We start from the raw sequence: 72089 nt of genomic DNA, 5'->3' as shown, positions 1-72089 counted from the left end.
AAAGCAGAGAAAGCGTTGCCGAACTTTGCGCTTGTCGGCTAAAGACGTGTAATTGAGATGATGGCCTCCACGTGTTATCAGCTTTGTCAGATATCTTTTGACAAAGCTGAGCGCGTTTTCTGAAAAGCCGCGAATGCGTCGTCGAAATTTGCGGAGGAAAATCCGGATCTCTGAATCGGTGGACGCGTCGCCATGGCTTTTTATGGAGCTATCGATCACCCCAACAAATACACTCTGAAGAAATCCCATTCTTGAAAAATCGACTCCGGCCCTTTGAGAATTAATTCCATCCACCCCTTGAACACTTTTGAAAAAATGGCAAACTCATCGAACCTTAGCTTGGAATTGAGCCTTAGCAGTGATGCGGGCGCGCCGCGTCAAGGTAACGTATGGCGCCCTTCTTTCTTTTCTTCTAACGGTCCTCTCACAGGTGAAGACTCCGTGATGCAGGACGCCATAACAGCTACAATAGTAGCTAGGAACCTCCTCACTCCGAAAGATAGTAGGCTGCTGTCAGGACGGTCCGATGAGTTGGCCGTTCAAGAGTCCCTCGCACTTAGTGTTCAGTGTGCGAGTTCTGTGTCCAACATGGGCCAACGCCTGCTTGCCCGCACCCGTCAGGTGGAATCATTGATGGCAGAGGTGGAAAGTCTCAAGCAGGAGATCCAGCAGCTGAAGTATGAGAATAGAAGTTTGCACGTGCTTGCAAACAACTATTCGACGGGCATGAAGAGGAAGCTTGATGAGCTGCAAGAGTCTGAAGGTCGGATTCACAGTGACCGTCAACGGTTCTCGTCTTTCCTCCAAAGGCACCTTTTTCCTGGCTCATCCAGCGCTTGGCCAAGTATTGAGGCCTGGAATGCTCTATCTTCGATGCCTCCCGCTCCGATGCCTTCTGTTCCTACGCTTTCCGCTCCGATGCCTTCTGTTCCTACGCCTTCCGTTCCTACGCCTTCCGCTTCAAGAGTAAAGCCACGTAGTGGGGCCTCAAGCAAACAACCTTTATGAAGCATCATCTTTCTTTGTTTAGCACTGCCTATCAATAAATCAAACATTTTCTCAATGTTACAATCATAGACTCACACAATTAATAAACAAACAAACAATAACAACTAAACAACCTAACAAGGCAGAAACGAAATAGCAACAAAGAAAAGATTTTTTTTTTTTTTTTTTTTTTTTTTTTTAAATTTTTATCAAATTTTCGGAGTTTTATACCAAGACACTATAAAACACACTAAAACACTCTAAAAACGCTTAAAACAGCAAGAAACCACATTCTAAGTGAAAGGTGAATAAATCCCACGAAATTCATGCAAATACAAATTGTTTACCCCCCCACACTTAAATCAAACTTTGTCCTCAATGTTTTAAGCAGAAAGTCACAACAGAGCAAGCAAATAAACAAATACGAGAAAGAAAGCAAAGTAAAGGCAGTAAAGAAAAAGAAAGGAATAAAAATAAGTCTCTTAAAGGGGTTTCCAAGTTCTTCTCTATTCGGATGCATGGGTTGCCTCCCACGAAGCGCTTTCTTTTACGTCTTGCAGCCGGACGGTACCTCCGTTTAAGCTTGACTAGGTTCCACGGCATGGAGGGGTACCTCCTCCACGACATGCTCCTCAAACATCTCGTAATAGGGCTTCAACCGATGCCCATTCACTTTGAATTCTTGCTGCGTCCTTGAACTTTTGATTTGCACTGCACCATGAGGGAAAACATTAGTAACAACAAACGGGCCAATCCATTTAGAACGCAACTTACCAGGAAACAACCGTAGGCGAGAGTTGAAAAGTAACACTTTCTGCCCAACTGTGAAGGTCTTGGTTCGAATCATTTTATCATGGAATGCTTTGGTCTTGGCTTTGTACATCCGGGCATTCTCATAGGCTTCATTCCGAATCTCCTCAAGTTCATTCAATTGGAGCTTCCTATGAACTCCCGCTGCATCTATGTCCATGTTGAAAATCTTCACGGCCCAATGTGCCTTGTGCTCTAACTCTACGGGCAAATGACATGGCTTACCATAGACGAGCCGAAAAGGTGACATCCCAATGGGTGTTTTGTATGCCGTACGATATGCCCACAGTGCATCATCTAAACGTAAGCTCCAATCCCTCCTTGTTGGTCCAACGGTCTTCTCCAAAATTTTTTTGATTTCTCGGTTAGACACCTCGGCTTGGCCATTTGTTTGAGGATGGTAAGGTGTAGAGACCTTATGGTTGACATGGTACTTTCTTAGCAACGCCTCAATGGTCCGATTGCAAAAGTGAGACCCTCCATCACTTATGATTACTCTCGGCATTCCAAACCTAGCAAAAATGTTAGTTTTCACGAAATCTGCAACCACCTTAGAATCGTTAGTACGGGTGGCTTTTGCTTCCACCCATTTAGAAACATAATCAACGGCTAGTAAGATAAAAGTGAAACCATAAGATGGAGGGAAAGGGCCCATGAAATCAATGCCCCAAACATCAAAAATTTCAACATTAAAGACAGGGGTTTGCGGCATTTGGTCCTTGGTACCTATGTTACCCATTCGTTGGCAACGATCACAAGACATACAAAAGGTTCTAGCATCCCTAAATATAGTCGGCCAATAAAAACCACACTCTAGAACCTTGAGGGCAGTGCGTTGTGTGCCAAAATGACCACCACATTCATATGTGTGACAAAAGCTTAGAATTGAGTGAAATTCAGAATCATGCACACATCTACGTACAATTTGATCTGAGCAATACTTCCACAAATAAGGGTTATCCCAAACATAGAAACGTGCATCATTTTTAAGCTTATCACGTTGGTGCTTGTTTAGTTCATTTGGAATTTTTTTAGCCACCAAGTAATTCACTAAATCTGCATACCATGGTTCACTTACCTCAATGGATAGCAGCTGCTCATCGGGAAAAGTTTCAGGGATAGGTACGGCATGTTCATGCTCCTCGTGGATCATTCGGCTTAAATGGTCAGCCACTACATTCTCGCTTCCTTTCTTATCCCGGATTTCAATATCAAATTCTTGAAGAAGAAGAATCCAACGGATAAGCCTCGGCTTTCCTTCCTTTTTCGTGAGCAAGTACCTCAAAGCTGCATGATCAGAATAAACGATTACTTTAGTACCAATTAAATATGAACGGAATTTATCTAAAGCAAAAACCACAGCTAGAAGTTCTTTTTCCGTCGTGGAGTAGTTCAATTGGGCATCATTGAGAGTCCGAGATGCATAGTATATGACATGCGGCCGCTTGTCTCTTCTTTGTCCTAGAACAGCTCCTAATGCATAGTCGGATGCATCGCACATGAGCTCGAACGGAAGGCTCCAATCTGGAGGTACAATAATGGGGGCCGAGACTAGCTTCTCCTTGAGTTGGTTAAATACCGAATTACACTCTTCATCAAACTTGAATGGCACATCTTTTTGAAGCAATCGGCAAAGAGGGTTGGACATCTTGGAGAAGTCCTTGATAAAACGCCTATAGAACCCTGCATGGCCAAGAAACGAACGTACCTCTCTAACCGAAGTAGGAGAGGGTAAGTGACGTACAAGGTCTATTTTCGATTTATCTACTGCAATTCCTTTTTCTGAAACAATATGTCCTAAAACTATACCTTGTTTCACCATAAAGTGACATTTCTCCCAATTCAAGACAAGGTTAGTTTCAACACATCGTTTCAAAATTAAGGTCAGATTATCCAAGCAATTATCAAATGAACTCCCAAATACACTGAAATCATCCATGAAAACCTCAATGATCTTTTCAACAAAATCGGAAAATATACTTACCATACACCTTTGGAAAGTGGCCGGTGCGTTGCATAAGCCAAATGGCATGCGACGATAAGCAAATGTTCCAAAGGGACATGTGAATGTGGTCTTCTCTTGATCATCCGGGGCTATCACAATTTGGTTATATCCAGAGTATCCATCAAGAAAACAGTAAAAAGCATGACCGGCTAACCTTTCGAGCATCTGGTCGATGAATGGCAAAGGAAAGTGATCTTTCCTAGTCATGGCATTTAGCTTCCGGTAATCGATACATACGCGCCATCCAGTCTGAATGCGTGTAGGCACGAGCTCATTCTCATCATTCTTGATAACAGTTACTCCGGACTTCTTGGGAACGACTTGAACTGGAGAGACCCAACGGCTATCGGAGATAGGGTAGATCACTCCGCAATCCAAAAGCTTGATTATTTCCTTCTTCACCACTTCCATCATCGGAGGGTTGAGACGGCGTTGAGCCTCTCGAGTTGGTTTAGCCCCCTCCTCAAGAAGTATACGGTGCATGCATGTGGTAGGGTTTATTCCTTTAATGTCGGCCAAAGTCCACCCTATGGCCGTTTTGTGCTCTCGCAGCACCCTCACAAGCTTCTCCTCCTCCATTGCCGTGAGACTTGATGAAATGATGACGGGCAATGTTTCGCCTTTTCCCAAAAACACATACTTCAAATGGTCCGGCAACGGCTTAAGTTCAAGCGATGGTGCCTGAACAACAGAAGGTAGCATCTTAGTGGAAACTGAATTTGAAAGTGAGAGTGGAACCTTACCATATTGTTGTGGCAATGACTCAAGGGCTGCCACAACCTCAATTATTTCTTCACTAGAACCTATTGCAAAGAATTCCTCCTCCTTGTCATGGCCTTGCATTGGCCCAAATCCTTCATTTTTGCGCTCTATGGCCTTAGTGATGGTTGTTTCCAGGGCGTCCTCGTTCAATTCTTCAAGGTATACCTGCGCCAAAGAATCGATAACATCAATGGAAAAACAAGAATGGTCATCAACGGGATATCTCATAGTTTCAGAAATATTAAAATCAATCACTTCCCCATCGAATTCCATTGTCAAGGTGCCTTTGTATACATCAATCTTCGTTCGGGCCGTCTTCATGAATGGCTTACCAAGGAGAATCGGCAAAGATGTAGAATGGGCTGAATCCTCCATGTCTAGGACGTAGAAATCAGCCGGAAAAATTAAATGGTTCACCTGCACAAGCACATCCTCCAAAACTCCTTTTGGATACGCGTTAGAACGATCAGCCAATTGTATAATTACACCATCTTGTTTTAATTCACCCAAATTCATAGATGCATAAATAGAATAAGGCATGACATTTATGGATGCACCTAAATCAAGCATGGCATGTTCAAAACGATTATGTCCAATCACACAAGGAATCGTGAAACTACCGGGGTCTTTGCACTTGGTAGGCAGTTTACGTTGCAAAACAGCGGACACATTCTCGCTTACCTTCACTACCTCTTTGTTTGCCCTTCTTCTCTTTGTATTGCATAGGTCCTTGAGGAATTTAGCATACTTTGGAACCTGTTTGATTGCATCGAGAAGCGGTATGTTCACTTGCACCTTCCGGAACGTTTCAAGAATGTCCTTCTCGCTTTCTTCCTTTTTTTCTTGCATGAACCTGCGAGGAAAAGGTACATTGGGCAGATTAGGACGTGAAGTACATGAATTTGAACTTAAATTACCTGATTTGGCCGAGTTAGGGTGATCTGCCTCAGGTTGTGTCGTCTCTTCATCTACTTTCTGGGCAGATTTGGGATTGTTTGGCTCGGTCCCAACTTCTTTTCCACCCCTTAGGGTGATGGCCTTGGCGGATTCGAATCCTCCCTTTGGATTGACTGTGGTTGAGCTAGGAAGCTTTCCTTGCTCTCTAATCTGTCCAAGGAACTCAGAAATCTGCCCTATTTGTTTCTTCATATCCATCATCTCCTTCTCGTTATTTTCTATTCGGTTGTTTTGATTTTGCAACCCCTGCGAAATAGAGGTTAGTAATTGCATAGCTTGATTACTTTCCAAAGACGTACCTGAATGAGATGATGCCGAAGGTTGTTGGGATTGTTGGGGTGCATACGGCTTGTAATAAAAACCAGGGGGGTTTGGCCTAAATCCTCCTTGTTGGGCAGCTTGTTGTGGCTCCCTCCATTTGAAGTTTGGATGGTCCCTCCATCCGGCATTGTAAGTGTTCGAGTATGGGTTGTTTTGATTTTGTCCTTGGAAACCAATTGCATTGGCAGATTCCCACCCACCATTCTCGATTAGTTGAGGGCACTTGTCGGATGGATGCCCTTGAATTGAGCACACGCCACAAACTTGGTGTTCTTGTGCTTTTGGACCAATCACAACCTGAGAAACAAGAGAAGTAAGATTAGCAAGTTGTGATTGAATTTCAGAAATAGCACTCACCTCATTTACACTTTGTTGCCGTGGGGCTTCCCTTTGGCCCACTCCTTCATATTGTTGAGCGTTGAGCGCTCGGTTGGCTATGAGAATCTTGGCATCCCTTGGTGTTTTGTCCACCAATGCTCCTCCCGCTGATGCATCAACCATTTGACGTTCGATAGGAAGGAGGCCCTCATAGAAATATTGAAGGAGAAGTTCCTCCTTCATTTGATGTTGGGGACATGAAGCTACAAGGCCCTTGAAGCGCTCATAATAAGCCGGGAACGTCTCACCATGATTCTGTTGAATACCACTAATTTTCTTCCGTAGGAGAATCACTCTCGAAGTAGGGAAGAATTTCTCCAAGAAAGCACGCTTCATACTCTCCCACGAAGTCACAGTTCCCGGGGCTAGTTCGTAGAGCCAATCTTTGGCCTTGTCCATAAGTGAAAATGGAAAGGCCTTCATCTTCAATATACTCCCATCCACATTGACGGGGGTCATGCTCGAACAAACCACCTCGAACTCCTTCAAGTGTTTGTTGGGGTCTTCCATAGACAAGCCATGGAACTTCGGAATATGGTGTAACAAACTGGATTTGAGTTCAAATTCCTCAGTCTTCCCCTCTGCAGCCGTGGGGTATTGGATACAAAGAGGCAATGCATTATCCAAACCTGAGGCCGAAAGCTCCTTGATGGTTCTATTATCTGCTGCCATGGCTTGTTCTTCTTCAAAAATCTGATCCGTGGGCTTTTCTTCTACACCTACTTCGTCTTCTTCAAGCCCAGGTTGTGGTGGAGGTTGTGGTGGCTCTTGTTGACTCCTCGTTCTCCTCAAAGTGCGTTCAAAATCACCGTCAAAGTCGGAGATGTTCTCTATAATAGGCCGAGAGCGACGAGTCATACACAGTACCTAAAAAACAAGGAAACAAACAAACTAAGAATCTAAAATAAGAATGCACGAAAAAACAAAAAAAAAAAAAAAAAAAATATAAAAATAAAGACAAAGGATTAGCAAAGTTGCTAATCCCCGGCAACGGCGCCAAAATTTGATGCGAGATTTACTTGACACTCAAATTAAACCCTCGTTTGACAATTGTAGTAGAATGGATAAGTGAGGGATCGTTCTAGACCGGGGATTAGGAGGGCTTGCTAAAACCTTCTAAATTGACTTAAAAACATAAAAACTAAATTAAAATACTCTTAACAAGACTACTATGACTCAGAAAGGCTTTGAAAAACTCAAATTGTCTAAAACAATCAAATTGACTCAAATAGAAGCTAGAACTTGATTTAGACGAATTTGCAATTGTTTATGACTCCAAAAGCTTAAAGATACAAAACTAAAACACATACGAATGATTAAGATTTAACAAAATAGGGGGGGGGAAATTGTGGTTGGACGATATTAAATTAAAAAGACAGAATATAATTAAAGGCAAAATGTAAATATGAATGTGATAAAAATATGGATGATGGAATAGCCAAGGGGTTCTTCTCCACACATGTTACACTTGCAAAACAAAATTGATTCTCAGTTGGTCTTTCGATAAGTTGTGAAACTCAATGCTCCAAGTTAATTAGATCCACTTAGATTAACTTTCAGATTTCCCTAAATTCGTTGGATTGAATGGAATACGCATTACAACCAAATTATTCTTAATCAAAGTCCCTAACTATGGAATACGCATGATAGAGACATTCAACAAAGATCATTAAGTTCAACGGAAATCATAAACATCGACGAGGCATTCGTTACTATGGAATACGCATGAAACTTATGCCAAGAATTCGTTTAACGCGATTGTTTATAAGCAACCTCCACTACTTGTGAATATAAGTTCATAGCGATTAGGTGAAATTCACTTATATTCTAGCGTCATATTTATGCATGAAAATTAAGCTTGCAATCTCAATAAACATACATAAATAAGTTATCAATCAAACAGTTAAACGAATTGAATCCACAACTTATGAAATTCCAACCAAACGTAATCAATTCAAATTGCAAATATAAACATAGTTTCGAATCACCCCCTAGCTAAAGGGGGTTTAGTTCCTCATAACTTTGAAATTAAAGAAACACCTAAACATTCCAACAACTCAAACGTGAATTGTATGAACGTTTAGGCACTCTTCTCTTCCCTTCTCATACGTACAAAACAAAGAGAATTAAATTTAAACTTTGAAATCAAAGAAACACCTAAACATTCCAACAACTCAAACTTGAATTGTATGAACGTTTAAGCACTCTTTTCTTCCTCGTTGTTGTAGCACAAGGTCTAAGGTGAGCTTTGGGGATTATGTGAAGTGTTTTGGAGGGATGGGAAGTGGTTGGATAGTGGCTGCAATGAAGGAGAAAAACTGCACAGAAAATGGAAGGGGAATTGCGGCAATGGATGTGTATTTGTGTTGTGTGAAGTGTTGTGAATGGAAATATGAGATATGAATTGAATGAATGAATGCAAGGGTATTTATAGGAGTAGTGGAGGGAACATATGGTTGTTTGTTTAAGATGCAAGTGGCTAATTAATGATGGAAAAGTATGTGATTTAAAGGATGCAAAGTGAATGAATCATGAATCATTGTGGATGAAAGGTGGAAGTGCATGTGTTGATGACTAGGTTAGTGGGTGGAAATCTGAAAATGGCATATAGGAATGGGAGCTCACGGTTTGAATGTGTAAAGTGTGTGTGAATGCATGTGAAGATGCAATAAATAATGCATGTAGGGTTAGGAAATAATGAAGAAATGCATGTGAGATGTTTGGAAAGGAAATGGGAACCCATGGCAATGAAGTTGTTTTGTGTTGTGAATTATGATGAATGCATGTGAGTTAAAGAGGGAGAATGTGGTGAAATGATGAAGTAGGAAGGTGGAAATGCATGTGAGATGTTTGGAAAGGAATAAAGAATGAATGGTGGAAATGTGAGTGAATGATGTGCATGTGTGAGAATGCATGTGGAATTAAGAGGAGTATGGAAGTGAAATAAATGAATGATATGTTAAGTGATAAGTGAATGATATGTGGTGAGTGATAAGTGAATGGTTTGATAAGTGATAAATGAATTAGTTTAAAGGGCTAGGGTTTAAGTACATAGAATGGGCCTAAAATAGGTTGGTTTGTATGGCATAATGTGTTTGATTGGGCTAGAGCCATTGTTTTGTGTCTTCAAGTGCATACAAGGCCTTCAAATTCGTCCATCCTCTTGGCTCCATGGATAAGCTATCCAATCCATGCCCAAAAATGCTCCAAATGGCCTCAAAATGCACTTTCTTGCTCCCTAGGCCCTTAGAACCTGAAAACACACAAAAGAAGCATAAAGGACTAAAATAACGAGAGAAACATAACGTAAATGCACGAGAACAAGCCATTTAAGTCGCATGAATATGCTCCTATCAATTCATCGCCAAGGAATCTCTAGTTAGGACTTGTTTCTCCCTCCCCTTTCTCCTTAGTTTTCCTGCTACCCCTTATTTTGGGGTAAGGAAGCTAGACTCTAGAACCAGCATCGTGTCTTCTTCCCGAGGCACGGGTTTTCTCGGGTCAGCTTTCCACAGGCGCTACTTTTGGTAGTGCGCCTCATGGCTTTCGCGCATAGAACTTCTGTGTGAGCTGGGAATGGAAAATTAGGATTAAATTCTTATTTTGATGGGCTTTCACGTGAACTTAAAGCTAGAATCTAGTTTAGTCTTAACTAAGTTGGTTAGTTTGCTAGGGAAATAGGTAAACTAGGTTGGTTCTCTCAATGCCTTCCCACGTGGACTTCAAGGGTTATGAGCTTGGATCTTTAGGCGCCTAAGCAGCCCAATGAACTTCCGTAACCATAGGTCCAATAATCTTCCGTAACCATCCACACAATAATTCACTTGACAAGTCCCGGGCATGTGACTTGGGCTTATCTTAACATGAATAGTGGTTAGCGTGGTAAAGTTTGGCATGATTACGAACACATTCCTTCTTGACTCCGCACCTTTTGCATGTATATGGGCTTGACTTGACTCTTGTATGACGATTGGGCATCGAGACTTGATTGGGCTTGCGTATGACATTTTTGGGCCTGAATAGTAGCAAAATTGATAAGCTATTTAGGCCCATCATGGTCTATAACTAACACTAGTGACATTGTTCCAACTTAACTATCACTATGTTTGAAATAAAAACTACTTAATACTTAAGTGTTGGGCTTTATAACAAATTGTCTTGGTTATACGAGAAGTGGAACACCCACGTATAAGTTGTATATTATTTTATGAATAATGTTAGGAATATCAAATTTTAAAACCAAATTGTGATAATGAGGTTGGTAATCATTGGATTATAATTAAGTATTAATTAATGTGCTTATTTTCTATTCGTGACACATCATTTGATTTGAAAATTTGATCTCTCTAGCTTTTTTCTTATTTTCTTATTTTCTTATTTTCTTATTTTAGATATAGGACTCTATTCTCCAATAATAATATATAGTGAAACATTTTCTTGAATATTATGTCCTTCATTTTCAGAATTCATCCTTTATAATTCAATGGCCAAATACATTTTACACTAATTATTATATGTGATAACTGGAAAACTATTTTCCAAATACATTTTATAATTCAATGGCCCCAAGTTGTCACCACCTCTTTAGTAATAAATTAGCTTCGAAAGTTTTCTCTTCAAATGAGATTTGAATTTATGATTAAGTCGTTACAACCTCTTAATGCCACCTTCTAGCATATCTATCTAAGGAAAGGAAATCCCTTAATAAATAAAAAACAAAAGCATGACTACAATTACCGTACCAAAATTCATGTACCAATTACCATACCAAACTTTTGGTATGACAAAATATATTACCATTACCGTGCCAAACTTTTGGTATATCTAATTTCAGCATGCCAAATAATTTGGTTAGCATGATATGGTAATGGTAATTACCACTTTGTTTTTGGCCAAAATTTGATTTTTTTTTTTCAACCCAATTCAAGGCCCAAATGTGTTTTGGCCACGTCCTTTGGGTTTCTAAAACTTTTTTATTTAATTATAAGAATTTTATAGAGATTCATTTAAGAAACAAGAAGTAAATAGATTGAAGAATTGCTGAAAGAACCCAATATCCCTAAAAAAATAGTACAAAGATTCCTAAACTCTATCTTCATATTCTTTAAAATTGTACAAAAATTAACTTGATAGACGAAGCCAAGGAGAAAGACATCCCAATTTGACGAAGGAGAAGATGAGATGGACTTCGGAGAGCAACAAGGATGAAGTTAGTGGTTAGATGAGTGAAAAGATGAAGAGTTACACTGTAAGAAGGTTTAAGTTTTTATATTGGAAAAGTAGAGGTTAAAGGGTGAGATGATTGGATAAATAACTAGGAAAAAAAATATAAAGTGCATATATAATGATAATAATACCTAATTATATGGAAATGAATAAATAAATGATATAATATTAATTGCAGTGGTACAGTACGTTATACCACTGATAATGGTTTTGAATACCATTACTGTACCAAAAATATATGGTACGGTACAAATACCGTACCATTACCAATGGTACAAATTTTTTAGCACAACTTTGATATGGTAATTTGGCAAAAAATTCCACCCCTAAGCATGACAATTGACAAGAAATAGAGCAACATAAGATGGACCGCATATATATACCAACTTGGAGGTGGAGGGAGATTTTGAAGTCCTTATTGATGTTGTTAACGGTGCTATTTTCATTTGCCATTTAATTTCATCAAATTTATCGGAAGCAAATTCAATGGCGAATTCTATGGCTGATGTCTTCTTGGAGGATTGTTTGGTTGCAGGCTTTTCCTAATGACTAATGAGGCAACATCAACTTGATTGTAGGACTATTTCAACTTTAGTTCACTAAGAGATTTTCCGTGTAATTTTTTATATAGAAAAGCATAAGGTGGATCTAGACCAAATTTTTGGTTTGGGTCTCAAAAGCTGTGATTTGAGACTTACGTACCATTGATGCTCTTAAGGATGTTTTTGGACATAAACAAGACAGATGCATGATTCTAACATTGCATAGTCTTAGCATACAAGGTCACACAAAAATTAGACAAAAATTATTTTTTGCACTTAAAATATGCACAATTTTACTTACTTGGACATGAAGCCAAAATGTGGCATTTTGAGGGATCAATGTGCAAACAGGCTAACTTGTAAAATATTTGGATGCATCAAGTGGGATGGTTTGACATTAAAATAATATTTTTTTCCTTTTGGTTGGGCGGTGGATGTGTTCGACATAAACAAGACAGATGCATGATTCTAACATTGGATAGTCTTAGCATACATGGTCACACAAAAATTAGATGAAAATTACTGTTTGAACTTAAAATATGCACAATTTTACTTATTTGGACCTAAAGCCAAAATGTGGCATTTTGAGGGATCAGTGTGCAAACAAGCTAGCTTGTAAAATATTTGGTTGCATCAAGTGGGATGGTTTGACATTAAAATAATATTTTTCCCTTTTGGTTGGGCGGTGGATGTGTGCCAAATGCTTTGTTTAATCAAAAAAATTGCATGCTTTCCCATTGCAAATGGATTGGAAGGCAACATACGAACATTTGGGTAGTGACCATGTGGAGGAAAGAAGTCTAACTTGCTTCTTTTAAATATTAATTTATTGCAAGTGAAATTAATGTTGGATATAAGTCATCAATCTGTGATAAAATTATATATGCTAATAAATAATAAATGCGAATAGGAAATTAACAGAGTATGAATAATGAAATAATATTGAACAGAAATATAGAAGATCGAGGCTTGCTTACCGCAATGTCCTCAAAACAGAAATTTCGTCCCTACTCAGTGCTTATAGTTCTACGGACGTCTGCTTCACCAGGATTCAATGATCAAGTCAGAATTCCAGCATCGGAAAAATTGACTTCTAACAAATTTCTATGTGGTTCTCTCAGTAAGGATGTTTTGGATTATAGAAGAAGAATTGTTTTTTCTGTATTCTAAATGTCATGCAGATAGATGTATATATAATATGATTATGCATGTTCACAACAGGTATGAGGAAGGGATACATCTATTGGGAGACATCTTCTCAGAGGGGTGTTTTCTTTTTGCGTTTTTTCACACTTCAGACTTCATCTAAAAAGATGAGTGTTGGTAAAAAAATAATTAATTAATTAAATTCGAAATTAATTAAAAATAATTATTTAAATTCGAAAATAATTAATTAATTTAATTATTAGAGCCCCAAGGCCCATCTTTTGATAATTAATTATATATTAATTAGTACACCCCAAAGCCCAACCCCAAGGGTGAGCCCAATTTTAGTTTCCAAGGCCTATCACTCCAATCACTTTCTATAAGGGACAAATTCTTATAAAGTGAGGAAACATTTTGGGAATAACCAATGTGGGACAATGAAATTTCTACTCAACATTTCCAACAATACCCCATATTTGAGTTGAAATTTCATTCAAACTCCAACAACTACCCCACATTTGAATGCAAATGTAAATACAAATGTATGACTAGGCTGCCTAAAACTGAAATAGAATAGACATGATATGCATCAGGTGAAGTGTCCTTTGGACTTGAACTTACCCTAGTGAAAACATATCGGGTTTACTTGGTGACGTAGTGGATGTGGAAGATCTTGAACTGTTCATGACAGTAGTAAACCGAGACAATATGCTACACACATATCATATCTACCACACGTCAATTCATACGGTTGTGTTCATTTCGGCCCTAAATAGATCTTGGATTTCGTATAAGCTTTAGAGAATTTAGCCATTTCTATTCTCATAAATGTGGCCCCATTTACTCTTATATAGGTGACATTAATTAAGAATAGTCTGCCATATTCCTCTTGATAACAAGATATTAATGTCATTAAATGTATAAAACATAACCCCTTAAACTCAAAAGACAACACACATTTTATCATAAGAATGGGTAAGTTGTATGTTCAACTTGTGAATCAAACTCAACTAGTTTGCCCATTGAACCTAGACCGTGGGATCTCCAATCAACTAGGTTAGGTTTCCGCCCAGTTCGATTCATTGAATTGGCTTGAGACCCATTCCCCTCGAGGTAAATAATATTTGCTCTCTTGGTACGCCTTTTGTCAAAGGATCAGCTATATTTTCCTTTGACTTTACATAATCAATGGATATTATTCCATTGGAGAGCAGCTTCTTAAGAGTATTATGCCGACGCCCGATGTGACGTGACTTTCCATTGTATACATGATTTTTGACCCTTGATTGCGCGGTCATACTGTCACAATGTATACATATAGCAGTCACATGCTTTGGCCACACTGGATAATCCTTTAGAAAATGTTTGAGCCACTCGGCTTCATCTCCAGCCAAGTCTAAAGCTATAAACTCTGACTCCATGGTGGACTGAGCTATACATTTCTGTTTAGTGGATTTCCAAGATATTGCTACACCTTCCAAGGTAAAAACATATCCACTTGTCGACTTGGATTCTGTAGTGTCAAAAATCCAATTGGCATCACTGAAGCCTTCTACAACAGGTGAATACTTTGTGTAGTGTAATCCGTAGTTAAGTGTATTTTTCAAATACCTTAACACTCTTACTAAAGCATCCCAATGCTCTTGTGCCAGATTACTTGTATATCAACTAAGTCTACTTACTGCATAAGCTAAGTCAGGCCTAGTTGAATTTATCAAGTACATTAGACTTCCAATTACTTGAGAATATTCAAGTTGAGATATGGCATTGCCTTTATTTTTCTCCAACTTGCATCCAGCATCAAAAGGAGTTACAGCAGGTTTGCAGTCAAATTGACCAAACCTTCGTAATATTTTTTCTGCATAATGGGATTGTGTAAGGACATACCCTTCACTATTTCTCTTAATCTGAATTCCTAAAATGACATCGGCTTGACCTAAGTCTTTCATGTCAAAACTTGAATTCAACATTTTCTTCATTTTGTTTATTACATCTTTATCACTTCCCATTATGAGCATATCATCCACATATAAGCAGACAACAACGCAAGCTTTATCATTACTCTTAATGCAGACACATTTATCAGATTCATTTATTTTGCACCCATGTGTCAACAAAGTATGATCAAATTTCTTGTGCCACTGTTTTGGTGCTTGTTTAAGTCTATATAATGACTTAACTAATTTGCACACTTTGCTTTCTTGACCTTTAAGCACGAACCCTTTAGGTTGTTCCATGTATATTTCTTCATCAAGTTCTCCATTTAAAAATGTTGTTTTTTACATCTATTTGATGTATATCAAAGTTGTGTACAGCCACTGATAGGAGCATATTCATGCGACTTAAATGGCTTGTTCTCATGCATTTACGTTATGTTTCTCTCGTTATTTTAGTCCTTTATGCTTCTTTTGTGTGTTTTCAGGTTCTAAGGGCCTAGGGAGCAAGTAAGTGCATTTTGAGGCCATTTGGAGCATTTTTGGGCATGGATTGGATAGCTTATCCATGGAGCCAAGAGGATGGACGAATTTGAAGGCCTTGTATGCACTTGAAGACACAAAACAATGGCCCTAACCCAATCATATAACACATTATGCCATACAAACCAACCTATTTTAGGCCCATTCTATGTACTTAAACCCTAGCCCTTTAAACTAGTTCATTTATCACTTATCAAACCATTCACTTATCACTCACCACATATCATTCACTTATCACTTAACATATCATTCATTTATTTCACTTCCATACTCCTCTTAATTCCACATGCATTCTCACACATGCACATCATTCACTCACATTTCCACCATTCATTCTTTATTCCTTTCCAAACATCTCACATGCATTTCCACCTTCCTACTTCATCATTTCACCACATTCTCCCTCTTTAACTCACATGCATTCATCATAATTCACAACACAAAACAACTTCATTGCCGTGGGTTCCCATTTCCTTTCCAAACATCTCACATGCATTTCTTCATTATTTCCTAACCCTACATGCATTATTTATTGCATCTTCACATGCATTCACACACACTTTACACATTCAAACCGTGAGCTCCCATTCCTATATGCCATTTTCAGATTCCCACCCACCATTCTCGATTAGTTGAGGGCACTTGTCGGATGGATGCCCTTGAATTGAGCACACGCCACAAACTTGGTGTTCTTGTGATTTTGGACCAATCACAACCTGAGAAACAAGAGAAGTAAGATTAGCAAGTTGTGATTGAATTTCAGAAATAGCACTCACCTCATTTACACTTTGTTGCCGTGGGGCTTCCCTTTGGCCCACTCCTTCATATTGTTGAGCGTTGAGCGCTCGGTTGGCTATGAGAATCTTGGCATCCCTTGGTGTTTTGTCCACCAATGCTCCTCCCGCTGATGCATCAAGCATTTGACGTTCGATAGGAAGGAGGCCCTCATAGAAATATTGAAGGAGAAGTTCCTCCTTCATTTGATGTTGAGGACATGAAGCTACAAGGCCCTTGAAGCCCTCATAATAAGCCGGGAATGTCTCACCATGATTCTGTTGAATACCACTAATTTTCTTCCGTAGGAGAATCACTCTCGATGTAGGGAAGAATTTCTCCAAGAAAGCACGCTTCATACTCTCCCACGAAGTCACAGTTCCCGGGGCTAGTTCATAGAGCCAATCTTTGGCCTTGTCCATAAGTGAAAATGGAAAGGCCTTCATCTTCAATATACTCTCATCCACATTGACGGGGGTCATGCTCGAACAAACCACCTCGAACTCCTTCAAGTGTTTGTTGGGGTCTTCCATAGACAAGCCATGGAACTTCGGAATATGGTGTAACAAACTGGATTTGAGTTCAAATTCCTCAGTCTTCCCCTCTGCAGCCGTGGGGTATTGGATACAAAGAGGCAATGCATTATCCAAACCCGAGGCCGAAAGCTCCTTGATGGTTCTATTATCTGCTGCCATGGCTTGTTTTTCTTCAAAAATATGATCCGTGGGCTTTTCTTCTACACCTACTTCGTCTTCTTCAAGCCCAGGTTATGGTGGCTCTTGTTGACTCCTCGTTCTCCTCAAAGTGCGTTCAAAATCACCGTCAAAGTCGGAGATGTTCTCTATAATAGGCCGAGAGCTACGAGTCATACACAGTACCTAAAAAAAAAACAAGGAAACAAACAAACTAAGAATCTGAAATAAGAATGCACGAAAAACAAAAAAAATATAAAAATAAAGACAAGGGATTAGCAAAGTTGCTAAATCCCCGGCAACGGCGCCAAAATTTGATGCGAGAATTACTTGACACTCAAATTAAACCCTCGTTTGACAATTGTAGTAGAATGGATAAGTGAGGGATCGTTCTAGACCGGGGATTAGGAGGGCTTGCTAAAACCTTCTAAATTGACTTAAAAACATAAAAACACAATATAAAACACTATTTAATGCTCGAAGAAAGCAAAACTAAAAAAATAAGAAAGATTAAGACTAAGATTTCAACGAAATAGGGGGGAATTGGATTTGGACGAATTTAAACTAAAATGAATACTTGGAAACAAAACAAATTGTAAATATGGATTTGACGGAAATGAATGGATGGGAAGCTAGCTAAGGGTTCTTTCTCTACACATGATATTTATGCATATGAATCAATTTCCAGTTATTCCTTCATTGAATTATGAACGACAATGCCCCAAATTAACCGTGACATCACTAGTTAACCCTCAGATTTTCCTTATATTATTGGATTGGATGGCATCATTCGACAACCCAAAACATTCTCAAAAGTTCCCTACATGTCATCATAATAGAGATACAATCGAAGATCATTAAGAATAATGAAAACCATAAGCATTGACAAAGCATTTGCAACTATGACATCATGTTACTCATGCTAAGAATTAAACTTAACGCGATCGTGACAAGCGACCTTCACTACTTTCAAGTATAAGTTAGTAACGATTATGTGAAACCTTCTTAAACTTTAGCCACATATTCATGCATGTTAATTAAGTATCGACCCTCAATCAACAAACACAAATAAGTTAATCATCAAATAGTTAAGCCAATTGCATTCACGAATCAAGAGTTCATAACCGGAATTCATCAATTCATATCACATAAATAATCATGGTATTGAAATCACCCCTAGCCAAAAAGGGTTTAGTTCCTCATAACTTTGAAATCAAAGAAACACCTAAACATTCCAACAACTCAAACATTCCAACAATTCCAATGCATCAGCGGGAGGAGCATTGGTGGACAAAACACCAAGGGATGCCAAGATTCTCATAGCCAACCGAGCGCTCAACGCTCAACAATATGAAGGAGTGGGCCAAAGGGAAGCCCCACGGCAACAAAGTGTAAATGAGGTGAGTGCTATTTCTGAAATTCAATCACAACTTGCTAATCTTACTTCTCTTGTTTCTCAGGTTGTGATTGGTCCAAAAGCACAAGAACACCAAGTTTGTGGCGTGTGCTCAATTCAAGGGCATCCATCCGACAAGTGCCCTCAACTAATCGAGAATGGTGGGTGGGAATCTGCCAATGCAATTGGTTTCCAAGGACAAAATCAAAACAACCCATACTCGAACACTTACAATGCCGGATGGAGGGACCATCCAAACTTCAAATGGAGGGAGCCACAACAAGCTGCCCAACAAGGAGGATTTAGGCCAAACCCCCTTGGTTTTTATTCCAAGCCGTATGCACCCCAACAACCCCAACAACCTTCGGCATCATCTCATTCAGGTACGTCATTGGAAAGTGATCAAGCTATGCAATTACTAACCTCTATTTCGCAGGGGTTGCAAAATCAAAACAACCGGATAGCAAATAACGAGAAGGAGATGACGGATATGAAGAAACAAATAGGGCAGATTTCTGAGTTCCTTGGACAGATTAGAGAGCAAGGAAAGCTTCCTAGCTCAACCACAGTCAATCCAAAGGGAGGATTCGAATCCGCCAAGGCCATCACCCTAAGGGGTGGAAAAGAAGTTGGGACCGAGCCAAACAATCCCAAATCTGCCCAGAAAGTAGATGAAGAGACGACACAACCTGAGGCAGATCACCCTAACTCGGCCAAATCAGGTAATTTAAGTTCAAATTCATGTACTTCACGTCCTAATCTGCCCAATGTACCTTTTCCTCGCAGGTTCAGGCAAGAAAAAAAGGAAGAAAGCGAGAAGGACATTCTTGAAACGTTCCGGAAGGTGCAAGTGAACATACCGCTTCTCGATGCAATCAAACAGGTTCCAAAGTATGCTAAATTCCTCAAGGACCTATGCAATACAAAGAGAAGAAGGGCAAACAAAGAGGTAGTGAAGGTAAGCGAGAATGTGTCCGCTGTTTTGCAACGTAAACTGCCTACCAAGTGCAAAGACCCCGGTAGTTTCACAATTCCTTGTGTGATTGGACATAATCGTTTTGAACATGCCATGCTTGATTTAGGTGCATCCATAAATGTCATGCCTTATTCTATTTATGCATCTATGAATTTGGGTGAATTAAAACAAGATGGTGTAATTATACAATTGGCCGATCGTTCTAACGCGTATCCAAAAGGAGTTTTGGAAGATGTGCTTGTGCAGGTGAACCATTTAATTTTTCCGGCTGATTTCTACGTCCTAGACATGGAGGATTCAGCCCATTCTACATCTTTGCCGATTCTCCTTGGTAGGCCATTCATGAAGACGGCCCGAACGAAGATTGATGTATACAAAGGCACCTTGACAATGGAATTCGATGGGGAAGTGATTGATTTTAATATTTCTGAAACTATGAGATATCCCGTTGATGACCATTCTTGTTTTTCCATTGATGTTATCGATTCTTTGGCGCAGGTATACCTTGAAGAATTGAACGAGGACGCCCTGGAAACAACCATCACTAAGGCCATAGAGCGCAAAAATGAAGGATTTGGGCCAATGCAAGGCCACGGCGAGGAGGAGGAATTCTTTGCAATGGGTTCTAGTGAAGAAATAATTGAGGTTGTGGCAGCCCTTGAGTCAATGCCACAACAATATGGTAAGGTTCCACTCTCACTTTCAAATTCAGTTTCCACTAAGATGCTACCTTCTGTTGTTCAGGCACCATCGCTTGAACTTAAACCGTTGCCGGACCATTTGAAGTATGTGTTTTTGGGAGAAGGCGAAACATTGCCCGTCATCATTTCATCAAGTCTCACGGCAATGGAGGAGGAGAAGCTTGTGAGGGTGCTTCGAGAGCACAAAACGGCCATAGGGTGGACTTTGGCCGACATTAAAGGAATAAGCCCTACCACATGCATGCACCGTATACTTCTTGAGGAGGGGGCTAAACCAACTCGAGAGGCTCAACGCCGTCTCAACCCTCCGATGATGGAAGTGGTGAAGAAGGAAATAATCAAACTTTTGGATTGCGGAGTGATCTACCCTATCTCCGATAGCCGTTGGGTCTCTCCAGTTCAAGTCGTTCCCAAGAAGTCCGGAGTAACTGTTATCAAGAATGCTGAGAATGAGCTTGTGCCAACCCGCATTCAGACTGGATGGCGAGTATGTATCGATTACCGGAAGCTAAATGCCATGACTAGGAAAGATCACTTTCCTTTGCCATTCATCGACCAGATGCTCGAAAGGTTAGCCGGTCATGCTTTTTACTGTTTTCTTGATGGATACTCTGGATATAACCAAATTGTGATAGCCCCGGATGATCAAGAGAAGACCACATTCACATGTCCCTTTGGAACATTTGCTTATCGTCGCATGCCATTTGGCTTATGCAACGCACCGGCCACTTTCCAAAGGTGTATGGTAAGTATATTTTCCGATTTTGTTGAAAAGATCATTGAGGTTTTCATGGATGATTTCAGTGTATTTGGGAGTTCATTTGATAATTGCTTGGATAATCTGACCTTAATTTTGAAACGATGTGTTGAAACTAACCTTGTCTTGAATTGGGAGAAATGTCACTTTATGGTGAAACAAGGTATAGTTTTAGGACATATTGTTTCAGAAAAAGGAATTGAAGTAGATAAATCGAAAATAGACCTTGTACGTCACTTACCCTCTCCTACTTTGGTTAGAGAGGTACGTTCGTTTCTTGGCCATGCAGGGTTCTATAGGCGTTTTATCAAGGACTTCTCCAAGATGTCCAACCCTCTTTGCCGATTGCTTCAAAAAGATGTGCCATTCAAGTTTGATGAAGAGTGTAATTCGGCATTTAACCAACTCAAGGAGAAGCTAGTCTCGGCCCCCATTATTGTACCTCCAGATTGGAGCCTTCCGTTCGAGCTCATGTGCGATGCATCCGACTATGCATTAGGAGCTGTTCTAGGACAAAGAAGAGACAAGCGGCCGCATGTCATATACTATGCCTCTCGGACTCTCAATGATGCCCAATTGAACTACTCCACGACGGAAAAAGAACTTCTAGCTGTGGTTTTTGCTTTAGATAAATTTCGTTCATATTTAATTGGTACTAAAGTAATCGTTTATTCTGATCATGCAGCTTTGAGGTACTTGCTCACGAAAAAGGAAGCAAAGCCGAGGCTTATCCGTTGGATTCTTCTTCTTCAAGAATTTGATATTGAAATCCGGGATAAGAAAGGAAGCGAGAATGTAGTGGTTGACCATTTAAGCCGAATGATCCACGAGGAGCATGAACATGCCGTGCCTATCCCTGAAACTTTTCCCGATGAGCAGCTGCTATCCATTGAGGTAAGTGAACCATGGTATGCAGATTTAGTGAATTACTTGGTGGCTAAACAAATTCCAAATGAACTAAACAAGCACCAACGTGATAAGCTTAAAAATGATGCACGTTTCTATGTTTGGGATGACCCTTATTTGTGGAAGTATTGCTCAGATCAAATTGTACGTAGATGTGTGCATGATTCTGAATTTCACTCAATTCTAAGCTTTTGTCACACATATGCATGTGGTGGTCATTTTGGCACACAACGCACTGCCCTCAAGGTTTTAGAGTGTGGTTTTTATTGGCCGACTATATTTAGGGATGCTAGAACCTTTTGTATGTCTTGTGATCGTTGCCAACGAATGGGTAACATAGGTACCAAGGACCAAATGCCGCAAACCCCTGTCTTTAATGTTGAAATTTTTGATGTTTGGGGCATTGATTTCATGGGCCCTTTCCCTCCATCTTATGGTTTCACTTATATCTTGCTAGCCGTTGATTATGTTTCTAAATGGGTGGAAGCAAAAGCCACCCGTACTAACGATTCTAAGGTGGTTGCAGATTTCGTGAAAACTAACATTTTTGCTAGGTTTGGAATGCCGAGAGTAATCATAAGTGATGGAGGGTCTCACTTTTGCAATCGGACCATTGAGGCGTTGCTAAGAAAGTACCATGTCAACCATAAGGTCTCCACACCTTACCATCCTCAAACAAATGGCCAAGCCGAGGTGTCTAACCGAGAAATCAAACAAATTTTGGAGAAGACCGTTGGACCAACAAGGAGGGATTGGAGCTTACGTTTAGATGATGCACTGTGGGCATATTGTACGGCGTACAAAACACCCATTGGGATGTCACCTTTTCGGCTCGTCTATGGTAAGCCATGTCATTTGCCCGTAGAGTTAGAGCACAAGGCACATTGGGCCGTGAAGACTTTCAACATGGACATAGATGCAGCGGGAGTTCATAGGAAGCTCCAATTGAATGAACTTGAGGAGATTCGGAATGAAGCCTATGAGAATGCCCGGATGTACAAAGCCAAGACCAAAGCATTCCATGATAAAATGATTCGAACCAAGACCTTCACAGTTGGGCAGAAAGTGTTACTTTTCAACTCTCGCCTACGTTTGTTTCCTGGTAAGTTGCGTTCTAAATGGATTGGCCCGTTTGTTGTTACTAACGTTTTACCTTATGGTGCAGTCCACATAAAAAGCTTAAGGAATGGCGTAGAATTCAAGGTGAACGGGCATCGGTTGAAGCCATATTACGAGCATGGTGTGGGGCAAGTGGTGGAAGACATTCCTTTCCATTCCGTGGGCTCAAATGAAGATTAAAAGAGGGTACTCGTCCGGCTAAAAGACGTAAAAGAAAGCGCTTCGTGGGAGGCAACCCATGCATCCGAATAGAGAAGAACTTGGAAACCCCTTTAAGAGACTTATTTTTATTCCTTTCTTTTTCTTTACTGCCTTTACTTTGCTTTCTTTCTCGTATTTGTTTATTTGCTTGCTCTGTTGTGACTTTCTGCTTAAAACATTGAGGACAAAGTTTGATTTAAGTGTGGGGGGGTAAACAATTTGTATTTGCATGAATTTCGTGGGATTTATTCACCTATCACTTAGAATGTTGAATCTTGCTGTTTTAAGCGTTTTTAGAGTGTTTTAGTGTGTTTTATAGTGTCTTGGTATAAAACTCCGAAAATTTGATTAAAAAAAAAAAAAAAAAAATTCTTTTCTTTGTTGCTATTTCGTTTCTGCCTTGTTAGGTTGTTTAGTTGTTATTGTTTGTTTGTGTATTAATTGTGTGAGTCTATGATTGTAACATTGAGAAAATGTTTGATTTATTGATAGGCACTGCTAAACAAAGAAAGATGGTGCTTCACAAAGGTTGTTTGCTTGAGGCCCCACTACGTGGCTTTACTCTTGAAGCGGAAGGCGTAGGAACAGAAGGCATCGGAGCGGAAGGCGTAGGAACAGAAGGCATCGGAGCGGGAGGCATCGAAGATAGAGCATTCCAGGCCTCAATACTTGGCCAAGCGCTGGATGAGCCAGGAAAAAGGTGCCTCTGGAGGAAAGACGAGAACCTTTGACGGTCACTGTGAATCCGACCTTCAGACTCTTGCAGCTCATCAAGCTTCCTCTTCATGCCCGTCGAATAGTTGTTTGCAAGCACGTGCAAACTTCTATTCTCATACTTCAGCTGCTGGATCTCCTGCTTGAGACTTTCCACCTCTGCCATCAATGATTCCACCTGACGGGAGCGGGCAAGCAGGCGTTGGCCCATGTTGGACACAGAACTCGCACACTGAACACTAAGTGCGAGGGATTCTTGAACGGCCAACTCATCGGACCGTCCTGACAGCAGCCTACTATCTTTCGGAGTGAGGAGGTTCCTAGCTACTATTGTAGCTGTTGTGGCGTCCTGCATCACGGAGTCTTCACCTGTGAGAGGACCGTTAGAAGAAAAGAAAGAAGGGCGCCATACGTTACCTTGACGCGGCGCGCCCGTATCACTGCTAAGGCTCAATTCCAAGCTAAGGTTTGATGAGTTTGCCATTTTTCAAAAGTGTTCAAAGAGAAGGGATGAAGTTAAATTTCGAAGGGCCGGAGACGATTTTCAAGAATGGGAAATCTTCAGAGTGTGTTTGTGGCGGTGATCGATACCTCAATAAGAAGCCAAGGCGACGCGTCCACCGATTCAAAAAGCCAGAATTTCCGGCGTAATTTAGGCGACGCTTTCTCGGCTTTTCAGAAGACGCGTTCAACTTTGTCAAAAGATATCTGACAAAGCTGAAAACACGTGGAGGCCATCATCGCAACTACACCTCTTTAGCCGACAAGCGCAAAGTTCGGCGACGCTTTCTCAGTTTTTCAGAAGACGCGTGCAGCTTTGCCAAAAGGAGCCGCATCTGCACTACCACGTGTCGTTCAGAAATCGAAGGGGCGCCTGCTCAGAAATCGAATAGGCGTGTTCAGAGATCGAAGAGGCGCCATTATTTCAAAAAGCCGGATTTGCGGGATCAAAACGTTTGTCGACAAAGGTAAAAAGTACCACCACCTGATATTATCTCTATATATGTCGACCTTCGTCTTTTATGGCAGGGCAAACCTGAAGAAAATGCCCAACTCTCCCTCACCTCTGAGGGCGCACTCCCAGCAAAGCCTTTCGAAATACTCAATTCTTTCTTCTTCCCCAAAGATGATACCAGATGCCTGGAGTACATATGACCCAGGAGGAAACAGCACAACAAATACATGTGCTGATTCATTCACCGCTTCTTCAAAAGCAAAGGTATCTCATATCATCAAGGTCAAAAGCAAAAGTATCTCATATCATGCTCTTTCTCTGTCTTTTTCTTTGTCCTTGTTCTTACTCGCATGGCAAAGTAAAAGAAGCAATCAGCCGGCACTTGGAGTCAGTCTTCCGTTCTGGAGCCAACTGCCTGGAATCTATTCCTGATTGCTTACCTAGCGTTGCTCTCGAGTAGTCATCTTCAACGGTTGATACACTTCCAGAGAAGGGACCACTTCTGCAAAGAGGAGCGAGTAAGGCAAGTGAAAATGATACATTGAAGCATGTGGAGACAAACATAGGCTGAGTTATCCTCCAACCCTTTTCAATACGAATTGGAAAGATTGAACAAAGAAACAGACCAAAGGAGTAAGCTCAGACCTTCGGGGAAGACCAAAAGAATCCTCCAGCCCAGTAGCACAAAGGAAAATCAACGATGGGCAGAAACCAGTTCAAGAGTAAGCCTGTGGAATCACAAAGATCAAAGCCTCAATGCAATTACCAAGGAGAAGATGGAATTTACACTCTATAACCAGATTTGCGTCTCTAAACTCTTCTCTTTGTTAATTACATTATGCCATGTTTAGTTTGTTTAAGTGCTTTTTGTGTATTTACTTATGCTTTGTGTGAATCTATGCTTAAAACATTGAGGACAATGTTTGATTTAAGTGTGGGGGGGTAACTAAGTATATTTGATGCAAATTCGTTGGATTTTATCACCTATCACTTCACATGTTGTTTCTCACTGTTTTAAAACTGTTTTAGTGTGTTTTGTCTTAAAAATTCGAAAATCCCATAAAAATTTGAAAAAATTGTTTTGAAAAACCCAAAAAGAGTTGTTTTAAAGTTGTTTTTGTGTGTGTGTTTGTGTCTTAGGATACCTTCCAACACAATGATAAGGATTTGGTTTGTAATTGCATGACTGTTAAAAAGAGTTATAAACATAGAGAAAAGTTTGATTTACTCTTGGTATATGCTTGGTTATGGTTATAATGTATGACTTCACATGCAATCATAAAAGAAAATTTAGTTTTTGTAACATGCCTGAAGGAAGGAACTCAAACAAATGCTACAACCCTGAGAGACTTGAGCCTATAACGTTCTTTGGAGAGTATAATCTGTGATTTCTTGTTTTCTAAAATCGTTGCATGATCTCATTATTCTTTGCTTGGTTACTGCTTAGAAGGCGTTTCATCATATAGTTCCAAATGCTAGAACTCATGCCCATTTCATTCAAAGCATGTTATTGATTTGCATAACATATATCAAGATGAAGTTGTGTAGTTGCCACCATAGCCAAATAGCCTCGCTTCCCATATTTCGTATATGTTGTAAGTTTTACCCCCGTTGAGCCATGTTAACCCATGTTCTTTGTTAACCCACTTTATCTTCACCTAACCTAGAATATGACCGTCCTTACCCTTGTTCTTAAAAGATAGTGAGCATGACTTAATTGAATTCCTTTTGAGTTACATTATGAAAGAAAATAAGTGTGGGGGAGAGAATGTTTAAGTGTTTTTGTTTTAAGATTCAAAAGAAAACAAAAAAAAAAAAAAAAAAAAAAAAAAAAAAAAAAAAAAAGAGAAAAGAATAAGTGATTGAAGAAAGGTTCCAAAACACCAATTCTGGGCGTAAATTGTCTAAATTCTCCCTTTTTGTTCAAAAGTTGAGTTTTCATTCAAAAGTGAATTCTAAGTTGATTCAAATGCTTGCTCACTATTTCTTTAAGAATCTTTGTTTTCCATATCCCTTCTTTGTTATCCACATACCCCAAGCCCCGTTACAACCCTTGACTTCTATCTTGAGTGTTGTGTATTTCAATTTGTGGAGTTTGAACTTGGTATGAGCTTATGGTGTCACTGGTTCTCGCGTCTAAGTAGTAGCATTCCATTCATGAGATCATATCTAAACTTGATTATTAACTCCAGAATTTGCGTTCTTTGTGATACATATATGTGAGTGTCGTTTTCATGTTTACATCAATCTTCTCACATATGACTAGATTAGGGTGTGGGTGTGTAGTTAGAAAATCTGAGTAAAAATTGAGTGCATATCTTGAAAGAAATTGAGCAAATTCTCTAAGGCATGTTACTACATTCAAAACATGGTTTTAAATGCTTAATTGTGAACTAGTATATGGTGACTATGATTAAGAATGTACTTAAGTGTGAAGATGACTAAAATCTGTGAGAATGATGATTTTTAACATGTCATGTGCATTGGAAATCCCTAAGACGGTTGTTGGAAGGTTTAGGTTGTGTTTTACGTGTTTAGTGTCGTTTTGTTTATTCGTTTTTATTCTGTTTTGCTCGAGGACTAGCAAAAGCTAAGTGTGGGGGTATTTGATAGGAGCATATTCATGCGACTTAAATGGCTTGTTCTCGTGCATTTACGTTATGTTTCTCTCGTTATTTTAGTCCTTTATGCTTCTTTTGTGTGTTTTCAGGTTCTAAGGGCCTAGGGAGCAAGTAAGTGCATTTTGAGGCCATTTGGAGCATTTTTGGGCATGGATTGGATAGCTTATCCATGGAGCCAAGAGGATGGACGAATTTGAAGGCCTTGTATGCACTTGAAGACACAAAACAATGGCCCTAACCCAATCACATAACACATTATGCCATACAAACCAACCTATTTTAGGCCCATTCTATGTACTTAAACCCTAGCCCTTTAAACTAGTTCATTTATCACTTATCAAACCATTCACTTATCACTCACCACATATCATTCACTTATCACTTAACATATCATTCATTTATTTCACTTCCATACTCCTCTTAATTCCACATGCATTCTCACACATGCACATCATTCACTCACATTTCCACCATTCATTCTTTATTCCTTTCCAAACATCTCACATGCATTTCCACCTTCCTACTTCATCATTTCACCACATTCTCCCTCTTTAACTCACATGCATTCATCATAATTCACAACACAAAACAACTTCATTGCCGTGGGTTCCCATTTCCTTTCCAAACATCTCACATGCATTTCTTCATTATTTCCTAACCCTACATGCTTTATTTATTGCATCTTCACATGCATTCACACACACTTTACACATTCAAACCGTGAGCTCCCATTCCTATATGCCATTTTCAGATTTCCACCCACTAACCTAGTCATCAACACATGCACTTCCACCTTTCATCCACAATGATTCATGATTCATTCACTTTGCATCCTTTAATTCAATCACATACTTTCCCATTGTATAATACATCCACATGCATCTTTAACCAACAAACATTACAACCACATGCACCCTTTTCTCCACATTCCAAACATTGCCGTGTATCCCCTTCATCAATTCCAGTATCTTCACATGTCTTCTAGCTTTCCCTTTCATTTCCACCACTCATTCTTCATCATTTCAGCCACCTACATGCATTAATTATTAAACTCTTCATCATTGCATTCAGAAAATGAGCAAGAAAGCTTCTCAATGCCGTGTATCCCTTTCACCATTTCAGCACATTCCAACACCTTCACATGCAATTCCAGTTTTCACATGTTTTCCTAACTGATTTTTCATCATTAATTAGCCACTTGCATCTTAAACAAACAGCCATATGTTCCCTCCACTACTCCTATAAATACCCTTGCATTCATTCATTCAAGATCATCTCATTTTTCATACACAACACACCACAAAAACTTCCATCTTCTCCCTAGCCGTGAGTCTCTCCAATTTCTGCACCATTCCCTTCCCTTTCTCCTCCATTTCTTCCATTTCCATAATCCCCCAATCCATTCAACACACCAACAACATCCCTTAGTCCTTGTGCTACAACGAAGACGAAGAGAAGAAGGCCTAAACGTTCATACAATTCACGTTTGAGTTGTTGGAATGTTTACGCGTTTCTTTGATTTCAATGTTTAAATTCAATTCTCTTGGTTTTGTAATATAAAGAATGGAAGAGAAGAAGGCCTAAACGTTCATACAATTCAAGTTTGAGTTGTTGGAATGTTTAGGTGTTTCTTTGATTTCAAAGTTATGAGGAACTAAACCCTTTTTGGCTAGGGGTGATTTGAATACCATGATTATTTATGTGATATGAATTGATGAATTCCGGTTATGAACTCTTGATTCGTGAATGCAATTGGCTTAACTATTTGATGATTAACTTATTTGTGTTTGTTGATTGAGGGTCGATACTTAATTAACATGCATGAATATGTGGCTAAAGTTTAAGAAGGTTTCACATAATCGTTACTAACTTATACTTGAAAGTAGTGAAGGTCGCTTGTCACGATCGCGTTAAGTTTAATTCTTAGCATGAGTAACATGATGTCATAGTTGCAAATGCTTTGTCAATGCTTATGGTTTTCATTATTCTTAATGATCTTCGATTGTATCTCTATTATGATGACATGTAGGGAACTTTTGAGAATGTTTTGGGTTGTCGAATGATGCCATCCAATCCAATAATATAAGGAAAATCTGAGGGTTAACTAGTGATGTCACGGTTAATTTGGGGCATTGTCGTTCATAATTCAATGAAGGAATAACTGGAAATTGATTCATATGCATAAATATCATGTGTAGAGAAAGAACCCTTAGCTAGCTTCCCATCCATTCATTTCCGTCAAATCCATATTTACAATTTGTTTTGTTTCCAAGTATTCATTTTAGTTTAAATTCGTCCAAATCCAATTCCCCCCTATTTCGTTGAAATCTTAGTCTTAATCTTTCTTATTTTTTAGTTTTGCTTTCTTCGAGCATTAAATAGTGTTTTATATTGTGTTTTTATGTTTTTAAGTCAATTTAGAAGGTTTTAGCAAGCCCTCCTAATCCCCGGTCTAGAACGATCCCTCACTTATCCATTCTACTACAATTGTCAAACGAGGGTTTAATTTGAGTGTCAAGTAATTCTCGCATCAGCCACAATCGCTATTAACGTCCTAATTGACGTTATGCGAGAAACTGGAGAATAGGTGTCGAAATAATCCAACCCTTCCTTTTGGCGATAACCTTTGGCTACTAAACGTGCCTTGAACTTATCAATGGTTCCATGCGCCTTAAGTTTCTTCTTGAAAATCCATTTATGACCAATTGGTGTACTACCGGGAGGTAAATCAACCAATTCCCATGTGTTATTTTCCATAATGGATTCCATTTCACTTTTAATTGCTTCCTTCCATAAAGGAGCTTTGGAAGAAGACATTGCTTCTTTAAAAGTTCTAGGTTCATTCTCGGACAAGAAAGCAATGAAATCTGGTCCAAAGTTTTTAAAAACTTTGATTCTTTTTCCTCTTCTTGGTTCCACATCTTGGACACCAGAAGAAGAGGCTTCATCATAACTATGATCATAAACCCTCTTTGTATTAGAACCAGATTCCTTTTCTTTATAAGGAAATATATCCTCAAAGAATTTTGCATCCGTGGATTCTAATATAGTGTTAACATGTATGTCAGAAATCAATAATTTTACAACAAGGAACCTATAAGCAGCACTATTATTTGCATATCCAATGAATACGCAATCAATAGTTTTAGGTCCTAGTTTCGTTCTTTTTGGTAACGGAACTTGCACCTTTGCTAAGCAACCCCACACTTTGAGGGTTTTATAAGTGGGTTTATGTCCTTTCCATAGTTCATAAGGTGACTCGTCAATCTTTTTTAGAGGAACCTTATTTAATATGGTATTTGCAGTAAGTAAAGCTTCACCCCACAAACTATGTGGAAGCCCTGAACTATTTAACATGGAATTAATCTTATCTTTGAATGTTCTATTTTTTCTTTCGGCAACACCATTTTTTTGTGGTGTGTATGGAGCCATTGTTTGATGTGTAATTCCATGTTGTGCACAAAAATATGAGAAGGCAGTAGACTCATACTCTCCTCCTCTATCGGATCTAAGTGCTTTGATTTTTCTCTCAAGTTGATTTTCAACTTCGGCGTTATATGTCTTAAACATATTCAAAGCTTCGTCCTTGCTATGAATCAAATAAACATAGCAATACTTGCTACAATCATCAATAAAAGTGACATAATAATTCTTTCTTCCACGAGTTGGTGTGGATTTAAAGTCACAAAGATCACTATGAAGTAATCCAAGTAATTCATTTGATCTTTCCATAATTGACTTTCTCGTTTGCCTAGCAAATTTTGATTCAGTACATGTTTCACACTTATGATTAAAATCAATTCCAAATTTAGGTAATAATTCTAAATTAACCATTCTTTGCATGAAACGAAAATTAATATGTCCTAATGTAGCATGCCAAATATTAGAAGACTCAACAATATAAGTAGAAGCATTTATTTCATTAGCATCATCAATTGCAATTACATTGAGTTTCACGAGGCCATCAGCCATATAACCCTTTCCAACAAACATCTCACCCTTGGTAACTACAAATTTGTTGGATTCCACTACAAGTTTAAAGCCCTTAGCAATCAAAATAGGTCTAGAAACCAAGTTCCTCCTCATCTCAGGAACATGCATCACATTTAGCAAGGTGAGACTTTTTCCAAATGTGAATTTGAGTACCACTTTCGCTTTGCCCTCCACCGCAGATGAGGCAGAATTGCCCATATATAGCTTTTCTCCATGGGCAGCAGGATGGTATTCAGTGAACAGATTTCTGTCAGTGCAGATGTGCTTGGTAGCATCAGTATCCATTAACCATTCACTCCCATTTGAGACTATGTTGACCTCGAACACAACAACAGCCAATTCTTCATTGGTGGTTGCCATGTTAGCATGGTTGTTGTTGTTTCTGTTAACATGATTTCCATCCTTGCGATGATAACAATCTTGTGCCTTGTGACCAGATTTGCCACACACATAGCATGCACCCTTAATCTTCTTCAGATTCTTGCCTTTTGGAGCAAGGGCAGATTGTACAAACTACTTGGTTTTCGGAGTCGTATTCTTCTTCGACGTGGCCTTGGAGTTTCCTCCTTCAACATAATTTGCATTGGCTTCAATGGCAGCAAACCCTCCAAAATGGTCTACCTTTTTGTGGTCTTCTTCCACTCGCAGCCTTAGAATCAAATCCTCCATATTCATCTCACGATGCTTGTGTTTGAGATAAATTTTGAAGTCATTCTAGGAAGTTGGCAACTTTTCGATTATCGCCCCAACTTGGAAATGCTCATTGATCTCGCATCCCTCAGAGTGCAATTCATAGATCAATTTCTGGATTTCTTCAACTTGAGAGACAACAGATTTTGAATCCACCATTGTATATTTGAGAAACTAACCGATAACAAATTTCTTTGAACCGGCATCGTCAATCTTATACTTTTTCTCCAGGGATTCCCATAACTCCTTCGCTGTCTTGCACAGAGAATAAATGTCGTAGAGATTGTCATCCAAACTATTCAAAATATAATTTATGCAACGAAACTCAAAATGATTCCAAGCTTCAATTGCCATTACAGTCTCTTTCGACATTGGATTCTCATTAGACTTCGGAGCTTCTTCCTTGACAACATGAGCAAGATTCATAGTTGTCAAGAAAAACACCATCTTCTGTTGCCATCTCTTGAAGTCCAACCCTTTGAACTTCTCAGGCTTTTCAGAGTATTTTGGCACAACGCCATTCACAGTCACAAACTGTTGATCCATTTTCTGTTTCAATATTGTTGGATATAAGTCAACAATCTGTGATAAAATTATATATGCTAATAAATAATAAATGCGAATAGGAAATTAACAGAGTATGAATAACGAAATAATATTGAACAGAAATATAAAAGATCGAGGCTTGCGTACCGCAATGTCCTTGAAACAAAAATCTCATCCTTACTCAGTGCTTGTAGTTCTACGGACGTTTGCTTCACCAAGATTCAACGATCAAGTCAGAATTCCAGCACCGGAAAAATTGACTTCTGGCTAATTTCTATGTGGTTCTCTCAGTAAGGATGTTTTGGATTATAGAAGAATAATTGTTTTTTCTATATTCTAAACGCCATGCAGATGGATGTATATATAATATGATTATGCATGTTCGCAACAGGTATGAGGAAGGGATACATCTATTGGGAGACATCTTCTCAGAGGGGTGTTTTCTTTCTATGTTTTTTCACACTTCAGACTTCATCTGAAAAGATGAGTCTGTTGGTAAAAAAAAAATAATTAATTAAATTCTAAATTAATTAAAAATAATTATTTAAATCCAAAAATAATTAATTAATTTAATTATTAGAGCCCCAAGGCCCAAGGCCCATCTTTTGATAGTTAATTATATATTAATTATAATTAAGTATACCCCAAAGTCCAACCCCAAAGGTGAGCCTAATTTTAGTCTCCAAGGTCTATCACTCTAATCACTTTCTATAAGGGACAAAGCCTTATAAAGTGAGGAAACCTTTTCGAAATGACCAATGTGGGACAATGAAATTTCTACTCAAAATTTCCAACAATTAATAGACATGTGGTGAAAATGCATGTTGGCTTCTTTTAATATTATTTCATATGCAAGCTAGCAGTTGAGCCTCTCTATACAAGTTCAATGTTCTGAGCAAAAATAGCTCTCTTCTCCATATAAAGAACCAGAGGTAAAATGATTGAATACACTCAACCAATCAATCAAACAATTCAACTCAGTTTAAGCTATGCACCATTTTTAATATTTCGATTACTTGCAAAAGCCTTGTATTTCCTTTTTAAAAGTTTTGCTGCTCACTCAACAATATCAATTTCCTTTGCATTTTCATTTCAACCTTCAAAGCCATTACCCAAACCACTAGAAATTGCCACAAGACTAGACAACTTGCCTGATCCCTTGGAAACAAGCTCCAACCTTGTATTTGGCATCCCTTTGTATTTATATGACTTTGTAGTATAACTAATTACATTTACGTACGACTACATTTCTAGTCATTTAAATTACAAGCAATTTATAATACCATTCATTTAATTTTCCCTGTCATTTACACTTCAAGCAAACTTGTCATTTATAGATTGTTACATCTCTCCACATAAGCAAAGTCCTTGTTTTTAAGGTAAAGAAATAATTTTGATTTTTAAGTCACTCCCACTCAATGATGCAAGCGGCAACTAGTAGTGACACGCTCACAACCAACAGTCTTTTATTCAAGCAGATTTTCAGTATGCCCATGAAGCCCATGGAGAATTTAGGAAGCGAACAATGACATTGAAAAAATTAGACAAAAAAATTGGAAAGAAGATGAAGAAGAACTGAGCAAATAGAGCAGAAAATTTAAGTCTGTGAGCTCAGAGAAACAGAGGTTTTGGTGAAATACGCCCAATTTGATTAGACCCAGATGAAAATTTGAAGATTTTTGAAAATTGAATATGGGTGTTGTAAATTGATTGAGTTTTAATTAAATGGCACTCGTAAAGCTGAGAAATGCCAGAATTGGTAAGAAGATGAAAAAGAACTGAGCAAATGGAACAGAAAAAAGTAAGCCTTCTGGCTCAGAAAAACAGAGACTCTGGTGGAAATTTTTAAATTTGATTAAGACCCAGGTGGAAATTTAAAAGCGTTAGTCGAAAATTGGTTTGGGTTTTACGACAAAGAGAAATTACCAGAATTTGGAAGAAGATGAATAGAAAAATGGTCAAAATTAAATAGAGAACTAGTATCGTTAAGCTCAGGAACTGAATTCGATAAGACCTATATGGAAATTCAGAACCTTTTTCATGAAATTTGATCTGGGTTTTGGTCAAATTGCTTGGAATTTGCTGGGACCTCCGTGCACATGCCTCGGGTAAAGGACAGCAAACTGGCATTCCCTTTTTTGTTTTTTATGTTTTTTTTTTTTTTTTTTTGAAATTTTGCGCAAGTACCACCTGAACTTTTAACTGTAGTTTTTTTACCACTTGAACTCTCTTAATTGTTGAAATCTACCACGTACAGTTACTGTTGGGGGTATTTTCGTTAATTAACTTCATAAGTCTAGTTAGAATAAAATAACTCCTAAATAAAACTGTTTAAGTCAATGTGGCGCCAAAATTGGACGCATAAGTCAAACCCTCAATTTTGGAATAAAAATTACTAGATTTTTGCATAAATTCATTTAGTATGTTATAGTTATGATTCCATAGTCCTAAAACATTTTACCTACAGGATGGCAAGACAACTAATGAACAACGTCAGGCCTCAACTGTGCAGATTAAGGGCCAACTGTGCATATTAGGGGATAACCTGTGAACCAAAATTCTGGTTGCTGCTCTTCTTAGAGGGGGTCAAATAATTAGTGTGGTGGGGAAAAGATGACAATCTGGTGTAAAATAATTAGGGGACACATATCACTTACGGGTCCAATTTTAGCGACATATTGACTTAGACAGTTTTATTTAAGAGCGATTTTATGCTAACTAGCCTATGAAGTTAATTGACGAAAATGCCCCCACAAGTGATGTTTTAACAACAAAGATGGTAAAAATACAAAATTAAAAGTTTAGGTAGTATTTGCGAACATGCTTTCAAGTTCAAGTGGTATTTATGCAAAATTCTCTTCTTTTATTTTTATTTTTATTTTTTTAAAAAATAAAAAGGGTGAGGAAATAAAATGCATGGAAATAATAAATAAAGTTTGAAAATAAATTTCTTGGAAATAATAAATTGAAAACAACAAGACCTGTTGAATTCACCATAACCAATTTTACTGAATTTCGTAGTATGTTATGAACAAGTTGTTTCCCTTTATTGATGATCAATTTTCCCTAAATTATTAAATAGATATGGTATCTGGTTAATCAAAAGTATCCTTGCATCTCAATTCTCCATGGGATCTAGACAAATTCAAATAAGTAAGAACCCTTTAAGCACCATGGAAATCATTGGAAAATCACACAAACCCTAATTGCATGGCATCTACAAATAGGAATTCATGGTATCGATTGCAAGAAGCTAAACTCAAGATAAGTATGACATCTACTCTAACTTGCATCAAATAAACTCAATTAAAACCTAGATGGCGATTAAGCATCTAAATGAAATTAAGCACATTGCGAATGACAAAAGATACTCAATACGAAAGAAATACTTGATACTAATAATTACACGAAGAAATTAAATATTCATGATCACAAGGAGAAGGATTCCCACGTCACTATCATCTCTAAAACTAAAATGGGGCTGCTAATTAGCCTCTTGAACTATTGGAATTATTCAGGATCTGCATAACTCTAGTACTGAATCAATTAAACAATAGAATTTAGTGCATTTAGTCTGTTCGAACATAGAAAATCCAAATGAACTATATGATTAAAATATATGAAAGTGTGATCACATCACACTGTAGTTTTCTCCTGTAGCCCAGACTTAGGTGTTCCTCAGAGACCCTCACATAGGGGTGGTTCGGTATGGGATACCATACCGAAACTAGTATCCCAAATCCCAAACCGAAACTTTTCGGGACGGGAATTTGAAGACCAATCCCAAACCAAATTTTCGGGAATCCCAAATTTCGGGAATCCCGAAATATTTTCGGGATTTTGGGACAAATCGGGAATCCCAAATTGAAATATGAAATTATGAATTGTTCTTCAAATATATAATTCAAGAGCACATTCATGAACTTGGAATTTCATTTCATTCACACTACCATTTAATTGAACACTGGCATGCTTGACTCTTTTTATCATAGTCAAAATTCAAATTAATTAAACTCTTTTTGCAATCTATTGAGAGATAAAAGAATCAAGCCTTCTGAAATCATCAGTCATGGCAGCAGCAATAATAAAATCCACATGAATATCAAATAGAACATGAAAAATATACAAGGTGTAGGGCATTTTAGGTTGCTGAGCATGAATTAGAAACTACTAGCATCAATTATAAAAGAATAATATATATATGTATAAATATATAATAATTAATATTATATATTTTCGGTTTGGTATGGGATTCCCGAAATATCGAGAAGCCAATCCCGAATCCCATACCGAAATTTTGGGATTGGTTCGGGATAGCATCCTGAAAATTTCGGGAATTTCGGTTTGGGAAATTTTTGGTTTGGGATCGGGATTTTTTTGGTTCGGTTCGGGATTTTCGGGAAATTTTTCCACCCCTACCCTCACATTAGCAGAGTTTCAGGTAGTCTCAGGGGACCACCTAGGTACCTTAATGGATCCGTCCTCCTTGATGTCATAAAGGAATACATTACTACAATTAATTAACCTATTGATTCTTGAAACCAACAGTATGAGTTGTGGCAATTTAATAAAAATAATGTATTATTATGTATAGATTTGAGTTTAGAGACCAAGCAGAGACATTCAACTGATCAGTAAAATAAAATAAAACCATATCGGGAAAGGAACAATAAAAATTCATATGTGAAAGTTAAATATAACATAAGATGAGAATTAGAACAACGCTAGGCTATGAGTCCTACTTCTGTGAATATGATCTCAACAAAACAATGTGCCATCAATATATCTTATACCATGCATACAAATATATATATATATATAAGAGAAAATGGAACTTAATTTTCTCTCAACTTACTTGACTGGAACCATACTTTCCACATAAATAAGAGCTTGGGAACCCGTAACTTCATTGAGAATAGGAGGAATATGAAGATAGTTGAGATTTCCTGTGCTAGAATTATAAGAGGTGGCTCTTCCACCAGAGACAACCATAAGAAGCTCATCACTTTTCCAAAATGTAAATGGATTCTCAATGCCTTTTAAAGGTCCAAAGGTTAGGAGTTTAGTCCATAAACTCTTAACTCTGTCATAGTCATCCATTAGCCATATTTCACATAATGTAGCATCCTCATCACTTGGATCGCAACAAGAGCAAAAAGAAGCAATTGATTCATTACAAAGAAAGATATTAGAAAACTTAAAATCGGATTCTTTCCAAAAAGGCAATTGTATCCTATGAAATATCTCATCACCTAAATCAAATGAAAGTATGTATTTCTCGCCGTCGGTTGCAAACCAATAACAAAATCCCTTCAAGTACGTTGAACAAGAACAATCATAGGTTCCACTAGATATATCAATCTTGATCTTTCTCCAAGAGTTAGCAGCCGTGGTGTATACCTCAGCCGTGTGAGGAAGATCAATACGATGATAGTTGTATTGCTCATCATCTGAATACTCACAATTTTCTATAATTTGCACAACCTTGTATTCTTTAGCTTTGCAATCATAGCCAAATCCCAATCCTATGACGATCGCCTCCAATTGGAATTTTCTCTTGGGACGGGAAGGTTGAAGAAGGCATGAAGGAGGAAGTTGACTGAATTTCCGCGTTGCAGGATTACATAAAAGAACATTTACCAAATGAAGAGTTTTCCATGCTCTTACACAGACAATCCCATTGCAATAACCGTCAATCTGTACAAAATCATGATCTTCCAAAGGAAACGGTATACTTAAGTCCTCAACATCATAATAAAGGTTGTGCTCATCACTATCAATGGAAAGATTAATCATGGACCAGAAAACTTCTGGTTTCCAACTGTTGTCCGGGAAAACAAGAGGCTGAGAACGCGAGAGAAGGATGCAAGTGGAGGATGATAGTTTGTTGTCCACGGAATTGTTGAGGTGTTTGGCCACAAAACTTGGACTATTGATAATAGTACACCAAGATTTGCGTATGCATTTGAATCGCATCAGAGACTTGGGTTGTAACCTGGACAAGATTTCGACCACCCTATCTTCAAGAGTTTCACCTTCACGCATTTGGGACATTTTGGCAATTTTGTTCCACAGGAATTCTTCACATGTATACAAAATAACATCACCAATTTGAGAGCCAGACTAAATCAAACTACAAGTCCCTAAGGCCTGGTAGAACGAGGTTCAATTTCAACAGTACTAAATAGAATTGGAGTTCCACGACCACAACATATATAGCTAAAAAAAAGGGGTGATTAGTCAGTTCGAGGTTTATGGAGGATCATATGTTCAAATTTTCCTATTTTTAATTTTTTTTATTTGATATAAAACTAACCATTCAAATTTCACATCTTAATTCTACATTAAATTCATGAAATAAAAAAGGGTTTTTATCATAAATAATCCCTTGAATTCACCTTCACCATCAATATGGTCTATAAAATTGAAAATCAATCAATGTAGTCCCTGAAAATAGGTGTCGCAATCAATGTGGTCATTTCATCACAATTTTGTTAAGTGTTGATGTGGCATGATGAGCCAATTTCATATTATATATTTTACCCTATTCTTAGTATATTTTAGTTAATAATTTGGAAGAATTTTGATACTTTGAATTATATTTTTAATATAGGACTTTCGATTTCTTCTGGGGCAAAATATGGTCAAATGGACAAATTTTGGAGTAATTCCAGTTGGAGGATGTTCGTGAGTCACTTAACTTGATCGTATCAAAATATTAGATTTTTCTACTAAGCAGTTACTTTCTGACGATAAAATAAAGGAGTGATGCGCGGTGTTGGAATAGTGACATTTTGGGCTTGAATTGCGTTTTTGGAGCCCAAGATGATCTCGGATGGGTTTGTGGCCTTCTAGAGATGTGTTCATAGTGTCCTGATCTTCAAAATAAACTATTATGGGCCAGATTTGGAGGAGATTTGAGGCTAAAATGTAGCTGGACAATTTCTGTGCAGTTTATCCTAACTTAATTAGGACTTTATGCTTTAATATATTTTATTATTACTTAGCTTCCTAGTGGATATAAGATATTTGGTTCCTAGGGTTTGTGCGGCTAACTTTGAGGGAGATATAAAAGGTTTTAGTCAGCCCTAGTTTGGGACTACGCTTACTTTTATGAAACTTTGGAGACAAAGAACTTTGCTAGGGTTCTTGAGATTTTCTACTTTAATGTGTTTTCATTGCTTTTAGTCTTAATGATATCTTCTATGATTTCAATTATAAATATGCGTAACTAATTCGTTTTGATAGGGCGAAGCCTTGAGTCTTAGCATGAATATGTGATTTTTATTTAATTGCTTATGATTGATTGCATGCATACTTTGAATTACTGATCACCGTGATTAAAACTATCTAATTGTCTTAATACCTGATCACTATTAGGATCTTTAAAAAAGTAATTTGATGCGGTTTTGGTCAGAAGGTTCCATGAAATTGACACTAGCTTCTTGTGATTAATAATTATAATTTCACTTAAGATGAACACCACGTCTTAAGGGTTACATGGTTTTCCAAAGGGTTTTCATAAAGCATAATGAGTCTTTCATGTTCAGATTTGATCCAAACGTCCGGATGGGTTGCATGTTAGATATACGTTCTATGTTGGAGGTTCCAAGTAGAATATAAATTAGAAAAACCTAACCTTCAAAGTGACATATGTAAATCATAAGTAATTGGTAAAAATACATATGATTGCTAAGTGATGGTGAAACCTTAGTGCTGTTATAAATTGGTATTTAAAACTCTTTTCTTTTATCATATTTTTTTTAATTAAAATTCGTTTTTAATATTACTCAAGTGTAAAATCTCTTTTCTCAACTTTTCATTTTAAGTATTTAATGAGGAATTGTTTCTACATAAATTATCCAAATAGTTATTGAGGAGAACGACCTTGCATGAGCATCTATACTACAACATCCTTGTATTCTTGTAAGTATTTCATGTGTTTTTGACCCTATTTACATAAACATTAAAAATGATATCAAGAAATTAGCGCCGTTGCCGAGAATTTTTTTAGATGATTTTTGTTTGGACTTTTCCTAATTTCTTATTTTTCGTTAAAAAAAATTAATTTTTTTTTTTAATTCAGTTTATTTTACTATTTTCGTTTTGACTGCAGAATCTGCACACTATATGGTCCAGACTAGATTAGGTACTGCCCAGACTGCAGACTTTGATCCAGAACCAAAACTCACACTGCACAGATAGCGAAGAGAAATTAAATTGACGTGGAACTGTTCACTGCAGGACACTTTTCTGCAAAATTTGTTTGTTGATTTAGTGGACGGCAAGGTTAAAATGGCGTTAGTGATACCTGCAACAGGCAGACCACTTAGAAAGTCGTCAGCTGCCCGTGCCTATGATGTTCCTAATTGTATTGTATATCCTGATCAGGAAGACGGTGATGCCTTTGAGATCAAGCACCACATGCTTAAAATTTTACCAACGTTTCGTAAGCTGCCTAACGAGTATGCGAACTTACATATTGCAAAATTTATTGTGGGTTGCAAAAATATTTTGATCAGGGGATTTTCAGCTAAGGCTATTCAATTAAGTCTTTTTCCTTATACTTTGAAGGATAAAGCGGAAACTTGGTTATTCACTCTACTGGCAAATACCATTACTACTTGACAGCAATTACATACAAAATTCATGAACAAATATTATCCAGCATCCAAGACATTGAATTACAAGAGGGAGATTATGACATTCACTCAAAAGCCGAATGAAGAGTTTCATGAAGTATGGGAGAGATATACGGAAATGTACATGAAGTGTCCACATGCTAATATTTATGCAGATACACAAATGAATATTTTCTTTGATGGGCTTAATCCTACATCTAAAAGTCATGTTAATGCATTAGCCGGAGGATCCTTGTCAAATAAATCTGCAAGAGAGGCATTTGAATTATTTGATATGATGACTACAGAATCTCAACAGTGGGCAGCAGAACATTCACAGAAAAGGAGTATTTTTGAGTTATCAGCAAGTTCACCTAATGTCTGCACAAATGGAAAAAATGGAGAAGAAAATTGATGCAAAGTTTGGCATTATTTTACAACAGATAGCAAATTCTACACAGCAATAGTTTGCACTATCTGCAGCATGGCTACACACTACACATTAGGCTGCTCGCAAAAAAGAATCTTACCCAGAGTTAGTTGAGCAACATGTTAATATGAAGAACAACTATCAAAGGCCAAGGAATGATGCATATACAAATCAATACAATCCAAGATGGATGGATCATCCTAATTTCAAATGGGGTGACAATCAAAATCATTCAAAACCATTCCAGCAAATACAAAAACCATTTGTACCATCCAAACCATCATTGGAGGATCAACTAGCTAAACTCGCAGCAACAACACAAACATTCATGGAAGGCAGCAATCAGAGATTTCAGAATATTGAGGCATCCATTAAAAGCTTAGAGTTACAATTTGGACAGCTAGCTACCCAGATTTCAGACAGAGAAAAGGGAAGGTTTCCAAGTCAAACGGTGCCTAATCCAAGAGGTACAGAGGATTGTTGTGCAATATGGACTTTACGGTGTAGTAAAAGTTTTGATAATCATGAAAATTGCACTAAAGGGAATTTGCTAGCAGTGCAAAATTCTGCAGAAACTGCAGAAACAGCGGCAGAACCTGCCAATTCTGTAGCAAAACAAAATCTGGCCAGTGCAAAAACTGTCCCAAATCAGGTTTCTGAGCGTGTTTATGACCCACCATTACCATATCCTGAACGGTTAATACCGAAGGCTAAGGATCAGCAGTTAAAAGACTTCATACAGACATTGGCTAAAGTTCAAATTAATTTACCATTGTTGGAAGCCATTAAAAAGATTCCTTCTTATGCCAAATTTTTGAAAGATGTTTGCACCAAGAAGAAAAAGCTCGTGGAAACAAAGAAAATTGTGCTCACAGAACAATGCAATGCAGTTCTACTACACAAATTGCCTCCAAAGAAGAAAGATACAAGTGAGATACAGGGAGTTCTACTATCTCTTGCACTATTGGCAATTTTGATTTTAAAAGTGCTTTAATTGATTTAGGTGCTAATGTGAAATTAATGCCTTATTCTGTTTTTAAACGTTTGGGAGATGGAAAGCTGAAATCAACCTCCAACATTATTCAATTGGCCGACCATTCAATTACCTATCCTAGAGGGGTCGTTGAAGATGTTATTGTTAAGGTTGACAATCTATATTTACCAGCAGATTTTATGGTGTTAGACATGGATGAGGATTTGACAACACCCATCATTTTGGGCCGCCCATTCATGGCAACAGCCCGGACTCTTATTGATGTTGAAGCAGGAACATTAACACTAAGGGTTGAAGATCAAACAGTTGTTTTCAGTTTGTTTGAAGTCATTACACATCCAGGTGACAAGAAAGAATGCATGCGTGTTGATGCATTAGATGGTTTGCCTCGTGCCAAATTTATGACCAAATAATCAACTGACCATCTACCCATAAATACTCAAAATGTGATTCATGAGTGTAATAGTAAAGCTCAGCAGCACAAAGTTTGATTGCTTGAAGTGCAAAAATAAAAAACAGATCCGAGTTATCAGATGGACCAAAGGACAAGAATAAAAAGTTGCAAGGCAGTCCAAGTTGTGCAAAAATACAGCCTGGTAAAAAACTGTGGTTGTTAAGTTCTTATTTCAAATCATCTCCAGGGAAACAAGAGTCTCGATGGAAAGGTCATTTTCTAGTTACTAAAGTTTTTCAGAATGGTAATGTGGACATCAAGGTGCAAAGATTTCCCATTTAAGGTTACCAAACATCAACTTAAACCATGCATACAGAAATTTGGTGCAAGCAAGTCTTTGACTCTGAAGGAACCAGTGATCTAGCCACCGGACTTATGCAACGTCTAGCTACAGACTTCAAATAAAGTGCTTATTGGGAGGCAACCCAATTTTTCTAAACTCTTTACTTTATTTTTGTTTAATTTTCCATTTTATTACTAGATGCATTCACATATCTAATTTTACATAACAAAAACAAAACAAAACAAAACAATAATAATATTAATAAAACAAACAACAAAAAAAAAAATCAAAAATTTGTTGCTGTCTTTATCTACTTAGTCGATTTTGGTTCTGTTTTTAACAATTAATGGTTAATTGCAGGTTGCATACATGGAAAATAAAGAGCATCCTATACTGGAATCATGCACCCAGCAGCAGGGATATGAATTATTACCTCCCAGATTCACCGATCTGGACTCAGGGTACATTGCAATCTGAGGAAGAGCTTTTACCTTCACATTGTTCGAATCTGTGATGTCCGAGTCCTCTCTCTGCTCGTTGCTTGTCCTATGTGCAGATCCAGAGTTTCCTACCACAAGTAACACATCAGTAAGACTATATGCCGAAGAAATGAAGTAACTTTTTCACATAGGGGCCCCTCATTAGCCGAGAACAAGCTTTACCTTTGCAGGGTTCGGATCTGCGTTGTAACTGGTGTTCCTTTTCATTGTCATTGTTCTGCTTCCAGATTGTCGACATTTGCACCCTAACGAGATGCACAGATTTTAGGGTAAAGTACAAAAAATTACCTCAACTATTAGGGTCACGACAGTTTCATACCTCATCTTTCAAAATTGACAATGTCATACCGCATCTTACGAATTTGTGACAATGTCATACCTCAGTCAATTTTTCTATTAGTTTTTCTGTTAAATGCTGACGTGGCAAGAGACGGGGACCACTATCTATTAAAAAATTAACAAAATATTATTAAAAACTAAAAAAAATATTTAATATTTTTTAAATATTAAAATAATAAATAAAAGTAAAATTAAAAAAAAGGTAAAGTACAAAAAACTACCTCAACTATTGGAGTCACGACAGTTTCATACCTCATCTTTTAAAATTGACAATGTCATACCGCATCTTACGAATTTGTGACAATATCATACCTTCGTCAATTTTTATGTTAATTTTTCTGTTAAGTGCTGACGTGGCTTGATTCGGGACTTACTTTCTATTAAAAAATTATTAAAAACTAAAAAACAATTATTTAATATTTTTTAAATATTAAAATAATAATAAAAAGCAGAAAAAAATAAAAAAAAAACCCTCATTTCATCCCTCCCCTCCTCTCTCCTCTCTCCTCTCTCCTCTCTCCATCTTCATCTTCTTCCCCCACCTGCAAATCCCAACCAAAAAAAAAAAAAAAAACAAAAAAAACAAAAAATCCAATTTGTCTTCCTCCCACACCCACACTCAATTTCCTCACACGGTCACACCCACACTCTTCTCCCTCCTGCAACCCAGAAAAAAAAAAAAAAAAAAAAAAAAAAAAAAAAAAAAACCCTGATCCCATCTTGGTTTTTTTAAAAAAAAAAAAAACAAAAATTTTCCTTCCTCCTTTTTTTTCTCTTTTTCTTCTTCTTCCTCCTTCTCCTTCTCCTTCTCCTTCTTCTTCTTCCACAAGGGGGTGTTGATGGGTTTTCAAATTTTTTTTAATTTTTTCTTCCTCTTCTTCTTCTTCCTCCTTCTCCTTCTCCCTTCTTCTTCTTCCGCACCGACAGGGGGGAATTTTTTTATTTTATTTCCTTCCTCCTTTTTTTCCTCTTCTTCTTCTTCTTCCTCCTCCTCCTTCTCCTTCTTGTTCTTCCGCAGGGGGGTTGTTGGGTTTTCAATTTTTTTTTATTTTTTTGGGTTTGCAGGTGGGGGGAAGAAAATGAAGATGGGGAGAAGAGAGAGGAGGGGGGAGGGGGAGGGGAGGGACGAACGGATGGTTTTTTTTTTTTTCTCTGCTTTTTATTATTATTTTAATATTTAAAAAATATTAAATAATTGATTTTTAGTTTTTAATATTTTTTTAATAGAAAGTATGTCCCAAATCAAGTCATGTCAGCACTTAACAGAAAAATTGATGAAGGTATGACATTGTCACAAGATGCGGTAATGACATTGTCAATTTTAAAAGATGAGGTATGAAACTGTCGTGACCCCAATAGTTGAGGTAGTTTTTTGTACTTTACCCTTTTTTTTTTTTTTTTAAATTTTACTTTTATTTATTATTTTAATATTTAAAAAATATTAAATTTTTTTTTAGTTTTTAATAATATTTTATTAATTTTTTAATAGAAAGTGGTCACCGTCTCTTGTCACGTCAGCATTTAACAGAAAAACTAACAGAAAATTTGACGGAGGTATGATATTGTCACAAATTCGTAAGATGCGGTATGACATTATCAATTTTAAAAGATAAGGTATGAAATTGTCGTAACCTCAATAGTTGAGGTAATTTTTTGTACTTTACCTCAGATTTTACATATGCCGGGTGAAGTTTATATGAGACATGCAGTGAGAGACCAGTTATGGAGACTAGTAATTTTACCCTTTCTGTCTCGAATCTGAGATGTTTGAATGTTGTTCTTCATTTTCCTCGTGTTTCGTCGGCGAATCCACATCCTCGCAAAGGAAGCAAACCGGCGTGAGTTAATGTTTTTCTCTTCCGTACACAAAAACATTAAAAAAAGGAAAAAAACCAAAGATCATCAACTGCGCACCTATTAAATAAGGACAGGGACAAAGATTACCTTTGCGGAAATATTTGAGCTTCCAATGTGCTACCATTTCCATGGCAGAGTCGATTGTTTTGGATTTTTGCCGAGAAGTGGATGTGGTTGGCTATAAGGGTGAAAAGGGGTGAGAAAATGAAAAATGGGAGAGCTATTTCTAGTATGGAGGTGCATTTGGGCTTGTTTGGCAGATTAGATAAAGGATCGGATATGATTAGTTATACGGACTCGGATATTTGGCGTTCACTCGTACTAAATAAGCGTCGGATTAATTTAACCGATCGGATAGGATAACACGGTATACACCCGCTTAATAAAATCAACTAAAACGCCCGGATTATTTAGTCGGGGAAGAAGAATATGGAAGAGAAAGGGAGGGAGTTTGGGGGGTGTGGCGGAAAGAGCTGGGATCAATTATTTGAGATTCTTCTATAGTCGGGGAAGAAGAAGAGAGAGAGATGGAGGTTGTTTGGGGGGGGTGCAAAGAGATCTGGGAACAAAAAAATGATTTCATTTTTTCAAAAAAAACATTTTTGTAAGTTTGATTTCTCCTATCTAGTATAATACTACAGTATAAATAATACGGTCATTAGTTCGATACTGCACCGAACATCTGATTAATTTAGTCAGTACTATCCAGTGACTATTTATCCTATCCGACTAATTTAGTCAGTACTATCCAGCGACTATTTATCCTATCCGACAGAAATAATTAGTACAGTCCGAACTGCCAAACGAGTTATTTGGTTTCTAAAGAGAGGCCTCGGGGTTCTAACAAAATACTTTGCAATGGAAATGGGCGGATGAGATGCATGTGTTAGGGAATCCTAAGGAGTTCATTGCACAGATGCACGCCACATGTCTAAATCGCGTGCGTTCCGTGTCTACAGATGAAAGGACGATTTTTGAAATTGGAAGGACAGGGAGCCGTTGGCTCTGGGCTCAAGGCGAATGGATGCAGAGCATCCAAAGCTTGGTCAAATACAGCTGGGGTTTCTGGTGCTTGCGCGTGTCGTGCGTGTGAGCAGCAAAATGGGCTGCTTTGTCTCTATTTCCATGGGCCATTCTTCCTCCCAATGTGTAACTCTTGAAGCCATTGGATCAAGCCACATCGTTATTTACACCAGGTGCATGTTTTCCTTTCTTTACTTATTTCTTTATTTTGTTCCTTTCCTTGGTTTTCTTTTGTTTTTCTTTTATTTATTTGTTATGTTTAGTTCAGGTTTCGTTTTTGTCTTTAATTTTATTTTCTTTTATTTTTCCACACCTTGAGGATAAAATGTGAAATAAGTTTAGGGGTGGGAAATAATATTTTAGGTTTTTAATTTTTGTGTCAAGTTAAAATTTTTATTCTTTTTAAGTTAATATTCATAGAATATTTTAAACGTTAGAATAAATGGACATGGTGAAGGTTAATCCCACATTAGAATCTTTTCTATTTATCATTGCTTAGACACTAATTCATGAATTATGCTTTGACAATTTGCACATTCACATCAACATGGTTTGTGGGGAGTGAGATTAAAACACTTACTTTTAGTTTAAGTTTCATTTTTTATTTTTATTCTAAATAACATAAAGTTAGTATGTGTTATAAAGTAATAATTGTCTCACCCGAGACTTTGCCTAGTAACCGGGTCAATCTTGCCTAATCAATAGTGATTCTCACGCCAAACGGTAGAGTTTTGGCATGGGGCAGGGTGGTTAGTTGGTTTCGTAGCCTTTTCAGCTCGGGTTAATAAGTCCTTAGGGGTGTTCTACACCTAGTGCCCTAAAGCCCTAATGGTTTGAGAGTTATTGACCTAAAGCTCGCTATATGGGTTGGATCGAAAGCTTAAGTGAACTGACATTGCACGACCGCTACTGTTACTGGAAAAAAAAAAAAAATGTGTGAAGTATAAACAAAATGGATGAGAGGTAAGGGTTTAGTCGAGTCTCCTTAGCTACGTTGATTCACTTTACACCAAAGGAAGTTTGTGATTTTTTTCTAATTGATTGTAAATGGCTTAAACTCTATGGTGGGATTGGTTGGAACTTTTGAAAAGATGTTCTGATTTTTAACGTGTTCTATGGATTGCAACTTTGAAGGTGGAAATTTTTGTTAGTTAGTTTTAGTTAAGTTTTTAGTTTGTTAGTTTTTATTTTTGTTTTCTAGTTTTATTTTGCTTGAGGACAAGCAAAAAGCTAAGTTTGAGGGTATTTTGATGAGCCAATTTCATATTATATTTTTTACCCTATTCTTAGTATATTTTAGTTAATAATTTGGAAGAATTTTGATACTTTGAATTATATTTTCAATATAGGACTTTCGACTTCTTCTGGGGCAAAACATAGTCAAATGGACAAATTTTAGAGTAATTCCAGTTGGAGGATGTTCGTTAGTACTTAGCTTGATCATATCAAAATATCAGATTTTTCTACCAAGCGGTTACTTTCTGGTAATAAAATAAAGGAGTGATGCGCGGTGCTGGAATAGTGACGTTTTGGGCTTGAATTACGTTTTTGGAGCTCAAGATGACCTCGAATGGGTTCGTGACCTTCTAGAGATGTGTTAAGAACAACCTGATCTTCAAAATAAGCTATTATGGGCCAAATTTAGAGAAGATTTGAGGCTAAAACGTGGCTGGACAGTTTATGTGCAGTTTATCCTAACTTAATTAGGACTTTATGTTTTAATATATTTTATTATTAGTTAGCTTCCTAGTGGATATAAGAGACTTGGTTCCTAGTGTTTGTGCGGCTAGCTTTGAGGGAGATATAAAAGGTTTTAGTCAGCCCTAGTTTGGGACTACGCTTACTTTTATGAAACTTTGGAGACAAAAAACTTTGCTAGGGTTCTTGAAGATTTTCTAATATTAAGGTGTTTTCATTCCTTTTAGTCTTAATGATATTTTCTATGATTTCAATTATGAATATGCATAACTAATTCATTTTGTTTGGGTGAAGCCTTGAGCCTTAGCATGAATATGTGATTTTTATTTAATTGCTTATGATTGATTGCATGCATACTTTGAATTACTGATCACCGTGATTAAAACTATCTAATTGTCTTAATACCTAATCACTTAAGATGAACACCACGTCTTAAGGGTTACATAAGATTGCTAGGTGTCGCAAATCAATATGATCCTTCCGCCACAATTATGTAAAAAATTTGTTATATGTTGATGTAGGTTTAATAACTAATGAAAAAAATTGTCTAAATACCTTTTTGCACAATGGAAAATTTTTCTTATGGTAGGCCTACTCCGAGTAGAGATCCCCTGCATAAATTCTCAAAAGCACAAGGCTAAACTAAGGCGTAAGAGGGGGTTTGAAAATTGTTTTCAACCAACTATAGATGCACCTCGGTTATAACATCATTATCTCAAGGTAGACCTTGTTATTCCTTGAGTCACCAGACCACCAAGGAAATGCCGAACAACCTCTACAAGATTAAGGTTGTGAGGATGTAGATTGTCGAAATGTTAACAGTGATGTCCCATACGTCATTGCCAATTGGCCAAGCCGTCAACAAAAGTGAAAAAAGACAATTAATAAACCATATAAACTTAATACAATCGAAAACTCATAGACTACATAAACTTAATAATGATATCCACCATCTTGACTTGGTGATGGACTTGGGTGATAGTCTTGAGATGAATCATCATCTTGAAATATACTCCTTGTGGCATTCCTTCGTAAAATTTCCTTTTGCTTACCACGTAAGTATCTCTTCCTCTCTGGAGTGTATTTGTTGAGGTCCTCCATTATCAAATTAGTTTCGTACCTTTCTTGCTCCCTATCCCCTTCTTCCTTCATGGCCAAAAGAATTTGCGCCGATTCTTCTTGCCAACGACACTGGTTTTCATTCATTATTGCCATTTCGCTAGCAAATTGTGCACATGTCCGATCTTGGGACTTCCCTTTTCTCTTTGCTTCCTTTTGCTTATCTCTACCCGGGGGCCTTGCAAAAGAAGAAGTTGGGGTTATTTGTTCGACACCTTCATTGTCGGCAAAATTCACACCTTCATTGACATCATTTGGGGGTGGGGCTTCATTATGAAATAATCTTCCACATTGTTGGTTCGCATCGGTTCCCCACCTCGGACAATCCTTGAGGATGTTCCAAGCATGACGCAACTTAAAAGCTTGATTTTTTGGTGTAGTTCTTGTCTTGTAAATTGCCATTGCTTTGTCACCCTATGCAACAAATACATAAAAACAATTAGTTACAAAATACTATTATGTACATGACAACTAAAATATCAACAAATAAACTCACAATTTCTGAGGCGCCCCTTCCACTAGGCATGTCAATTGTGGCTCTCTCCAAGCTTCCTTTCCACAAGGTGCACGCTTTGTTGATAATCTTCCACCGATCATAAACAACACCAACTTCCCTTCGACTGGCGTCAGAGTTTTCATGGAACTTATCAATGATTTTACCCCATAAAACCTTTCTATTTTGATTGGTGCCTACGGCACCATCTTCGCTAATCGAAATCCATGCCAAACATAAAGCAATATCTTCGTCAAAGGTCCAATTACGACCTCTAACATGCTCTTTTGCCATCTTGAAAATTTTGAAAATGAGAATAAATGGTATAAAGAAAAATTGGAAGAATTGTAGGAGAAAAGTGAGTTTTGTGTGGATGTTTGAACAAATACATAGGTATTTATAGAGTTTTTGGTTGAATTTTAAGTTAAATATTTTTTAAAAATTATTCTAGCCGTTGGATTTAAATTTGGACCGTTAGATTTTTTTTTTTTACCGTTATATTTAATTATATTTTATCTAAGCCGTTGGTTTCAATAAATACATAAATATAAAACTAAAAAAAAAAAAAATTTGAACCTGAACCGTTGGATTAACCAACGGCCCATTTAACGTCACCGTTGGATTACAAAAAGTAGCCGTTGGGCTGCTTTTTGCATTGAAAGCTGAGGGAACACCCCCCCCCCCCCCACATGGGGTTGTTGGTTAGCTGAAGGTGCTCGCGCATGCAGCGAGTGGGCGAGTCGGGAAAAGGGAACTGGGCTTCACAGCCCCAGTTTCAATCTCAGTTGGTGGGGCCCATTTTGGTTTGTGGCTTAAAATTGGGTTGGTATTTGACCCTCAAATGAGTTTTAGGTTTTAGGTTAATTTTGGGTCATGGGTTGGAGTGGATTTTGGGAGGAAAAAAGGGGAAATTTTAGGTTGTAAGTCATCATTGGAGATGGTCTTATGAGTTAAATTTTTAGCCCCAGGTTATTAAAGAATGAATTTAGGCTAATTTTTTTTAAATAACTTTGAAAACAATTATGTAGACTATCCTAAATTAATTTTATGAACATTTTAACCTAAAAATATTTATGTTCCGATAAATATTGAAAAATCACTAAACCGACACGTGAACTCATGAAACACTATGGAAGAATAAGAAACACATTATAGATATGTATAAACATAAAAACCGTGAAACACATGATAGATATATATAAACATAAAAACCATGAAACACATGTAAAACACAAGAAACACATATGAATCACATGAAACACACAAAGCACATATGAAACACATAAAATGCATACAAAACACATTATAGAGATGTATAACACACCAAACACATGAAACACACAAAACACATACCAAATATGTACGAAATACATGAAACTAAAATTAGAGGATGATTGAAGGTTTGTGTTTCATTCTTTTGCTTATCTAGAAAATCTCAATTGTTAAATGAAATTGATGAGCTTCAAAGCAAATTATGAGTAACAACTTTGTTGATTTGATGATGGAAAAATCTCTTCGACATGAATTGAATCATGTGTTACCATGTGAAGAGATTATGTGGGCCCAAAGAGCCTGGGGATAAGAATACTAAATTCTTTTGCTTGGAAAGGTATCTTGAAAAGTAGCGGTATTATTCTTTAGGGTATGAGATGGAGAGTGGCTAATGGTAAGGACATTTAGTTATAGTCCCACAATTGGGCTTTTGCTTACCCGTTGTTCCATCTCTTACCCAATATTGAGAATTAAAACATTAATTGGGACTTGAAAATTAATGAATTTATTGATAATTATTGTTAGGGGTAGGAGAAAGCTTTCGCACGTAGTTAGTAATGAAATTGTGAGGAAAATTTGTAATATTACAATTCCCTTGCAGGATTCCAAAGATGTGCTAGTTTGGTGTCCACATACAAATGGTAAGTTCTCTGTTAAATCAGCTACTTGGATCTAGAAAGGGACGTTGACTCAATCTACAAAGCATAAGTTAATTAATAAGATGTGGAAACTTAATATTCCTCCTAAAGTTAAGATGTTTGCGTAGTTGTTCATTCGTAATAGACTTCAAACTAGAAAAATATTAAGTCATATTGTAATTAATAGTGATAAGATGTGTCCTTTTTGTAATTCCGTTGATGAGGACCAAATGCATTTATTTTTTAATAGTGGTGTCACTAAATTGATTTGAGACCTTTGTTCAATTAAGCCGGGCAATTTCACTAGTGCTAACTTCGACTCGGCAATAGACTGGCTAAATTCTTTAAAGAATGTTGATAAGGAAGTTCCTAGTGATTTGAGCTTGTGTTTCCTCCTTTGTTGGCAAATTTAGAATGACCGTAATAATATGGTGTTCATAAATGTTTTGGCCATCCTGGCAAGATCTAAGTTATTGGTTATATCTATGGGTCAGCGATATCTTAAAGCCAATGGTAAAGGTTTGAGAAGAAATACTGATGATACTTCCACAATTGTTAAATGGCATCCGCCAGATTAGAGTTTTGTTAAGTTGAATTTTGACGGTTCGGTGGCTAGGGACAAGGCGGTGGCGGGATTTGTCTTAAGGAATCATAATGGGTAGATTATTGGAGGTGGAGCTTTAAATCTGTATGGTGCTACTATTTCTGAAGTGGAGGCTAGGTCTCTTAGAGAGGGCCTTCTTTTTGCTCAGAGGAAGGGCTATACAAAGATTATGGTTGAAGATGACTCTAAGTTGGTCATTCAGTCAGTGTTGGATCGGGGTGTGATGCCATGTAATCTGGTTCCTCTTATTGAAGATATCAAGTGGATGGCAACCAATTTTTATTGCATTGACTGGAAGCATATTTATGGAGAGGCTAATTTTGTGGCAGATGCCTTCACTCGCCATGACCTTCTTATTACTAATTGTCATACTTGGGATCATTGTATTCCTTCATTTTCTCTTCATGCTCTTCAGTTTGATTCTGTATGGAATGGTTGTACGCGAGGGTTTTCCTTTAATATATTTTTCTTGATTAAAAAAAAAAAAAAAATTCACCAATCATCCAACTTTCATATGCTTCTTTTTTTCTTTCTCAAAATCATCCAACTTTCATATTTTTTCCCTCAAAGTTATCAATATCTCAACAATAGGTGACAGAAGAAGGCGTAACTTGGCAATGCAGGTGGCACGATACCAAGCAAGCCTTGTAGTTGGGGAAGCAGAAATGAACAACGAAGAAGCCAAATTTGCAAACTGACTTATGCAATATGGGCATTATGTCGAATCTAGCTATCATGGTTCTGTCATGCCCTGTTCATTTGTACAGCGTTATAGAGAAGAGTATACTGACTGAATGATGAAAGAATATTTCATTGAACATTCGAGATATCCTCCTCATGATTTTCGGAGGCAGTATCGGATGAGGAGAGAGCTTCTCGAAAGCATCTTGAATGCAGTTGTCCATCATGACCACTACTTTGCAAGGAAGGTAGATGTTGTAGGCTGACAAAGTTTATCACCTAATCAGAATGTCAAATCTGCATCTTGGATGCTAGCGAATGTGTACTCTACAGACTCAACTAACTAATATTGTCAACTTGCAGCTAGCACTTCTATTGAGAACCTCAAGCACTTCTGTAAGGCAATTGAAGCTGCATATAGACATATATACCTCTGATAGCTAAATCGTGAAGACTTTAAGAGACTTCTACGTAGGGCAAATAAACAAGGCTTCTTTGGCATGACAGGAAGTCTCGATTGTATGCATTGGGAGTGGAAGAATGGTTCTACTACTGGGGTTGGCCAATTCAAGGGCCGTCATAACAAGCCAACCATCGTGCTCGAGACTGTGGCATCTTACGACACTTGGATTTGGCATGTATTCTTCAGCACTCCTGGATTAAACAACGATATCAATGTTCTTTGGTCTTCTCCTCTGTTCGATGAAGTTGTTGATAAATGGGCACCAAATAGAGATGCAAGGTAAATGGTAATATGCATGAGCTAGGTTACTACTTAACTGATAGTATTTATGATGAAGTTGAGATTCTACCATAAAACCAATTGACAATATAGAGAGTAGCCCAATTGACTTATAAGTTCATGTAAGGTCCCCATTCCCATCAATGTTGGATTTAATGTCAAAACGCCCACACACGTGTGATGAATTTCAAGCCTAACATGTGGACAACACAACAGGATGATGTAGAACGCGTATAGCGGTTGAGCTTCACAGGTGAGACAACTTGCTCTGATACCATGATGAAGTTAAAGTTCAACCATAAAACCAATTGACAATATGGAGAATAACCCAATTTACTTATAAGCTCATGCAAGGTCCCTCCTCCCATCGATGCTGGATTCATTCTAGTTGGTATACCTTTGTGAAAAGTTATTCTCATCCTGATAGTGTGAAGAAATTTTTATTTTTTTTTGGCAGAAGCAAGAGTCTTACAAGAAAGATATGGAGAAAGCATTCGGGATCTTGCAAACTTGATGGGCCATTGCTAGAGGGCATGCACAATTGTGGAGAGTGGAAGACCTCCATTCAATCATGATGACATGCATACTTTTGCACAACATGATTGTTGAAGATGAGCACGTAGAAATTGAAGAAGATTCTAACGAAGATGTGGATGATGACCAACCAACATATGTGTGAGCTATGACAAGAGATGTTGAATATCTCGTTGCAACCACTTACGAGATCCAATAGGAAACAATCACATTGAGTTCATGACACACTTCGAAAGTTAATGATACAATTTGAAAGGATTTGGTCGCTGAGAAGGAGAATGGTGATGATGGAGTAATATTTCTAATAAATTTAAGTGTGCTAGTGGGGTTGTTTTCTTGTAATAAATTTAAATGTGCTAGTATGTTGGTATTTTCTTGTAATAAATTTAAGTGGGTTAACTTTAAGTGTGCTAATACGTTGGTAATAATTTTAAGTGAGTACATGTGTACAACAATGTGACATCAAGCCTTTTGTCAAGTCTTTTATCTAGTACGTTGAATTATTGAAGGCATCTATTGCACATCAATGTGTGCATCAATAAACAATAATTATTAAAGACCCTTTGAATTATTGAAGTACATCAATGTGCGCGATAATATGTAGAACAATTATTGAAGGCATCTAGAATAAACCATAAAACTTAAATTGTATTCATAAGCCATAAATCGGATCTTGTATTAATGCATAAAGCCATAACAACAATCACACAACAGATGGGATCATTAATAAATCAGATCTTGTATTAATTATCTCCATAAATTGGATCATTAATAAACCATGATTAATAGAAACAATAATTAATAAGCCATAATTAATAAAAAAAATAATAAATTACATAAAATTAATACAAATGATAAATAATAAACTACCTAAAATTAATGCAAATGACAAATACGAAACTATGTAAAATTAATATAAATGACAATTAATAAACTACATAGAATTAATACAAATGATAATTAATAAACTACATAAAATTAGTGATCATAATAATATTCACCACCTTTACTTGGTGGTGGACTTAGTGTTACATCCCGGCCCGGGCCTTCACCACATCCCGGGCTCAACTCCACCGTAGCACGATATTGTCCGCTTTGGGCCCCAACCACGCTCTCACGGTTTTGTTTCTGGGAACTCACATGAGAACTTCTCAGTGGGTCACCCATCATGGGATTGCTCTCACGCGCTACTCGCTTAACTTCGGAGTTCCTACGGAACCCGAAGCCAGTGAGCTCCCAAAAGGCCTCGTGTTAGGTAGAGATTAGAATATACATATAAGGCTTAGAGGATCCACTCCCCTGGGCAATGTGGGATGTTACAATCCACCCCTCTTAGGGGCTCGACATCCTCATCGGCACACCTCCGCCCAGGGATTGGCTTTGATACCAAATTGATACACCCCGACCCGGAATGTCCATTAGGACCCCGAATCGAGTTGTGTTAGCTTTGTCACCTTCCTGGTGTCGACCAGCATAACTCGATGCGGGGTCCTAGTGGACATTCCGGGTCGGGGTGTATCACTTGGGATATAGGCTTGAGATGAATCATCATCTTGAAAGATACTCATTGTGGCATTCATTCGCATAATTTCCTTTTGCTTAAAATGGAAGAACTTCTTCCTATTTAGAGTGTAATTGTTGAGGTCCTCCCCCATCATATTAAATTTTGAACCGTTCTTGCTCCCTTTCCACTTGCATCTCAACGGCCAAGTGCATTTAGACCGCCTGTTCCTCCCGAGACCTATGGCTTTTTGTTAAGTTTGCAAATCCGGAAGAAATCGGTGTACTAATCAAATCTTGCATCTTCCTTTTCTCTTTTCTTCCTTCCGCTTATCTCTTCCCGGGGGCCTTGCAAAAAAAGAAGTTGGGGTCATCGAATTGACACATTCGTTGACATCATTTGTGTTTGCGGCTTCACTACCAAATAATTTTTCCCATTATTGGTCCGCATCGGTTCCCTACCTCGAACAATCATTGACGATGTCCCAAGCATGATGCAACTTAAAAGCTTGATTTTGTGGCGTAGTTCTTGTCATGTAAATCACCATTGCTTTTGTCACCCTGTGCAAGGAATACAAAATACAATTAGTTGGAAAATAAGGCTATGGACATGACGAACAAAATATCAACAAAGAAACTCACCACTTCGATGGTGCTTCTTCCACTAGCCATGTCAACCACGGCTTTTTCCAAACTTCCCCTTCCACAAAGTGCATGCTTTGTTGATAACCTTCCACCAATTGTAAACACTACCAACTTCCCTTTGGTTGGCGTTGGAATTTTCATTGAACTTATCAACGATTTTAGCCCATAAACCTTTTTATTTTGATTCATACCAACGACACCATCTTCAGTAAATAATTTTTAGATTAAATTTAGGTGAATTTTGAGTTAAATAAATTTTTTTAATTATGTTAGCCATTGGATTTATATTTGGGTCATTAAATCTTTTTTTTTTACCGTTAGATTTGATCACATTCAATCTTAATTGTTGGCTTAAATAACTTTATAAATATAAATCTTAAAAATAAAAAAACCAAAATTGAACCTAGACCATTGAATCAATCAACGATCCAATTAATCATGGCCGTTGGATGACAAAGCTGGCCGTTGGGGTCACCTCAGTGGGCGACCACGTGCATTGGACTCGTCGGCTCTCTCTCTTCAGCGAGTCCATGGCATGTCGTGCGTCTGGGGCTGGCAAACTTCAGGCGCGTGCACACGCATTTGAGGGGCCCTCCATTATGCTTTTATGGCCGGTATTTGCCCCAATTTTGAGACTTAAATTAGTTATTGGCAGTTTTTCAATTTAAACCACTTCTCATCTAAGTTCACCCCTGCCACTTAAGTTTAATTTCTTTTAACTTGTAATTGTGTCATAAGACAAAAGAAGAGTTTTATTCAGAACCAACACATTGGTTTAGATTGAACTAGCAGGACTGCCCGCGCTTTGCTGCGGGTTTTCAAATCATGAATAATATTCATAGAAAATTTAACTAAAAATGCTACAGCGATATAATCGCATTCTTAAATGTAACAATTTAGAGAACGCATGTTTTACATGAGTAACGCTCACAAAACCACACATTTACACAATTATCTCCAAATGAAAGAAAAAGCAAGAGATATGTGAATTGATCCATAAAATACGTAGTTTAATTTACATCGCTACTCATTAAGTCGACATCAAATAGAAGCTTCACATCACAATAATTAACCACAATCCTCTGTTTTTGTAAGTGCAAAATGAAAAACGGAATCAAATATTAAACCCAATATCTTCACAGCACAATGTTCAACCCAAAATCTTCACATTAGCTCAAGAACTATATTGTTTCCAGAGCTTTCCAATTTCCCAGCACGGAACGACAAACATAAAAGCATTAAAATAGCTCTAAATTAAAACAATAGGATGAACTACAAAACGATAGAGGAAAGATTAAGAGCTTACCCTCACAAAATCAAAGCTCACCAAAATGCTTACCCTAACCAGAGAATCGTAGAGAATAAATCTGCATCAACATGTAAATCATAGAAAAAAAAAAATTAAAATTTATAAATACCATCATTTCACTACTAATTTGAATAAATCCAGAAACAATACATTGGAATAATCTTTTAGGTCTTCCAATATTAATAGGTTAGAAATTCAGAAGATAAAACACCACAATTCATTAAATTCAAAGTTGAACAATTCATTAAATTTAGAGCTTACCCACTGCAACATCAAATGATAGAAGCAAGACTTGTGTTAAAAGTCATGTGATGTGTGCATTTACAGACACCAAGATTTTACATGCCCAAGAAAGGGAATCACTCCATTAAAAAGAGAGGAACTACTGATACTGCAGGTACATTAACCAGACCACTAATTTTAAATGACAGCATATGCTTGAGTAAGCGAAAGACTAAAAGACAAAAAGAAGAGGGTTATATACCCGTTTCAATGTCATTGTCAGGGGCCTCTTAAACCTAGCTCCAGAATGAGGATAATCCAACACTCTCGTAGTGACTAATACTTATTGTGACCTTCACTCAGTTTGTGAATTAGAAGCTTGAAATACACCAAAAATTATATTAATAGCCATTCCCCTAATTTTAACTACTAACAGCGTAAAGAATTGGAAATTACAATTAAGACCAATGTTTTCCCCCTTTTTTTTTCATTGCCATAAAAGGCAGAAAAACAAAGGCTTCTAAAACTCAAACCAACCGTCTCATTTCTTCCCAAAAATAAACACATTTTAATCCAACATTCATAAATGCGTGGTCAAACAAGGGAGAAAATTATGTTAATTTGGGCTTCAAATTTACAAACATAACTGTTTACAATAAGCATATATAACATGATTTGGTCTGCAGTGCTTTCACCAATAGTTATAAAAAACAAAGATTCTAAAGATATGCATGCAATAGAATGACTATTACCTCCAAGTAAGCAATTGCATGGTTGCAATCTAAGTTGCACACATCATGTTCAATCTGATAGCTTCAGTATAGCACTTGACAACATTATTTCAGGCTTTTCCTTAAATGAAGTATTTCCTTGGGAAAAGATTAGCAAACATAGAAATTGAAACAATACACATAAGTACATTGGTATCCCAGTTCTTTGCTAATAGAAAATGAAATTAAGGGGATGGAGAGACCTAATTTCAACTTTTTGAAGGAGAACACCACACTTCATTCATATCAAAGAACAGCATGATTCCAATTTCAATTTTGAACATAATAAATCACATAGCATTCATATATTACTTCAACTTCTTTCAAATTTACTTTTGTATTTAAAGATTGTATATTTTAATGAGTCTAAATTGACTATATATAAATTATACCTTTTTATATTTAAATAATAATGTACATTGTATAATTACAGTTATAGTCCATGAATACAATTAGAGGCCTTTGAATTTCTTTGCAAGAGAAGATTTACACGGAAAAGCAACTGCAAATATACAGAAGGAGGGAATTTGAGTTTTGTAGTCCCATCTACTCAGCAATTTCTTAATATAGATACAACTGAGCAGTGGGAGAGCTTTAGCTAATACTATTCAATTCCACAGGTAATTATAAAAAAATAATCACATAATTTCTCACAATAAAAATCAATGTGACTAAAAACAAATGATATGTATCAACTTTGATGATTTCCCTTATTTTCCCTCTCCTTCCCAGCAACCAAACAGGGGCAAAAATTACCAAAAACTGAAAAGATTGAAGTACCTGAGCAAGTTGGAATGCCTGGGTTGCCATATACACTTGGTGTAAAAAAAATAAGGGTGGGCATTTTCAAAGCACCTAAACCCTTCATCCACAAACGTATGTAAAAAATCATACAAAATAATATTTTGAATGCATTAATCCGTAGAAACAAATAAGCTAAAATCAAACTTCTCTATCAGAAAGTAAAGACACGATCCAAAAATCCATTAACATAAAAAAGATGTCAATGTCCATTAGCAGCAAGTTTCTCACCTGGAAGACAAATCTCATTTTCATTCCTTGAACTGATAGAAGACCTTTCATACGATATATGTCCTCACTTCGTTTCAACAACAGTGTACCAAGCCATATGTTAGCCTGAAAAAATAAAAACGAAATCAGTAGTCTTTGTCAGGTTTTCTTTCATACATGCTTGGACAAAGACTCTGGATGCAACTGGCCCTCAAATGTGGACTTGTCTCATTCAAAGGCAACAGGTCCACATGGAAGACACAGAAGAAATTATCAAATATATTGCAAAATACGACAAAACAGAGATCCTACCTTTTCAAGTTCTAAGTTCCCTTCACAAACTATGCTGACAGAAGAAACACCAGGATCATGAACATGATCATGGGTGTGGTGATCCTCATGATGGTTTGCACATCAGTTTCAAATGTGTGAATATCAGTTCATAAATCAAATCACAATTATAGTGGAAGATCAGAACTTAAAGCAAATCAAAATATTATCCAATCAAAAACCAAACTAAAGCAAAATTACGAGTAACCATGACAAAAAGCAAATAAATAAAAACCTAATTATCCCCAACTTTGAATATGTAGTTATCTATTATCCATATCCTTATATATGCAGTTTATATAATGAGACAATTATCTTCCAAAACCATTTTACAACCAATATAACTTTAGTCCTAAAAAAAAATTCTTGTATTTCCAAAAACATCCGCAAGTCCACCAATGTGTTATTCAGTTCCTCCCCTAGAACTAAAGAGGTGTTTTGTAGAGACCTACAATACATGGAATCTCTACCCAGTAATAAAAATAGAGAACATCACATACGCAATAGAAGCCGAACACAAATCCCACATTTCACAACCAAATCATCATATTAGTTCGAAACATTAAATTCTAAGAACTAAAAATAATAATAACAGTACCTTAAACTGAATCTTGAGGTGAGAACCTCCTGCTTTTCAACCTGCAACAAACCATAGAAATTAAAACCCACGAATCCACAATCAGATAAAAACAATTTTCCAAGAAAAACAAAACCAAGATTGGTATACAAAAGAGCATTAGATCTATAACCTGGAAAACAAAAAGAAAAAAAAAAAAAGCCATACAAAAAACCCCAAAAAAAAAAAAGAACCGACCTTAAGACAGAGAACAAACAGGCAGACAGAGAGATGAATGTGCAAAATGAGAGAAAAGAAAACTAATAAGGGAAATTAATATCTCTGATGATTCCCCCAAAATCTGACCTAACACACTAAAAAATTCGAAAATAATCCACTTATCTTTCGAAATCACTTATCTTTCTAAGCTGATAGAAAAAAAAAAAAAAATTTAAAAAGCACTTATCTTTCGAAATCCAGGCATGCAGCGATAGATCCGGATAACCCGTATGGTTTTCTCTGACCATCCCCACTCTCCTACTTCTAAAATCCACGACTCATACCTCTCCCCTTCGCTCTCTTTCCATCGTCATCTCTCTCTCTCTCTCTCTCTCTCTCTCTCTCTCTCTTTCTCTCTCTCTCTTTCTTCCGCTCTCTGTCGGAGTCTCCATCCCCCCAAAACCCTCATTCAAGGACAGCAAATGAAACTGTACACAACAACCCTCGAATTCAGTCAAAACCGAGAAGACAAAACCCACTTTCCCACTTTTGAAATCTATCACCCATACCTCTCCCCTGTGCTGTCTTCCCATCGGCATCTCTCTCTCTCTCTTGCTCTCTCTCTCTGTTTCTTCCGCTCTCTGTCAAAGGCTCAATTCCTCGAAACCATCAGTGAAGGGCAGCAAATGCAACCCTACACGGCAACCCCTAAATCTAGCCAAAACCGACAGGACATCTCTCTCTCTGTCTGTTTGTCTCTCTCTCTCTCTCTCTTTCTCTCTCTCTCTCTCTGTGTTTCTTCCGCTCTCTGTCAGAGCCTCAATTCCCCTAAACCATGAGTGAAGGGCAGCAAATGCAACCCTACACGGCAACCCCTAAATTTAGCCAAAACCGACAGGACAAAATTGCCCTTCCAACCTAGTCCACATATAATGGGTTTCTTGCAAATAAGGTGAAATAAAGGGGTAATTCGTCCTAAACCTTCCGGACAAAATTACCCTTCTCAGTTCAAATAAATACCCTTCAAACCCAGCCCAAATCTCATGGTTTTATTGTAAATAAGATGAAATCAAGAGGCAAACAATTGACTGTAGCCGAATGAACAGTCAATTGCTCCTCAATTTTAGAATAGATAATAATACAGAAGAGACAAAAAGATCTATAAAGAAGTTCAGCTGCGTTAGGGGTGTGTGGTTGTGGTGGTCTTTGAGGGTATTTTTGGAAGTAAAGCGGAGAGCTTAGAAAAAGTTTATATTTTAAATTTTTAAAGGAGTGTCAATAAAAATTGGAGGAAAGGCAAATGAAAGTGGTTATGTGATTGTATTTCTAATGAAAAAATTGACTTAAATTAATTAAAACTGGTGTATGAATATGTGAATTTGCCTTTCTTAATTAAAATTATGTGAAGCAACACGCTGGCCCATATACATATATCATGTGAATTTTCATTTCTTAGTTAATTAATATAGAAATAAAAAGTAAAAATTGAATGCTTATTTTTGTATCAATAAAAATAGTAAAATTTGAACGTAGGTGTGATCCTCCATGAAACTCGCAGGTCTTAGGGACTTGGAGTTTGATTTAGTTTCTCTCAAACTGGTGGTGCTCCTTCCTGTGTATATATACGTGTGAAGAATTCATGTGGAATAAAAATGCCGAAATGTCACAGGTGTGTGAAAATGAAACTCCTGAAGATAAGGTGGTCGAAATATTGTCCAGGTTGCCACCCAAGTCTCTGATGCGATTCAAATGCATGCGCAAGTCGTGGTGCACTCTCATCAATAATCCAAGTTTTGTGACCAAACACCTCAACAATTCCGTGGACAACAAACTCTCATCCTCCATTTGTATTTTTCTCAACCGTTCTCAGGCGAACATTTTCCCAGACCAGAGTTGGAAACAAGAAGTTTTCTGGTCCATGATTAAGCTTTCCATTGATAGTGCTGAGCACAACCTTCATTATGATGTTGAGGACCTAAATATACCATTTCCATTGGAAGATCACGATTTTGTATTGATTTTTGGTTATTGCAATGGAATTCTCTGTGTAGAAGCAGGAAAAATGGTTCTTTTATGCAATCCTGCAACGAGGGAATTCAGGCAACTTCCCGTTTCATGCCTTCTTCTACCCCCTCCCAAGGGGAAATTTCAATTGGAAACGACCTTTCAAGCATTGGGATTTGGCTATGATTCCAATGCTGAAGAATACAAGGTTGTGCGAACTATAGAAAATTGTGAGTATTCAGATGATGAGCAAACATTTTATCATCGTATTGCTCTTCCTCACACGGCTGAGGTATACACCACGACTTCAAATTCTTGGAAAGAGATCAAGATTGATATATCAAGTGATACATATACATGTTCTTGTTCAGTGTACTTGAAGGGATTTTGTTATTGGTATGCAAGGGCTGGTGAGGAATACATACTTTCATTTCATGTAGGTGATGAGACATTTCATATAATACAATTTCCTTCTAAGAGAGAATCCGGTTTTACATTTGATTATATTTTTCTCCGAAATGATTCCCTTGCTTCTTTTCGCTCTCCTCACTATCCTAGTGAGGATTCCAAATTATTTGAAGTATGGGTAATGGACGATTATGATGGGGTTAAGAGTTCATGGACAAAACTCCTAACAGTTGGACCCTTTAAAGGCATTCAGTATCCATTGACACTTTGGAAATGTGATGAGCTTCTTATGCTTGCCTCTGGTGGAAGAGCCATATCTTATAATACTAGTACTGGAAATCTCAAGTCTCTTCATATTCCTCCAATTCTCAGCAGAGTTGTAGATTTCAAAGCTCTTATTTATATGAAAAGTATTGTTCCACTCAAGTGAGTTGAGTGCAAAGTTCCATTTCTCCTATTTAATCTGTATGCATGATATAAGGCTTGAGTTTGCATATTTTAATTGAATTTGCTTTGTGGCCGTTGTACTATTTTGCTTATCATGTGATGGATTTAGTTTTTGTGCCTTCCACATTTGTTAATTGTGGATGCAAATTTCCACCGTCTTCAGTATTGACGAAAATGCACTTACAAAACAATCAACATCTTTGATCAGAGACCTAAGCCTCATGCGCCCATGAGGTTTTTGTTGGGGGGGTTAGGTCAATGGATCTCCGATGCTTAAGTTACTTTCTCTGAGAGAGTAAAGTGTTTAGGGCTTTTTTAGGGTTGCAAAAGCTCTTAAAATTTGGTAGAATTTGGGGTATTTATAGGGATAGGACCGGCCATATAGTGTTTAATGGAGAGATATTCTCTAAATATTTTCAAGATATTTAATAGGAAATAATAACTTGAGATAATGTAGTAATTATCCCTAATTGATTTAAATTAGGATTACTTACTTGATTGGAGTCAATCTTCAATTGGGAATGTATTAAAGATAGGATTTGGGTAATTAATCCTTATCTTTAATTCCTTGCCAAGGGCAGGTGAGCTGTGGGCAGTTATGTTCAGCTGCTGAGTCCTCCAAGGATGTGAGCTGCGCGTGGAAGTATCTGAGTAGCTTGCCCATTTATTGAGGGCAATTTTGTCTTTCTTGAATAAGAGTCCACATGTTGCTCAAGAATTTTTAGGATTACTTTAGGCTCCACAAATGCCCCCACACCTACTGTGTTGCATGCAGGAAAATGATAGTAGATGTAGGAATCCCAAGCTACTTAGGCTTGTAGAATTGTTTCCAAATTTGAACTTGATCTTCTTTCTTGATTTGGTGATAGAATTCTTCTATGAAAAGGAAAATAATTGCCCCCAATACCTATTTAATTCTGCCTTAAGTTGGGGATTAAATAAATTTGGAGAGCAATCATTATTCCCACAAGGAAGAGAAGCCAGAGGAAATTTTTAATCCCCCTACCCTAGCATTCTTCTTTTCTTGCCCTTGCAAAGTGTCATCTCTCGTTGTAGTTCTTCTTCTCCGTGCCGTTCTAAGGTAAGAAAAAATTGAATTTTCTTCTTCTTGATTTATTTATTTATTTTTGGGAGTCTTGGGACTTGAAAAATTGGCTTGGCAGGGGTTGAGGTGGTATGAGTGGCGCGACATGGATGTCAGTTGGAGCGCGGAGGCACTGGGTTGGGTGAGCCATGAGGCTCTAGCCTCTCTAAATGACCTCGGCACGGGCCAAGCTTAGTGGAGTAGACTTGGGATTGTTGTAGCAAGCGAGAGGGAGTGAGAGAGGTTGGGCCGAGAGGCCTTAAGCCTTGTTGGGTAGTAGTAGAAAGGGAGAAAGGCGCGGGGCACTTGCCCCCTCTCTGTTGACTTGGGTCGTGGGCCTTAGGGCTTATTTGGAGCACGAAGAAGAAGAAAGAGAGGAGGCACGAGCCTTCCCTTTCGCTGGGCCGAGCGGGTAAGGACCTTGGGCCTTCGGGCCATACGATTCTCCTTATATATACATATATATTATTATATTATATATATATATTTTTTTTGCTAGCTGCCTTCTAAGTATTTCTCTTTGTACTTTTTGCAGAGACTTTGAAATGTCTTCCTCCGATCCCAAAAGTGACGAATATCTTCCACCTTTGTACCGTTAAGGTGGGTTACTTCAAGGCTTCACATGTCAAGATTAATTCCAACAAGCTATTTTGGAATTTTCTTGAGGTGTACAAGTGTGCGATTCCATCTGGGGTTCGCGTTAAGCGGGTGAAAGATGATAGCGGCTATAAACCATGCAGCGAGGTTGCCTCTGCTGGGAACAATGCTCCAAGTTAATTAGGTCCGCTTAAACTAACTTTCAGATTTCCCTAGATTCATTGGATTGAATGGAATACGCATTACAACCAAATTATTCCTAATCAAAGTCCCTAACTATGGAATACGCATGATATAGACATTCAACAAAGATCATTAAGTTCAACGGAAATCATAAACATCGACTAGGCATTCATAACTATGGAATACGCATGTTAATCCAGCCTAGGGTTTACTAAACACAATCGTGACTAGCGATTTTTACTACTCATGAATATAAGTTCATAACGATTAGGTGAAATTCCCTTATATCCTAGTATCAAGTTTAGGCATGCAAATTAAGTGTCGACCCTCAACCCACATACATAAACAAGTTCTTAATCAAAACAGAAAAGTAAACCACATCTAAAGTTCATGAATTCATAACTGGAGTAAATCAAATCATAACCAACATATGTCCATGGTTTCAAACTTTCCCCTAACTAATTAGGGGTTTAGCCACTCATGATTACAACAAACTTAGAGAGTAATAACAAAGTAAACATTGAAAACAAGAACGAAGAACACCTAAAAATCCCAACAACTCAATCTTGAATTGTATGAACGTTTAGGCCTCTTCTCCTCTAGTTGCTGCAGCACAAAGGGTTTTGGTGAGTTTTGGGGGTTATGGATGATGTAGAATGATGTGTTTAGGGTAGGGATGGATGTAGGGGAAGGCAAGGAATGTTTTTGGGCAGAAAATATGAAGAATGGTGAAGTATGGCAGTGTTAGAGAGAGGGAATGAATTTCTGGCGTGAATGAATGTGTATGAGAGATGATTTTCTGAATATGGAAGAGTGAGTATATATAGGCACTTAAAACCCTAGGGTAATCAGATATGGACTTGAATTAATTAATGGGAGTGCATGTGGCTGCAATGGATTAAAGGATGGGAGTGCATGTGCTAAAATGATAAAGGGGGAATGCATGTGCAATGACAGCTAGGTTGAATGATTAAAGGGGTGTTGCTAGGTTGGAAATGCATGTGGAATGGCTGGAAATGGGATGGTGGTGCAATGATGGAGGAATAAGTGCATGTGGCTGAATTGGTGGTGAAATGATGAAAGAATAAGTGCATGTGGCTGAAATGTGGAAGGTGTGTGGCTACTTCAAGTAGGAATCCTTGTGACATCAACTCTTCAATTTCGTCCATTCCTTTTGCTCCAAGTATAAGCTATCCATTCCAAGTCCAAATTTGCTCCAAAATGCTTCAAAATGCATCTTTTTGCTTCCTTAGCCATATGAACCTAAAAACACACGAAAATGGCTTAAACTACTAAAACAACTATGAATTAACAATATAAATGCACGAAAACAAGCTAAGTAAGTCGCCTAAATATGCTCCTATCACATAGGCTGCTCGATGCTTCTAGCAAATGTGATCATGAATGGGGGAAAGATACCTTGGAGGTGAGCAGAGAATGAAAGTCTAATTCCTCTCCTGAGCTGTGTGTCCTAACTACCTTTATTAGTGGTAAGTGAACTGCTTCATTCTTGTCCTGCTTGAATTTTTGTTGAGCTACTCCATGACTTAATTTATTGATCGTCTTTCTTACTTCGGGTAGATTCGGAGTTTGGCTCAACTCCAAAGACTTCGGCAAATATGAAGAAAGTGCACATCGCCTTGGGCATTCCTGTTGAGTATCGTGAGTGGTGCTAGCTGTTCAACCTTCTTGTCAGGAGAAAGGTGGCTTGCCCTCGAAGGAAAAGATAAAGTTGATAAAGGATGAGGCGTTGGCTCATCCGATCGTTGCTATAGAGCCTGCTTCTAATGATGGTGGAAAGAAGAGGTTTTCCTCACCTATTTGTGAGCCTTCGGCTGAGAAGAAGCCAATGCTTTTTCTGCCTTTCATGGGAGCTCGTTTGCTGCCAAGAAGCTTGTCATTGATCTAACTTCCCCTAAGGGGAAGAAGAAAACCGTTGAGCCTAAGCTTGTGAAACATGCTACTCCAAAGGTGACCGCATCCATTGGTAAGAGACTTGCCCAGTGGAAGGGTTTGGTGACGCCTCTGGTGCCCGGGTTTGTTTCGAAGCGTCTGTCAGGAGCTAAGTCTGGATCCGCTTCTAAGAGGTCCACCGAGTCTGAAGTTAGAGAGTTTCCCAAGGTTTGTGCGTTGTTGAAGGTTGACTAGCTTAAGGACGTCGATGCATGCGCCAAGTTCGTTGACAGTGTTGGGAAAGTTGTCATCCGCTCAGACTCATTTGCGAAGCATCCCGCCTACTCGCAGAGGTCCTGCCTAATTGCTACAATACATAAGACTTTGATCCTGGTAGCTGAGTCTATGCTCGTTGATCAGGATGTTGTCAAGTGTGCTAAGGAGGCCAAAGTGGCGTTGGTGGCTCAGCTTCGCTCGGTTGCTAAAAAGATTAAGAAGCTTGAATTTGAACTCGCCATTTTGAAGGGTTTGATGTCTCTGCCCTCACTTCTTTGTAGCTAAAGATTGGTTATCAGGAGATCGCCCATTTGAATGTTAGACTTAGTGCGACTCAAGCGATGTTAGAAGCTGTAGAGAAGGAAGTCCGTCGTGTTTCTCCGGTGGTCAAGGACCTTGAGTGTGTCAATTCAGAGCTACGATCTGCTTGCTTTGCCAAGGACGAGGAACTTATCTTCATGCATGCTAAAGTGTCTCGTCTCAAGGAGGTTGCTAGTAAACTTGAGTCCAAGGAGATGGATTTGCAAGGTGCATTGTCTGCAAGCAAGAACTTGAAAAAGGAATTGGATGAATTGCAGGTTGCTCACACTGGGATTGTTAAGGAGAATGTGCAACTGAAGAATGAGAAAGCTGGTCACGAAGTGGAGCTTTCTTTTTTTCAGGCCGATTTCTACAAGCTTGGATATGTAGACCATCTTCAGGGTAAGCCATCAGATTATAAGTTTTCCGAGGACTTTGAGACTTTTTCCATTTCTCCAGTTGATCTGCTTGATTTCTCGTTTGAGGCTGCCTTTGATGAAGCAGCTGAGTGTCAGGCAGTTTAGACAGGGGCAGCTGAGGATGAGCTGATGGAAGCTTTTGTTGGAAATGTGCCCTAAAGGCCAATCATATGATGATACTTTACAGACATTTTACATGTTAAGCTATTCTAGTTTAATATAAAGGGCATAGATTATTGTTTAAAGCCGTCTCATATAAATGTTATATGCTTAAACGATAAGTCTAAGGAATATGTAATTAAGAGAATATGATCTAAATAAGTTAGATTCATGAGACCATTCTCTTTCGTATACATACCCTAAACGTTCCTGATCATATGATTGCCAATTGGGCATTGACAGTCTGTTAAGATCAGTATGTGCTATATCTTCTCTTAGGGAGAGTGACTAGTCTCGAGTCATTGGTGCAACTGACACCAAGACAAGCATGTAGGTGCTCAATAGAGAATGAGTCCATTGAATGTGATCAATAAGGAGTTCTCATACTCATGTCACATGTGAACTCATGGTTGGGATAATGCAAAGTAGTCCTTTGACCTAAGGCATCATAGTTTTCTTGTGGTGAGGTCCTTGATATTTGACTATGTCAAAGTCATTCCGTCAAAGGGTGTCCACGACATAGTTGGGGTTAAGTCACTTAGCCATGGAGGCAAGTGAATGCACAACAAGGGATCTCTAACCTTCAAACCATTTGAGGGCGAATACTCTATGATATGATTAAGAATCTCTGGCCAGAGTATGAATGAGATTTAGGAAGTTGTTCTAAATCACATTCAAGGTAATCATACAAGTAAAAGAATCACATTGGATAGTAGACATGAATAAACTATCAAACCAAACAATGTGGTCAAAAGTATTATATTAGAGAAATATCGTATTGCATTGTAATCCTAAACTGAATAGGTTCTCCACCTTTTCTATTAGCTTAGGTAGCCATGACATACTGCTCACTCATGGTTTGTGGAAGCCCTAAAGGTGTATAATCACTAAAGGGAGAATTGAAAGTAAGTTTCAATTCATAATCGATTCAATTCATAATTGATTTGAAGAGTTCTAATCGCTCACTGCCTCGCAAAAAGAAACCTAATGGATAGTACATTGAGTAAGGTAGAGATTGAAGAAACAATAAAGAAGAGTAAGGATAATTAAATGGTTTAATTATTTATGGCTAGGATTAATTAATATTTTAATTAATCAAACAAATAAGTTCATTATAGACCTCGGGTTAGTTTTGGGCCGTAAGGTCCAATGAGATTTGAATGTCAAGTCTAATAACTCAAGTTGTATGACAACTTGGAACACAAAGGGCCTCAAAGCCCAAAGAACCCAATATGGCCAGCCATAAGAGTAAGGGGTAATGAACTTGGCTTAATTGCAAGTTTGCTACTCCTCCATTGTGAGGTGGTGATGCGTGATTTACTTGACACTCAAATTAAACCCTCGTTTGACAATTGTAGTAGAATGGATAAGTGAGGGATCGTTCTAGACCGGGGATTAGGAGGGCTTGCAAATCTCTTGGAAACTGACTCAAAAACGTAAAATAAAGTTTAAAACACTAAGACAAACCAAAAACTCAAAATGCTTTAAAAACACAAACTAAATTGAATTCTAACTAAAATGAACATTAAAGCAAAAGGGGGATTGAGGTTTTTACGAAAATTGAAATAACGAAACAAGTTAATAAACTAGACAGAATGTAAATATGAAATTTATGGATGAATGCTAGCTAAGGGGTTCATCTCCATACATGTTACACTTGCATACAAGATTGATTCTCAGTTGGTCTTTCGATAAATTATGAAACTCAACGCCCCGGGTTAATTAGGTCCGCTTAAATTAACCGTCAAGTTCTCCTTAAGTTAATGAATTGGATGGGTTAGCGCAACGCAATTCACCACATTCTCCAAAAGTCCTTTACGTGAAAAGCACAATAAAGATACAATCAAAGATCATTAAGCATTATGAAAACTATAAGTGTTGACGAGGCATTCGTTACTATGGAATACGCATGAAACTTATGCCAAGAATTCGTTTAACGCGATTGTTTATAAGCAACCTCCACTACTTGTGAATATAAGTTCATAACGATTAGGTGAAATTCACTTATATTCTAGCGTCATATTTATGCATGAAAATTAAGCGCGCATTCTTAATAAACATTCATAAATAAGTTATCAATCAAACGGTTAAACAAATTGAATTCAAAACTTATGAAATTCCAACGAAAGGTAATCAAATCAAAATGCAAGTATAAACATTTATTTCGAATCACCCCCTAGCTAAAGGGGGGGTTTATTTCCTCATAACTTTGAAATTAAAGAAACACCTAAACATTCCAACAACTCAAACTTGAATTGTATAAACGTTTAGGCACTCTTCTCTTCCATTCCTCATACGTACAAAACAAAGAGAATTGAATTTAAACTTTGAAATCAAAGAAACACCTAAACATTCCAACAACTCAAACTTGAATTGTATGAACGTTTAGGCCCTCTTATCTTCCTCGTTGTTGTAGCACAAGGTCTAAGGTGAGGTTTGGGGGATTATGGAAATGGTAGAGGAGTGGTTTGGAGGGTTGGGAAGTGGTGGAAATGGAAAGATGGTTTTGGATTCTAAGGGGACTCACGGCAAAGAAAAGAATGGGAGTGTTTGAGGGGTGTTGTGTTGTGAATGAGATGTTTTGAATGATGGGAATGCAAGGGTATTTATAGGAGGAGTGGAGATGTATATGGCTATTTGTTTAAGGTGTTTGTGTGGAGGAATGATGGAGAATTGCATGTGGAATGGCTGCAATGATGAAGAATGAAAGCTGGAAAATAAAAGGGAAAGCTGGAAATCTGAAAATGCAAATGGGAATCCTGAAATGCAAAGGTGGCCACGGTTTTGAGTGTGTTTTGTGTTGGAAATGCATGTGAATGCATG

The 72089-nt window shown here is 37.7% G+C and overlaps 4 protein-coding genes and 2 long non-coding RNA genes across 6 annotated transcripts; 2 read left to right on the top strand and 4 right to left on the bottom strand.

The window, feature by feature from the left end:
• Positions 1-4738: 4738 nt before the first annotated feature.
• LOC137707734 (uncharacterized) lies at positions 4739-7012 on the bottom strand (the record flags this gene model as incomplete). Its single annotated transcript, XM_068446644.1, has 2 exons — positions 6284-7012; positions 4739-5446 (listed from the first exon to the last, which is right to left on the bottom strand). Coding segments are annotated over exons 1-2 (1317 nt in total), but the record flags the coding sequence as incomplete, so codon positions are not given.
• Positions 7013-37503: 30491 nt separating this feature from the next.
• On the bottom strand, positions 37504-38706 carry LOC137708079 (F-box/kelch-repeat protein At3g23880-like). The gene has a single exon (XM_068447068.1). It carries the CDS (start codon positions 38704-38706, stop codon positions 37504-37506), a length of 1203 nt encoding a protein of 400 aa, XP_068303169.1.
• A 3325-nt stretch (positions 38707-42031) lies between these two features.
• LOC137707728 (uncharacterized) lies at positions 42032-43911 on the top strand. Its single transcript, XM_068446638.1, has 4 exons — positions 42032-42632; positions 42707-43078; positions 43339-43412; positions 43795-43911. The coding sequence occupies exons 1-4, from the start codon at positions 42032-42034 to the stop codon at positions 43909-43911; spliced, it is 1164 nt and encodes a 387-aa protein (XP_068302739.1).
• Positions 43912-58041: 14130 nt separating this feature from the next.
• LOC137708334 (uncharacterized) lies at positions 58042-59917 on the bottom strand. The gene is made up of 2 exons (XR_011064776.1): positions 59363-59917; positions 58042-58446 (listed from the first exon to the last, which is right to left on the bottom strand). It is a non-coding gene; the product is annotated as an uncharacterized lncRNA (long non-coding RNA).
• An 11-nt stretch (positions 59918-59928) lies between these two features.
• Positions 59929-60804, bottom strand: LOC137708335 (uncharacterized). The gene is made up of 3 exons (XR_011064777.1): positions 60704-60804; positions 60413-60517; positions 59929-60242 (listed from the first exon to the last, which is right to left on the bottom strand). It is a non-coding gene; the product is annotated as an uncharacterized lncRNA (long non-coding RNA).
• A 2331-nt stretch (positions 60805-63135) lies between these two features.
• LOC137708059 (F-box/kelch-repeat protein At3g06240-like) lies at positions 63136-64338 on the top strand. Its single transcript, XM_068447040.1, has one exon. It carries the CDS (start codon positions 63136-63138, stop codon positions 64336-64338), a length of 1203 nt encoding a protein of 400 aa, XP_068303141.1.
• Positions 64339-72089: the final 7751 nt, after the last annotated feature.

Source organism: Pyrus communis, chromosome 11 (genome assembly GCF_963583255.1).
Source record: "Pyrus communis chromosome 11, drPyrComm1.1, whole genome shotgun sequence".
NCBI classification, from domain to species: domain Eukaryota; kingdom Viridiplantae; phylum Streptophyta; class Magnoliopsida; order Rosales; family Rosaceae; genus Pyrus; species Pyrus communis.
This window is presented reverse-complemented; position numbering and strand designations above follow the sequence as displayed.

What these genes read in the sequence shown, in the direction of transcription:
- LOC137708079 (XM_068447068.1), bottom strand. Translation starts at nt 38,706, where the DNA reads ATGTCCCAAATGCGTGAAGGTGAAACTCTTGAAGATAGGGTGGTCGAA.
- LOC137707728 (XM_068446638.1), top strand. Translation starts at nt 42,032, where the DNA reads ATGGAAGGCAGCAATCAGAGATTTCAGAATATTGAGGCATCCATTAAA. An exon ending in GCGTGTTGATGCATTAGATG is followed by an intron (nt 43,079 to 43,338) that starts GTTTGCCTCGTG and finishes AATCATCTCCAG; the next exon opens with GGAAACAAGAGTCTCGATGG. An exon ending in ATGGTAATGTGGACATCAAG is followed by an intron (nt 43,413 to 43,794) that starts GTGCAAAGATTT and finishes GGTTAATTGCAG; the next exon opens with GTTGCATACATGGAAAATAA.
- LOC137708059 (XM_068447040.1), top strand. Translation starts at nt 63,136, where the DNA reads ATGTGGAATAAAAATGCCGAAATGTCACAGGTGTGTGAAAATGAAACT.